The sequence below is a fragment of the Marmota flaviventris genome, chromosome 5, assembly GCF_047511675.1.
Source record: "Marmota flaviventris isolate mMarFla1 chromosome 5, mMarFla1.hap1, whole genome shotgun sequence".
Classification (NCBI taxonomy): Eukaryota; Metazoa; Chordata; class Mammalia; order Rodentia; family Sciuridae; genus Marmota; species Marmota flaviventris.
Window position 1 is genome coordinate 140,038,489 of NC_092502.1, and position 72,089 is coordinate 140,110,577.

A 72,089-nucleotide genomic window follows, 5' to 3' on the forward strand; every position below is an offset into this window, starting at 1 on the left:
AATAGAAGTCCTTCTTTCATTCATTGTAGAAAGGACATAGACTTTCAAGAATGATATACAGAAATCCATCAACTGTAGGATATAAAAATGATTTGACTGAACAAAAAAGGCAGAATTATGTATTTCTAATTCAGGATGGTGATTTCTCCACTTGAGATCCCAATAAAAACAATAGTAGATACTCCTGGTAGGTAAAGCACATTAAATCAAGAAAGAACCAAAGTGATTTTCAAAGAGGTGACAAATTTCTAATAAATGACTAGATACTTGAATATAAGTAAAAGCATGTTGATAAAACATGAAACATTCATCTAAATTAAGACACATGATTTTGAACAGTATGTATGGAGTTTAGAGGAAGGACTTTATATGTGATTAACTCTGTAATTACTGTGAATTTCAGATGACTTATGACAATGGAGTTGAGAAACAATTGCCATTCTAACATGTCTTATTCTCCTGTCAAACTATCTATGAAGTTACATATTTCAAGAATTTAAAGCAGTAATAATACAGTGCAAGTTTTAAAAATAAATGCATGTCTATTTTGAAGAAATTGAGAAATTTAGAAATAAAAGAAATAAAAAAGAAGAAAAAAAAAAAGAACTACTATCACTCACAAATAAATGTCGTTACCATGGTTTAAGATTCCATTTCTCTCTATCTGTACAAATAAGATGACAGAAATTCAAACCTGACTACCTACTACCTGTCTGATAACAAAATGTTAAATTTCATTGAATTTGACAGAATCAGATTAAATTACAGAGCTTAAAGTAAATGTTTCTAGAATGATTCTCTAACATAATGAAAAATGTGGGCACTGTCTTTATTTATTTCATTTTTCAAAATATAATTACAATTCTATTTTATATTTCCAACTGATTTTCAATTATGGAAAAACAAAATGAAGTAAGCCATTTACATTTTGCCCAATTCCTTTTTCCCTACAATTTTATATGATCAAGTTTTAATCATTTCAGTTTTGTTCTATAAAGAAATTTGCTCTTTGTTCTGTGTATAACCCACTTTAATGTTCAACAGAAGTCAATCTTCATGTGGTTTTAATTCTAGAGTTTTTGTTAAGAAGTTACAAATAACACCCTTTTATATTAAGAACTCTTTAACAGTCAAGATTCAGTATAGTATTTTTAAGAGAAATATATGGTTGTAATATTTGCTGATATGTGTTTTACTTTAACACAGTTGCTAATTTTAAGTTGAAAAGTCAAAATAAAATGTATTGCCAGATATTAAATTAATAAAATCTTGGTTGGGCTGGGGTTGTAGCTCAGTGGTAGAGGGCTCACCTCACATGCGGAACACACTGGGTTCGATCCTCAGCACCACATAAAAATAAAATAAAGAATTATGTCCATCTATAATTAAAAATATTTTAATAAAATAAAATAAAATCTTGATGAGATGAATTCTCAGGGATTAATTGTGAAATATATTAGCTATTAGCTGAGATTTGACTTTCTACCCTGAAGAACTTGAAAGCAATTGCCCCAAAATGAAATTTAGTATCAACTCTAATTCAAAATTCATTCTTCAAATATATTCATTTATTGCAGTAAATAATTTCATCCACATCTGCAAATTCATCATTCATTCTCACCCATTACTAACTTCCTTAAACAAAGATATTTCAATTTTTTTTATGAATTTTCTGCATGTTTAATGGACACTTATTTTCCTTCTTAAGCAGTCTGTTTTAATCCTAAATTTAAGGGGGAAAGATACACTATTTTAAATTCTAACAGTATTCTTAAATTGACCAATTCTGCTAGAAAGACTAAAAGTAATCAAGCTCATAAAGTTAATCTTTCTTTGTCTTAAACTTTTGTGCTACCTATGAAAGAGAGACTGGAGACAGTTTGGAGAACAAGCTCACTTTGAGGGGATTTCAAGAAATGGTGTAAGGTTTAATGGCTTAAATTAGTAAATCAGGAAATGAAAGCAAGATAATATATAGTTAGGTTAAGAAGCAGATAACTGCTGTAGACCCCTGGAGACTACCCGTAGGAGCCCTTGAGAGACCATATGAAATGTGCCTTAATGATTGATGCCCCTCCCATGGTGTGAGGAAGCTGCTTTATTTATCTATCAGCTCCACTCATCATTAAATCCCTATCACTTGCAGTGAAAGCCCCAGGCAGACAGGCATATGGTTGAAGGAGGAAACAGTTGGCTTGAACAGAAACTGTGAGTGCTGAGGACATGTGCTGAATGGCTTGATCCTGTCACATCTCAAATCCTAGCTCAGCCCCAGCCTCTATTTCTGATCACATCATAAACCTATCACTTATCACAGCCATTCTAAGTGGCAATTATTTTAATTCAGTTTCAGTTTAAAGTAGCAGTCACTGAAATATTTTTACTCTTATGCTGAGAAGGAACTTAGCAAGTGCACTCTAACCACGGTGCTGGCTAAAATTAAAAATAAGCAAATAGACAATGACAATAAACAGTGGAGGGGAGGTTGGTAGCACAATCTGAAAACTATTTCATGAATGCAAGGAAAAGAGAGTATGCAGTATTAAAGAAAAAGGGGAGCAAGGATAATATGACTTTTCTCTCCTAGTCTTTCTTATTCCTGGAGCATCACAAAAACTTGTTTTGGATGTTTAACACAATTCTGAATTGTGATTGCTTTTAATTCCTTCAGATGACTTCATCTCATTTTAGAAAGCATAACTATCATCTAAAATTTTGTTAATATACATATTAACTTCCAAGGAATTTGCCTGTTTGAGGTCTGGTATCCTCCAGTTTTAATATGTGCTAGCAGATAAATTTGATAAATTTAGTACATGAACCACATTTCAGAAACATTTTATCCTACATTTCAAGAATATTACATTTAATTTAAGAATACAAAAATAGCCGGCACCGTGGCACCTGTAATCCCAGTCTCAGGCTCAGGAGGCTGAGGCAGGAGGATTGTGAATTCTAAACCAGTCTCAGCAAGGGCAAGGCACTAAGCAACTCAGTGAGACTGTGTCTCTAAATAAAATACAAAATAAGATTGGGGACGTGGATTGGCAGTTGAGCGTCCCTGAGTTTAATTCCTGGTTACCCCTCCACACCACACACACACACACACACACACACACACACACACACAAAGAATAAACAAATAAATAAACAAGCAATTTAAGTTTGTAGTATTACTAATTGAAATTTATAAAGAAAGGATCAGATTCTAAAAATTGCAATAAAACAAAAAATAAAATGTATTAGCATTTTAACTCAGCCCTCCAATCTGATTTTTACCTCTACCCCTCTACATGAGAAATCATAGGGGAGTTAGTATTCATAGGTATCACCCAGAGAGAAACTAAACCATGTTGATTTCATCAAACCATTTAATTTGATAGGTAAAGATCCATAACTAGTATCATTAGAGGGTCCCACAAATGTCATTTGTGACTTGGAAATGATGGTGGCAAGTGCTGATTATAATTGAGATCTATGATCTCACAAGAAAAATGGGATCTCCAAGGCCAGATGGCAATGCTCCATCAGATACAAGGGGGCAGAATTAAATCTATAGTGGTGGACAGATAAATATGGGTCCCTAGAAATGTCAGAAATGGTCAGACTCTAAGGTATAGGTAGTGTAATAGAGATAGAACCCTCACTCAGCAAAAAACATTGAGGACACTTTACTTTTTAACTAGTTCCCAGATGTTGCTTTATACAAGAGGAACTCTGACTAAGGGGGGAAATAATAATTTAAGGCAATCTATAACATGGCCATGGGTTTAAATAGCAAATTCTCACCAAAGCATTTCACAGAAGGATCTGAACTATTCACTGGGGTCACAAAGCCTAGTAAATAAGTGTTACCCCAAAGTTTCAGAGAATATCTTAGGATACTTTTAAGTCTGCTGTGCTTCCCAAAGACCCAATGCTACATTGGTTCACCAAACAGGGGATTTATGAGCCAGATAATATGTAGAATCTTGGTCCACGTAAATATAATAGTGAGTCCATTGAGACCGAGGAAAAAATATGGTGTAATTTTCCAAATCTCAGAATATAAACTAGAAGGATTTCCACCTTGATTTTATTATCCATGAAGTAAAGTGTGTTATGGCAAAAAAAGCAAATTGCAAGTCCCTGGAAATACATACTCCTGTAAAACAAAACAAACAAACAACAACAACAAATATATATATATATATATATATATATATATATATATATATATATATATATATATATATATTTGCTATTGCAGCACTGAGAATCTAAAGAGATTATTTCCATCATCAAGATGGAAATTTAAATGCAAAAATACTGATTCATATATCTCCTATTTAACTTACTTGATGTTCAACACACAGACCCACAAAACAATTGAGTAATGCATGATAATTGTGATAATTGCAAACTAAATCAGTTAGTGATGACAATCAAAGCTTTCTTTTTGTATATGGGGTTTTTCTAAATATGGTGTGTTTTGTTCAATACAGCTCATGTCATATAAAGTGCTGAGATGCTTCCTTTCCATTCCATCAAAAAACAAAATTTGTACTTATAAAACAAAGGTAGATACAGGGAAAAATATATTTTCATTGTTTCAGGACTAAATCAAATGCTGCTATTTGTAGAACAACGCAACCTAGGAAAAAAGATTTTATGATAAAAATTCGAATGGATCACATCGGCTATTGTGTTGATGGTATTATGTTAATTATTCATTGAATATGAAGTATTAAACATCTCACATGCAACTGTGTGATACAGAATGTAAATCACTATCTTTCTAAATTAGTGCTCTGAGGCACATGCTGTTATTCCTTCTAATGTGAAAAAGATATTTTGGTCTGTCTTGTTCACCAAAAAAAAAAAAAACAATGTTTGTAAGCAACATATATGCAGTGATGCTTTCTGATCTATTTATTTGATATACATGAAACCAATAGTAGGATATTGATAAGAGGCAGTGTCAATTATCATGATCTAAGATTGGTCAATTAAAAGAAATAAACAGAAGAATGGGATCAAGAGGGCTAGAAGCTTAAAGTAAACTTCATAAGCAAGTGGTTCATGATTCAATGAATTATAATTTATTGAATTTTTCCTACTTCCTAAGTTCCTCTGTAACACAGAAGGAAGAAATACTGGTAAGGTTACCACATGAATCTGCATGAGATGAAAAGCCAGTGGGAGCTGTTCAATTACCTTAAATATCATAACATTGGGAAATTGTAGCAACGATATCTGGGTAAGATATCTGCAGATGGATTTTTTAAAAATAGACACCAAGTGGGAAGTTGTTTTGATTGCAAATGAATGCACATAGTGAACATCAAAGGCAGTGAGAGATCTCAATAATTAGATGGCAAAGGTGACCTAACCTATGGAAGATGGTCAGTCTCTTTGCCTGGTCATTCTAAAGATAACTTAAACGGCCCATGAACAAGTTAGATATTTTGGCAAGGGAAGAGTCTATCCACAATCTCAAATGTATGGACTTCTGTACCCAATGCTGATTTAGTTAAATTCTCTAAATTTTAGAGCAGAGCTCTAAAATTTCTAACATTAGGAAGCCACAGTTAGTCTCCTAAGATGGCATTGTACTATGGGGTAATCAGTCAACTTGTATTTTGAGATTGATTTTTTTTTTGTGGTTGTAATTAGTTATACATGACAGTAGAATGCATTTATGTACTTTGATATATCATACATAAACAGGATATAATTTCTCATTTTTCTTAGTGTACATGCTGTAGAATCACAATGGGCATGCAATCACATCTATATATGAATTAATAATGTCTATTTCATTCTAATATCCTTCCTATCCCCACATTCTCTCCCCTCCTCTCCTTTCACTTGCCTCTACCTAATGTAAGGTAACTATATTCTTCTCTAGTGCCCCACCCCCTTTTTGGTGGATTAGCATCCTCATATTAGAGAAAACATTTGGCCTTCGGCCTTTTTGGGATTGGCTTATTTCACTTATCATGATATTCTCCAACTTTATTCATTTGCTTGCAATTGCCTTAATTTTATTCTTCTTTATGGCTGAGTAATACTCCATTGTGTATATGTACCACATTTAAAAAAAAAATCTTTTCTCTATTCCAGGACACCTAGGTTAGTTCAATTGTTTAGCTATTGTGGATTCAGCTGCTATAAATATTGATATGGCTGCATCAATGTAGTATAATGATTTTAAATCCTTCGGGTATAAACTGAGGAGTGGGTTAGCTGGGTCAAATGGTGTTGGGGTTTTTAGCCCCCATCTCCTCCTGACCAGCAAGAGAAGCGGGAAAAGCACCACCCCACACCACCCCCACCCCCACCCCCCACCAAGACAAGCCAAGAAAGGTAAAGGTGGACTGGCGGCCCACCCCAGCCCTCCCTCCCTCCCAGGAGGACAATCAGATGTGCCAGGGAGAACAGTCAAAGCAGGATCTCGTTTAATAAGAAAATACACACAGCTTATATACTGCACAGGAGCCAATCAGAATAAAGGTCAGAGGGGTGGAGCAAGTTTACGTGTACACCCATCCCCTAGTCTGTAAGGGAAGGCACAAGCTGTCCATGAGGGTGGAAGAGTCCTGGACCTATCCTGAGGTGGTCCGCCTCCTCTCCTCACGGCCCACAGCACCGCCTCCTGGCTGATGGCCTGGAGCCATCCCAGCCACATGTGCAGCCTCAAGACCAGGAAGCAGGCAACCACACCCTACAAAATGGTGATTCCATTCCAAGTTTTCTGAGGAATCTCCATACTTTTTTCATAATGGTTGTACCAATTGCAGTCCCACCGGCAATGTATGAGTATACCTTTTCCCCATATCCTCCTTAATATTTATTGTTTTAATCCAATCTGCCAGTTTATGTCTTTTGATTGATGAGTTTAGGCTGTTAGCATTCAAGGTTATTATTGAGATATTACTTATATTCTCTGTCATTTTGACTTATTTCTGTCTTCTAATTTGACTTTGCTTCTCCCTTTGTTGCATATTACTTTAGTGTAGATCCTCCCTTTGCTAGTTTTCACTTTTTTTCTCTTCTTCCTCATGGAATATTTTGTTGAGGATGTTCTGCAGTTTAGGCTTTTGAGATCCTCCTACAATGGAGGAGGGCAGTTCCTTTCCTGTACTTTTACAGATATGTACACAGTGCTCCTGCCAGCACCAACAGCAGTGAGTTTTCTGAATGCCTTTTGCTTTTCCATGGTTCTTATAAATAATGACTCATATAAATGGGTTTGTTTTTCATCAAAGAAGGTTTAGCAGTGAATTCACTCTCATGGAATTCATTCCATCACTCAAATGCCAGCTATGAGAGCTTCCTTAGGGCATCACCTGGAAGACAATACATTTGTGAAACTGACGTAAAACCCCATGAAATGCAGCATGTGCATTAAATCATAAGGCAATCAACTGCCTGGATGTGCAGGTTCACAACAAAAGATAGTGGCATACCATTAAAAACTCCCTGTGAAGTCATTTTGCTGGTGCCCATATCTTGGTTTTCATTGTTCTAGAGATTTTGGTTCACAAAGGAAAAATGAGAACCATTTTTCTAAAGAAGAAGATTGTCATAGTTTTGGTATACTGGAATCTGTGTTAGTGCCCTAGTCATTTTAGAATCTCAAAACCAGGAACTAAACACACAAAGAGGAGTTTATTTTATCGAACAATGTACTTGATCTAGATTATCAGGGGAAACTTATTGGCTGCTACATAATTGGAGTAAGTATAATTAAATTTGGAATACAGGTGAGTGGCTGAGATTTTCTAGGTTTGTATAATAATTATTTTCAATGAAAAACAAAATAAAAACAAGACTACTAAGAATAACATCCTGTAATAATGAATTATCAGTCACTTCTCAAGGAACAAAAATGAAACCTCCCATCCAGGGGGCTGATAGTTGAAAAATCTATAGGAGCTAGTGGTTGAAGAAGATAGGTAGGATCACTCATTTAAAATTCATAAACAGAAAATAATATAAAATGTGCTTTAAATTAATCATTTTAACCATTGTAACCTCTTGCTATATTTGATTTTCCAATAAAAATTACTTCTTCTTTCAAGGCTCACTTCTCCATAAGATATACTTTTTTAAGTTTTTGGTAACTATTGATTTTCCTTACTACTTGCTTTATTTTTCCCAGTCTTAAGATTCACCTTTCTGAAACTCAGTGTACTTAACTAGTCTTTCTTTACTTCATCTGTATCTGCCCACACTCTTAAAGATAGTACTTTTAAAAATCTTTTTGAAATATCATAATTTGAGTATATATTTTGCCTCATATTGAAAATTTAGTTGATATTCCCTGTGATATTAAAATATTATGTGAATATAAACTAAGTATGTTAGAAATATGACACACACACACACACACACACACACACACACACACATATATATATATATGGTTTCACCAAAAAAAAAGTGTCTTGTATTTTTCACAGTTAATAGATCTTAGTTAAAAATAGAAGTGTCATTTTGATATCCTGTTTTTTTTGATTAATTTCATTTTCTTTATCCTCTTTATATGACTTATACTTTATGTTTCTTCATTTCTTTTTAAATATTGTTTTAAGTTCTGATTTTATAATATATTTTAATTTGAAGTGCCATTTTAGCAATAAAATAAATACTGAAGCATCAATTAAATAAAAAAAATTTAAAGTGAGTTGAATCATCTTCTTTAATTCTCTCAATATTGTACTTCTTAGAACTTCTTGTTAACTTCCACTGTTTTGAATGGCTTGTATTTATCCTCATTTATATATGTTCTTTCTGCCTATCTAACTATCTATGTATCTCTATCTACATCAGCCTATCTGGTTGTTTCCATATATAAAAATGCAACTGAATTTTGCTTTTATAATTTTATAACTTCCTTGACTTGATTAGTGTCATTCTTGTAGTAATTTGTGTTAAAACATATGGTTCTAGTTAATTTTCTGATGTATAATATTACTTTGTGTGACTATATAACAATTTACATATTACACTTTTTTAGCCTTCATATTATTTATAAATATTTGCTTTCTTTAAAAAATAAGGATCCCTGTATTATTTATTGAATTTCCTGTAAGTAAATACGTGCAAAAATGTCATTGGAATTTTAAACAATTACTGGGATTGCTCTCTTGTACAATATTTGCATCTATATTTTTACTGGGGGTAGTCCTACCTCATTTGTAAGAACCTGGTGATGCACAAAACCATAGATATTATCAAACCCTATTATTTAATGTCTTTTTCATCTTAAAGACACACTTATCATGAACAATCAAACTGCCATAACTTTTGCAATTTGAAGAGCAACAACAAATTTAGCATTATTTTTATTTTTTTAACTTAACAATTACACAGATGATTAACTTTTACCACACGTCATTGCCAGCATCTCTACTTTTGTATTTTCAAGCTGTTACTAAGGAAAATAAGGGATACTTGAACACAAGCAGTGTGATTCCAGGAAAAGGGAGCCAGGTTGAGCCAGAAGGAATAGGATGCCTGGAAAATTGTAGTATAAGGAAGGGCTAAAAGAAAAAATTCTTTGTATAAGCATGAATTTGGGAGGGATGTAATAATGCCTTCAAAAGTTTTAAGGGTAACTGTGATGAAGTACAATAGACCTGAGGAACCAATAGGACTCTCCAATGACTAGCAGGAATGTGGCATATGCAGCATGGATATGCTGGTCAAAGAGATGACTGGCATCCCCGTGGGAGGGGGAAGAAGGCACAATATTTCAGCATGCTACTCAGAACAGCACATAGTCAAATTCATGATTTGTTTCTTTCTGGACTATTCATTTTTGGACATCCATTGTCCATGGGTAACAAACTGTGGTAAGTAAATATCAGGAGCGGCAAATAAATGATTGCTTTGAATTTCACAACCTTGGACTACTTGACTACCCCATCTGGGAATCTTTCCAAGCAAAGGTGTAGAAAGACATGCTCATTTGCAGGCGGCAGTTGTTAATGGGGCCGATTCCATGTCTGGCATGGAATCTGTGATATTGATAACTTTCAGTTTTGATGCCTGGTAGCCTTGGGTAAAAGTCATATCAGTGTCCCTAAACAGCCTTGCGTTGCCAGCTGCCTGGAGGAGGAAGAATCACTGTCAAGTGTTCAGTCTCCAACCAGGCCAACTCTCCTACAGCCTCTCCTTATTTAGCCAGAAGGACCCCTCCTCACAATAGATTCCTTTGGTGTGTTTCACTATAAATAAAGCACTTGTGGGCATTTCCCTTTGTTAGGATCAGACCCATCAGATCTCTTCTACCCATCAAGTCCTTGCTTTAAATATATTTACCTATCTTTGTATTATTTTTTTAATATAACTTTTCAGACTTTTATTTCCAGCTGGCCCACACCTCTGAGAATTACTTATTCCCTCCCCATGAAGGCCTCAGGTGAGAAGTGAATCCACTGATGAAGGGAGACCACTCTATTGCTAACTTGTTTTGTTAGATGGTGATAGGTACGATTTATACTCCTATGAAGTTAAAATACTTTTCTATATCTTTTAAAAAACATGATCTATAAGATTTGAAAACTTTTCATGTGCTGTATATGTTACAAATACTTTTTTTTCTCATTTAAAATATCACTGTATCTAACTTCCTTTTTTTCCTTCACAGATTTTTAAAGATTTTGATATTCCATTTATTCCTTTAATTTTTTGTGCATTTTTAATCTTTTCAAGTTAATCTTTTAGAAAAACAAGTTCATAATTTTTTTTTGTATATTCCAAGACTTTGAAATTTGCTTCTTTATAAAGAATCTAAATGGCTAATATAATAAAAATAAAATTTTCTACATTTTTTCCAAATAATAAACTACTAGATTTCACAATTATTTAAATTTTCTATTTATTTATTTTTTAGTACTGGGAATTGAATACAAGGCTGCTTTACTACTGAACTACATCCCCAGACCTTTTTTTATTATTATTAGTTTGACAGAGGGTCTTGCTAAGTTCTGATGTACTCACCAAGTTGTTGAGGTTGGTCTTGAACTTGAGATCATCCTCTGTCAGCCTCTGAAATTGCTTGGATCATAGGCATGGGCCACAGTACCCAGTTATACTCATAATTTTACCATATGTAATCTGTGGTTTATAGATCTCCAGTTTTTTCCCTTATGAACAGCATATTTTTAGGCACTGAATGGCTTAAATCTGAATTGCATAAATTTTTCACATATGTGAAAACCTGAGTCTCTGAGTGATGTTCCATTGTTCAGTTGACTAAACTTTTGCAGTGCCATAATCAATTCCTACTTTTCATAATTTGTCTACAACTGAAATATTTCTTATTTTATCCCTTTTTTAAAAATTTCTACTTCCAGCTTTTAATTTCTATGTTATTTGTTGTTATTATTATTCTCTAAAGATTCTTTCTTAATTTTTAACCAGGAATTCATTATTTTCTTTCAAGATGCCAATTTTTCTTACCTTAGAGGATACGAAGATGTGCCCCACCAACCACCCTGCCTTTTTTTACCTGTATTTAGATTAGTTTTCTCCAGGTAATCCTCTTTTTTGACTGTTGCTCTTGTTTTCCTTTATAGAGGCTTTCCTCAGTCATCTGGAGATCATCTTTCATCTACTGTGAGTCACTGCCATTTCCAGTGTAATGGACCCTGATAATTAGGAGAAAGTCTAAAGGCTGAGTAACATTTTTATAGAAGTATTCTTAATTCTTATTGTCTTAAAAAAAAAAAGGCTGAGTCCAATGGTATTATACACGATTTCAGAGATGTTGCTGAGAGAAACATTTCAAAAATAGAATTCCATGTATTTTAATGCTTGGGTTCATCTGTTTTCCAACAATTTTTCCATTTCTTGAGAAGCAATTTTCTATATTTGCCCTCAATAGATACTTCAATAATCTAGTCAAATTCATTGTTGTTTCTTTTTAAAGTTTGTAGTGACTATCAGATTCTTGTTTTATCAACATTAATTCTCTTAGGATTGTTCTGCTTTTGCAATCGTCTTTCTCGTTTACACTCTCATTTAATAAACATGCAATATATATTGGCATAGTGAAATTATCACAGTTGTTAACTAAAAATATATAAAATATATAAAAGTGATGAAGGCCAAAGATGATTCAAGAGGGCTCTGGTTCTAAGTGCGGAGACCTGTGCACGGCACTTTGCAGCCAGGGACAGATTGAAATTAATTCCACTTCAACAATGGTAAGTAGGGATTTTTATCCAAGAGCAGGGTGGGAGGTTCAGTGGATTAAAAAAAAAAAAGTTACTAAGATTAGGAGTTTTAAAGTAAAATGACTGGGTAGACTTATTGTAAAAGGTACCTTTTATACCTCAGATAAAAATTTTAGTTTATAAATAATTGGTTGGCATTACAAATAAGAATTTAAAAAATAAAATTAGGCTAACATTTGAACTTCATTGTTCTGAATTGCCATAGAAATAAAATGAAGCATTTCACACAAATTAAGAGAAATCTACTTGTAGTCATTGAAAAATTTTGTTCAATCGATTTATCAATCATGCCAAAGACATGTTTTGAAAGATATACTCAAACATAATTCCTTAATCTTCATTTGGCACACAAAGCTTTATTTTATAAATATCAAAATGAACCATAAATTTAACTATTTGGACTAGGAAATATAAATGTCCACATGCTAAAGTAATCTGAAAAAGTAAAATACAGAAAAAATAATAACTTTTAGTTTCCTGTTTCCTCAAATTTTAATTAAAATATACATTAATTTCAGTTTCTATAAAAAAGTTTCACATATTGCCATTTGGATTTTATTTTTGCATGCTAATTTAATAAATAATTTAATGTTAATCATTTTTGTATCTCATTGTGTTAGTTTAAAAACAAAATGTGAGTTTGTTTATAAAGCTTATATAAATCAAAATAATCATCAGTAAATATGAAAACCTTTACATACTAAATTTGAGATTTAGTAGTAACATAATATAATAATTTCTTAAAAACTATTAAACTAATATTACTTTATTGTACTGCTTTTTTATACCTTTCACTAAAATGTCAAACTGTTTTGTACTATGAAAAAGTGACCTCATGTCTACAACAAATCATCTGTGTAGTCACAACAGGAAACTCTACAAGTACCTTACAAAACTATAATAGTAAAAGTGCAAAAATAACTGTAGTTTATTGTGTTTACTAAAATTATTCCAAGTGATTATGGATTTGTAAATTAGAAGAGTCAGCCTTCCTTTAAATTTCAACATTAAAATTTAGGCAAGAGTAAAACTTGATTAGATAAATTCATTGTTTTTTTCTTTTTTTCAGATTTTAGCCCTGCTGGTAATCATTTATGTGAAATTAGCTAAATTTTAACATATTTTGAGACTCTTTTGCTCATCTATGAAAATCTACAAACAGTTTTTCTGCAATTAGGTGATGACTTGTATAGTTCAAGACAGAAACTAAAAATCTTACATGATTTTAGTATAATATTTATCACCAAAAACTTCAAATACCTGGAAAATTTATATATCCAATAGATTATTTCAAAATGATTAGCAAGTGAGTATGTGAATAATATGTGTCATGGAGAAGAAAGAAAATGAGAAAAATAATAAATATATATTCTTGGTTTAATTTTAATAAGAACTAGGAGACATAAATATATTTTATAGTTTTGTAAGTAGCACATTTCTATTTTTCTAAAAAACAGAACATATATGATTTCAAATAGAAAATAAATAATACAGAAATAAATTTATTATACATTCCATGGGTCAGTAGAGATTATGAAGATAAGTCATTTATTTGTGAATAACTCAATTGTCTAAATCAATCCATTATTTTCTTTTTTAAAGAGAGAGAGAGAGAGAGAGAGAGAGAGAGAGAGAGAGAGAGAGAGAGAATTTTTTTAATATTTATTTTTTAGTTTTCAGTGGACACAACGTCTTTATTTTATTTTTATGTGGTGCTGAGGATTGAACCCAGCGCGCCGCACATGCCAGGTGAGTGCACTACCGCTTGAGCCACATCCCCAGCCTCTCAATCCATTATTAACTGGAATATTTTCAGTCAACAAAATAAACTACAATTATTTGATTGAGTTTCCCTTTTTCTCTCAAGAATGATTGCTCAAGAAGCAAAACCAGATATAGAATGCTTTCCTAAACAAGAAAACTTATTTAAAAATTACAGATGCATGCTTAAATATCAAAATGGTCATCCCAGTCTTTACATTTATGCATAGGGAATTAACATCCCAGAATTCACTATTTAATGAGCATTAATTTAATAAAACTTTTAAGAAATATGCTACTATTTACTTAACATAAATAACACATTCTTAGAAATAAGAATTGAGATGATAAAATGCATGTGCCATAATTCATGTTAAGCTAAATTGAAAATGTTTGTTCTCATTCATTGCACTTCCTATAGATGCTAAAAAAAATGAAGAATTATGTGGAACCAGGATGATTTTGTCTTAAAATCTAAATAAATGTCCCAAAATTAGAATTTAAAGTTTCATTTTTGCAACATAGCCAAATAACTAGTAAGCCATTATCTCTGATATATTCTTAGCATTTTTCTCATGGAACTAAGGTGGCTGTCAAACCCACTCATCACTTCAGTCTTAAAGGGCAGCTTCTTAGTGGGTGCAGGAAGGAAGCTTTACCAACCACTTTTATCATAAAGACAAAGCTTTCTCAAAGCTCCCCCAAAGGTATTTGCCTAATTTTCACATAAGTACTAATTTCCAGGAGGCCAAGAAATTGAGAATTGACATTTTCACCTCCTTATATAGATAGAAAAAGGAGAAGGCTGATGGAAAATTATAGATTCATGATTTGTCCATAGTGTCTAAACAAAGATGTTTCATGCATATTTTAAGTTTATATATCTAATAGAAGATTAAGAAGCAAGAATATATCACAGAACTGTAACAGGATCAACTTTTGTCTACTAATATAATCTCGCTCATTGTTAGCACTAAATAAACAATTTAAATCAACAAAAAAATGTGTGTTTAAGAAGAAAAGCTTACAAATTAATATGTTTGTGGAAAAAATGTAAGATGATTTGTTGATTTTATGTTTCTTGACATTAATGTAAATTATTTGTTATGTATAAAAATTAGGTTGCATAGGCCGAGTGCTGCGGCTCATACCTGTAATCTCAGGGACTTGGGAGACTGAGGCAGGAAGATCATGAGCTCAGTCTCAGCGATTTAGCAAGGCCCTAAGTAATGCAATGATACCCTGTCTCTAAAAAAAAAAATACAGAAGATCTGGTGATGTGACTCAGTGAAAATTGGTTAAGGGCCCTTGGGTTCAGTCCATAGTACAAAAACAAACAAACAAATTAGATTGCCTAAATCACGGTAGATACAGTCACAAGTGGAAGCCAGAAATTTATTTTAATACCTGGTACTCTACTTTTTGTGGTATTTATTTAAAGTTCATATGTTATTATCATTTCAGAGTATAGATTGAAAACTTGATGGGTCAAAAATATTTCTCTAATCTCTCTGTGGTGATTGAAAATATTACATTTGGCTTTTTGATACTGTTTCAAATATGAACTTCATTTTTTTTGTCTTAGCTCTTAGTATCATCTGCAAAATTTCCATAGACATGAAACACCTTGTCCCTCTATCATTGACAAAGGAATAGACACACATTTTTGCTCGCTTATAGCACTGTATTTTTAAATAATTTTTAAAGACACAACCTCAATATGTCACTTATTTCTAACTTCAGTTGTGTATTCTAATGGAAATAGGCAATATTTTGCTGAGAATGTCTAGGTGAATTTTAACATAAGGTCTTACACACATTCTCTCTTTTCTGTTATACTGCCAGAAATAATTCATGTTTGATCTAGGTGTGAATACCTTCCTAGTTTTAAAGCTTTAACACGTCCCCTCCAAAGTTCAGCTGGTGAAACTGAATTGCCAAAATTATGGAATTAAGAGGTGTGTCCTTTGAGAATGATTAGGCCATAATCATTCATAATCAATCATAATCTGGGATTATGGCCCTTATACAGTAGACTTCATGCAGCATTTAGATAGCTGGCACTTCCACATTTTGTCACATGAGAATCAGCAACCAGGTTGCTTCTAGGAAGCAATTTGCAGCCTTCCTCAGAAAATCAAGCCCTCTAGCTCTTAGATACTGGATTTTCCAGCTTCCGTAACTGTGAGAAAGTAGATGTGTCCTTTGTTAATTATTTAGACTTGGTTATTTGGTTATAAAAATACAAAAAAGAAATCTTGGGAAAAAATTATTTGTAAACTAATTCCATTGGTAGCAAATCTGTGCTCAGCTTTCTGTCAGTGATTGTATCAGATACTAACGTTCTTTATTGATATTTTCAATAGAAAAAAAAATAAGTATTAGCTCTGTTTTTAAAGGATGAGTGAGCCATAGGCAGTGTTTTTACTATACTCATCATTCTTGTGTGTATTCTCAGGCAATGGGTTTTATTTCCATTGTTTTTTCTTTGTGAGAGGGAATCAATACTAAAACATGTAACATCACAGCCTAGAAGTCTCAATGGACATTATCAGGATGCTTTTTGTCCTTTGGTATGTGGACAAAAATGTAAAATAAGTTGTGAATTTAACTAAACAAGTGAAAACAAACATACATTGTAATTAAGTACATTTTGTGGATCTTATATGCCTTATTTGTAAAATGAGTCAGGAATGATTTTAAAAGTGCCTATTAGCTTCCAAATTCTATAAATCATATAATATTGTGTAGTAGAATATTAGTATAGTGCAGTCATAATATGTAGGTGATTTAATATCACATCTACTCAGTAGTAATGTATGATTTTCAGAGCAAAGACTACAAATGTTATTTATGCAGGCTTAATATGCAAAATGGCAATTTGTGCTTTGAATTATTACCTAGGAATATTATGCTACAATCTAATGGTTTTTACTGACATTTAATTCCACAATAACTAATTACAGTATTTTTTTCATTATATATTTGAGCCCATTATAACTTTACAATGTTATAAATAATTTATCTTTTTCTCTCACTGGTTATTATGGTATATAAATATTCTATAGTATGCATGAAATGTAACTATAATTTTCATGTTAACATAATTAATCTCATTTTGAATATTAAGCAACTTATTATATCTTTAAAAATTCAACTAGTGTATTTATTTAAATCTATTAGTCCAAATTCATAGGCATTAGTTCCTTTTTAATTTGTAGAGGTAGAAATATTTAATACAATTATGCTGCATACAAATGTGTGTCTAGGAGAGATGCGCACTCATAAAAACTTAAAAAAATTTAAATTCCTCAAAATTATTATGTCTTTGCTTTAATTACATCTTGATTTGAACTGGAAATTATGAGGTAATACCATTGTGACAAGGTAATGTGAAAACAATTTTTATTAAACTAGTTTAGTTATACATGTACAGTTTATACATTTAATGAAGAACTATTCTATCCTATTGAATTTCTAGGAAATGTCCACAGAAACATATCTCCCTCAATTTTACATTAAGAATGGAATTTATAGGGCTGGAGTTGTAGCTCAGTAGTAGAATGCATGCCTAACATGGTGAGGCACTGGGCTTGGTCCTCAGCACCACATAAAAATAAATAAATAAAATAAAGGTATTGTGTCCATCTACCAAAAATAAATAAACAAAAATGTAATTTATATGATTGCATCCTAGTATGGCTACCTTTAATGCAACTATTAGATGACTCAACAGAATAATGACATTATTTGTAAACTTTTTGTCTTTGAATAGTGTTGTTTGAAGTGAATATGGCTCATAAATAGTTTTCTAATATTATAATTCATTTAAATGTTTTCATGGGTCATTTTTTTCTTATAATTTCATTGTAGAAGGAAGCATTGTGTTATTCTTTATTTCAGTCCAAATATGTCTTTAATTTGTTTTGAAATTTAGTGACACAAAGCAGAATAAAAAAAAACTATATTATCCAATTGTTCCTCAAATATGTATTTAATACTAGAGGCTTAATAGTTAAAATACCTTCAAAATATACTTAGTTATATAGAAAACTAAAAAAGGGCTGGAGTGTAGCATGGTAGAAGAACACATGGCTAGCAAAGACAAGGCCTTGGGTTTGATTCCCAGCTCTGCAAAAAACATCCAAAAACTTTTATATATTATTAAAATATCTTAATAATATAACATTATAAGAGAATAGATGATAAAATTGGTGTTATCAATGTAAAGTATATAAACTGAGAACTCAATTTCATAAATTAAGGTAAACATTTGTAGATATTAATGGAAAAATTTATAAAAATTAATTAATATTTTATGTTGTCTGATGCCAATGCATTTAGTTCATCAAATATATGCAAACAAAATCCATAGCCAACTGAGAGATGTGTCAGTAAATAATTGGCTCATGTTAAAAACTAAGATTACAAGAGATATTTAAACATAGGGAAATACAAGTAACATAGTAATACTTTGTAGAAGGGTACTTTTGTAAAAATATTAAAAAACATCATGTTAAGGAAAATAAGTCAAGCCCAGAAGGATAAGGGTGTATGTTTGCTCTCATATGTGGAAGCTAGAGAGGAAAAAGGAAAACAAAGGTGGGGGTGGACCTCAAGAAAAGTAAAGGGAGATTAATAGAAAAAAGAAATCAAGGGTTGTGAGGTAGGTAGGGAGGAAGCCAATGCTGGGGAGTGGCCAAATTATATTGTTATATTGAGTGCATGCACAAATATTGTAATGACAAATTCAACTATAATGCACCAATAAAAATATGGAAATTGAAAAAAATAAAATATTGTTAAGAAAAAAGAAGAAAATATATTTATATACTAAAGATTAATTGGGAAAGTGAATCAAAATGTGGAAATGACAACCTAAAGATATTGTCTTCATGGTTAACACACATTGTGGCATACAAATATAAGTAAAAACAACAAAGAAAAAATAATAAGATGGATTGATATGTTGAATTAGAATACAGTAATGGTATGTATGTATAACTTCATAAAATTAGATTTAATTGTGTTAACAATGATTTTTTTTTTCTTTTAAGTAGAGTTCAGGCATCTCCAAAATATCTTCTCATGTTTCAGGTACAGACAGAAAATCGACAAAATTTATAGCAATCTCTCTTCATATTAGTCATGAGAAAAATAAAATCTAGAATATCAGAACATAAGGATTACTTTAATAAGAACAGAATAAAATGAACAAAAAATAACCGAGGAATAACAACAATGATAACAGAAAAGAGATCTTCAAATTATAGCATATCTGAACTTTAGAAAATTGAAATTAAAAAGGAAAACTGTTTTATTTTTTTGTACACCAAGAGAGACTAAATGCCTTTAAGAACTAAACATTTACAGATATGCTTGAGTGAGTGGGGCTCTGACGCTTACAAATATAGTTCAGATGATCTTTAAAAAAAAAACACAGAATAATACTAGAAATATTAGAAATATTGGGAAACTGATTTAGGCAGTATTGAAGCTTATTTTTAAAATTAGAGCATCAAAAGAAAATTTATATTTAGGATTGAAAATGGACTAAAACTAGTGACTGAGCAACCTAATAGAATATATTGTGTGCTTCATACATCAATAGTACTAGAGAATTAGACAGTAAGCTGGGCATAGTGTTGTATGCCTATAATCCCAACAACTTGGGAGGCTGAGACAGGAGGATCTTGAGTTCAAAACCAGCCTTAGCAAAAGTAAGGTACTAAGCAACTCAGTGAGATCCTGTCCCTAAATAAAATACAAAATAGGACTGGGGATGTGACTCAGTAGTCGAATGCACCTGAGTACCAAAAAAAAAAAAAAAAAAAAAAAGAAAGAAAGAAAAAGAAAAAAAGAAAAAAATTAAAATGAAGGAGTTTTAGATAGTAAGTAAAAACCTGCTAGTACTGGGCTTTGGACTGGGAACTCTACTCAGCATGAGAACATTGCACTTAAAAATGTATTGAATGTAGCCAATAATGTTTTATGAGAAAATAAATTTCTTTTTTAATATTGTCTTACACTATTCTCTAGACATTAACACAAATGGTTATGTTAAAAACAAAAAAAAAGGAGACAAATAAGAGATATACTGGGTAAAAAGTATCAAAGGCAAGAGAAATAATCTGGCAAAAGTCAGAAAATTTTTTTTAGAAATGTGTATAAGAAAGGTACCTAAGTAAAATTTTTGAAATGAAGTTTTGTTAGTAATATGTATATGTATATATGCATGTGTTTATGTGTGTGTGTGTGTGTGTATAATGTTTCAATAAAATCAAAATTTATTATTTGCCATTTTGGTTTTTTTTAAATAGGATTTGTCTTCTAGTTATGAAGTTTAGGAAATTTTGTTTTTGGATCATGAAAATAATAAATAAAATTTAAAAATTTTTAAAAAAACATTTCTTTTTTAAAAATTAAATTCTTGAATATCTGCATAATTATTGTGAAGTCTATCTGGAACAATAAATATCAATACATTTGTACTCAACAAAACAGAAACATGAAAATTTCAAAGAACTCCAGATTGTTTTGAAAAATAAATGAAACCAATGAAAATGTCCTCTGGGATCCGTTCACTGATATCATACTCAATGTGATTGCTTAACTAAGCATTAAGTTCCATCAGGACTTCAGAACAGTAAATTAATCACTTAAAAAATGCTTGTACATAGAAATTTAAGTGCAGTTCTGGAAAAAGGTAAGGCTGAACTTGAAAAATGTTTAACTTTGTAGATTATGTCTAAGATCTACAAATCAGAGATTTTTTTTTTTGCTTGTGTGTTCTTTTTAGATATATATGACAGTAGAGTATATTTTCATATATATGCATGGAGTAGAGCTTACTAATTAATTAGAATCCCATTCTTGTGGTCATACGTCATGTGGAGTTGCACTGGTCATGTGTTCATATCTGAGCACAGGAAAGTTATGTCTGATTCACTCTTGTGTATTACATATTCCCATCTCCCCACCCTTCCCTTCATTCCTCTTTGTCTAATCCAATGAACTTCTATTTCTTTCTTCCCCTCCCTCCCTTGTTGTGGGTTAGCATCAACATTTCAGAGATACTTAAATATACTTTTTAGATCTGTCATACTGTTTTTGGAGACACTTGGAAACTTCATTGTCCTATTTGTTCAAGGTTGTAAAAGCTAGAAATTTACTTGAGTTGTATGTAAAAGAAAGGTAAAAAAGATTTATTGATACACATAATTAAAATCACATAACTATGTATTTACAACACAATAAGTTGAACAAAATAAAACAATACATTTTATTGTGCTGATAATAAACCAGCTACATTAAACTTATCTTTCTGCTCTAGATGAATAGAAACCTTAAATTTAGTATATTTTTTTATTTTTTTTAAATTTGTTTTAATTAGTTACACATGACAGTAAAATGATCTTAACATATCATACATTTAAACCAGATGGGGTATAATTTCTCATTTTTCTGAGCGTACAGGTTGCAGAATCACATTGGTCATGCAGTGAGTCCTTCCTTTCCCCACTTCCCCTCCCCTCCCCTCCCATCACTTCTCTCTGCCCAATCTAATGTGACACACTTCTTTTTTTTTTCTTTTTCCTCAAATTGTCATACATGTATTTAGTATATATTTATATATATAGTATATATTTCATATATATGTATATATATTCATACATGTATTTAGTATATATTTTAAGAAAAAATGGTATAGGCAGTAATAAATGAAAAAAAATATTTTAAAATAATAGAGGTATACTGGCTCAATCTAATATTCATCACAACTTCTGGAAGGGGCATTTTCTGATGAAAAGTTCAGGACAATAAGTGACCAATCAAATATATTCAGAATCTCCTTGCTGTTTTGAAAAATTTTCCCACCTTTTAGACTGTGTGTCCACACAGTGAGATTTAATTTTTATTTTTTTTTGTTCATTCTTTTTAGATATACATGACACTAGAATATATTTTGACATATTAAACATACATGGAGTATAACATTCTAATTAGGATTTCATTCTTGTGGTTTTACATGTTGTGAAGTTTTACTAGTCATATATCAATATATGAACATAGGAATGTTATGTCCAATTCTTTCTACTGTCTTTCCTCTTCCAATATCCCATTTCTTCCCTTCATTCCCCTTTGTCTAATCCAATGAACATCTATTCTGCCCCCTCTTCCTTATCATATGTTATCATCCACATATCAGAGATAACGTTTGGCTTTTGGTTTTTTTGGACTGGCTTATTTCCCTTAGAATAGTATTCTCCAGTTGTTTCTGTTTACCATCAAATGCCATAATTTCATTCTTCTTTTTGGCTGAGTAACATTCTATCACACAATGAGATATGAATAAGCCTAATAGTAACCATTTTCCAAAAGGAATGGTTTATAAAAAGAACTATTAGAAGACAACAAGACATTTGTGAAATTAATAAGAATTGCCAGGGTAGAAAAATTGAAACCATAGAAAATTTTCTAGAGCATATTTTTATAATTTTGAGTATTCATTTATAACATATGCAAAAAATCATAATATAGTGATCAATAATAAAGTGATAAAATAACATGGAGTCATAGACAATGTAGTTGTTATAGTTAGTAAAAGACAATTTAAAATATGGAAGTAAACAATGCATAGGATTGTATACATCAAAATAGAAGTAGAGTACACATTAACAAAACAAAATGAAATTAATATATATTTGGTGGACATAACCACAAACTTGAAATAGTAAAAGAAAGGTTCAAAACAATTGATGACTAATCAAAAGAAAATATTCAAATAGAAAATGATGAAAATTTAAACAGAACAAAAATTTGGAAACATGAAACATAATAAAAAAGAGAGATAGCCTACTTGGGATTGGATTTCCTTTGGAAAAGAGAAGAAAGAAAAAAGCAATATTTGGAGAAATAATAATCAAAGGAGTTCCATGTTGATGTTGAAAATTTCATAAGCTCATTATACACCAAAAACAAATTAAATTTTTCTTAGAAACAGCAAGAATTTTATGATACTGTTGAAAATTAAAGATAATGAAATCAGAAGCATGTATTAGTGCATGCCCATAATCCCAGTGATTTGGGAGGCTATGGTAGGAGAATGGCAAATTGGAGGTCATCCTCATCAATTTAACTATACCTTGTCTCAAAATTTTTTAAAAAATTAAATTAAATTAAAAGGGCTGGAGGTTAAGCTCAATGGTAAAGCGACCCAGGGCTCAGTCCCTAAAAACACAAAATAAATTAATAAACAAGCAGATAAAGATAATGAGAAAATTAAATAGTGGCTAGAGAAGAATGTAAGAGTCATTGACTTTTAACACAAATCATGAAAGACAGGAAAAAATAGGGTGGGAAGGGGCAGAATTGTATGTCAGGAAAAGATAGCTTCAAAAATTAAAGAAAAGTTTCTAGGTGAGCAAAGGTGGAAGACATCATGCCAGTGTTCTTGCATTACAAGAAATATTAAACCATGTTTTTCAAGTAATAGAAAACATCATCAAAAGCCTACCAACAAATACTATACGTTCAGGGATAATTTCTATAGTTTGTTACTATAGAAGTTTCTCTGATCCTGCAGAGTACCAAAAGCAACAAGAGGAGTGTAGCATTCCCTTCTGAGTGTGAAGCTGACTTACAGTGCTCCTTTGCTGAAACTGCCTATTGCCATTGATGATCATTCTTCACTCCTCTTTGGAGAGCAAAAGGAAAGGAACTCAGTCTGAGTGGTTTCTGTTTAAAAAAAAAGCCTACCAACAAACAAAAGCCCAGGACTAGACAGATTCTCAGCCAAGTTCTACAAGACTTTCAAAGAAAAATTAACACCAATACTCCTCAAAGTAGTTAATGAAAGAGAAAAGAAGGGAACCCTTCCAAACTCATTCTCTGAGACTAATATCACCCTGATACCAAAACCAGACAAAGACACATCAAGAAAAAAAAAAAAACTTGAGGGCAATATCACTGATGAATATACATGCAAAAATTCTTGGTAAATTTCTGGCAAATCACATACAAAAACACATTTAAAAGATAGTGAACCATGATCAAGTGGGGTTCATCTCAGGGAGCAGGGTTTGTTCAACATACAGAAGTTAATAAATGTAACTTATCATATTAAAAACACTTAAAACCAAGAATCATATGATCATCTCAATAGATACAGAAATAGCATTTGACAAAATACAGCACATCTTCACTTCAAAACATCAGAAAAACTAGGGATAATAGAAACATATCCCAAATCGTAAAAGCTATATATGTTAAACCCAAGGCCAGAATCACTCTTAATGGAGAAAATTTGAAAGCATTCACTCTAAAAACTGGAACAAGTGTCAAGGATGTCCTTCCTTTTTCACCATTCCTATTTAACATCATTTTTAAAACTCTAGTCAGAGAAACTAGAAAAAGAAATTAAAGAAATACAAATAGGTAAAAAAGAACTCAAACTATCACTATTTGATGAGGACACGATTCTATATCTAGAAGATCCAAAAAAATTCCACCAGATATCTTTTAGAACTAATAAATGAATTCAGCAAAGTAGCAGGATATTATATATATATATATATATATATATATATATATATATATATATATATATATATACACACACACACACACACACACACACACACACACCTAGGAATCTAGGAATATATATATATATATATATATATATATATATATATATATATACCTAGGAATCAATATAACAAAAGATATGAAAGACCTCTACAATGAAACTACAGGACCCTAAAGAAAGAAATTAAAAAAAAAAATACCAGAAGATGGAAAGATCTCCCATGCTCCTGTATAGGCAAAATTTATATTGTCAAAATGGCCATACTACCAACAGCATTATACATATTTAATGCAATTCCTATAAAATCCCAATGACATTCTCCATAGAAATAGAAAGGACAATCATAGAATTCATTTGGAAGAATAAGAGACCCAGAATAGACAAAGTAATCCCTAGTAAGGAAAGTGAAGCAGGAGGCATCACAATACCAGATCGTAAACTATACTAGCCATAATAGTGGGAGCATTTGGATTGAGGTTATATGTTAATGTTAGTCCTAATTGATCTAGGACATCTCATCCCCATAAATTTACGGGAAGATGATCCAATACATATGGCTGTATAGTTCCTTTACATCCTTCAGGACCCTTCCAATCTAATACCATTGTACTTCTATGAGGATTAGTCGCCACTCCTAGGCCTCGAAGAATTTGAGTGGCTTGTTGTAATGGCCAATGTTTTGGCCATTCTTGACGAGATATGATGCTAAGGTCAGCACCTGTATCAAGTAGCCTGCCGCAGTCTGGCTGGGCACAAAATCACGATCCACCACACACCTTGTAGATTCAAACAGCAACTCTTTATTCCCGAACTCACACCAGCACTCTACACACGTTCTGGGCCAAATCCACGTTCTGGTCAAAATCCACCAGGCTCTGAATCCCGCGAGAACTCAACGGGAACTCAAGGAGCGGGCACGCTTGAGGCAGCAGGATACGCCCTATTCCCAGCAGGGTACAACTTAAACCTGGAACCACCCTAAACCCAAGGAGAGCCCTAAACCCTGATCCACCCTAAACCCGGATCCTCCCTGGTCCTTGAGCAAGGTCACTTTACATGCAATGTCACTGCAAATGACCTGGGTCCAATATGGAGAGTCCTTCCTCTAAGCAACATTGGGTAGGCTGACAAAGAAATTGCCATGTGTCATTCCTACTTGGCAATGGCTCTCAGCAATAGCCCATTAAATTCATGTCCTTGAATATTTAGTTTTAGCATTGAGCGAGAATCTAAATTTAAAGACAGCATACCCCAATCTACACCTGTGGAGCCTAATCCCCTGGAACCTCTTTCTACAGTACGACTGGAAAATTTATCATGCAGGCTGGGTATTATTAATAACTGTGCTATTCTATCTCCTGGTGAAATTACTGATATACCTCTTGGAGAACTAGCTATAATTTTTATTTCACCTTCATAATTGGGATCAATTACCCCAGGACTTATCATAAGTCCTTTTAGTGTAAGAACTGCATCCCAATAATAAGCCTACTGTTCCTTGGGGAAGAGGTCCTTTTACTCCTGTGGGAATGATTTGAACTCCCACCTTTAGAGTTAGTACTGCTCTGGCGCAGATGTCCAACCCTGCACTCCCTCTGGTTTGTCTGATGAGGGATTTAATGAATAATGTGTCCTGGGCACTACCCTGATGGTGTTGCTGGGTTCCTCCATTGCCCCGTATATTTGCGGTTGTGGGCCCCGGAGCGTTGGGCCCCCCAGTCCATTTTTTGGCAATGAAGCCTGATGCCTTTCTCCATGATATCGTGGGTAAACACCTGGTCCTTGTCCGTTTTTTGATAATGGAGTACCCTCTATGGTGGTTTGAGAATGACATTCATTAGCCCAATGTCTCCCTCTATAGCATTGTGGGCAAATACCCGGTATTCTATTCCTTTCATACCTAGTTTTGTTAAACCCTTTTCCTATGGGGCAATTCCTTTTAAAATGTCCTGTTTGTTCATAATTGTAGCATGTTTTTGGCCTGGCATCTAAAGCCTGTTGTACTGCAGCTGCCAAGACTTGCCCTTGTTCATTAATGTCTCTACATAATTTAATATATGTGTTTAAATCTTCATGTTTCCATGGTCTAATAACCTCTCTGCAGCAATGATTTGCTTGCTCATAAGCCAGTTGTTTTATTAATGGCATTGCTTGTTCTGTATCACCAAAAACTCTGGCAGCTGTTTGAATAAGCCTATCTACAAATTCAGCGTAAGGTTCGTTAGCTCTCTGTTTTACCTTAGATAATTGACCTTGTAAATCTCCATGTCCTTGTAAAATCTTCCATGCCCTAACTGCGTCTGCAGCAATTTGTGTATATATAGCAGGATCATATTCAATTTGTTGCCGTTGACCCTCATAAGGTCCTTTTCCTAACAACATATCTAGATTTCTTTGAAGGTAACCGGCTGCTGCATTTCGCCTAGCTGTCTCCGTGCAAAATTCCTCATTGGCAACCTTCCATAACAAATATTGTCCTCCCTTTAGCACAGATTTACACATGCTAGCCCAATCTGCTGGCGTCATGTCCAAGTTGGTAATGGATTTGACCATGCTTATAGTGAAGGGTGTTTGGGGACCATAGGTTGTTACGGCCTCCTTTAACTGCTTCACTGTTTTGAAATCTAGAGCACAGTGAATTCGCTGCCCTCCTGCCTGCTCAAGTAGAGGGCATGCTAATCTTTGAGGTCCTGTCTCAGGATTCCATCTATCAACTACGGGGCTTGAGGGCCACTCAGCTGTCTCTAAGGATGGAGCTGTTGGTTGAATTATGCCCTCTGGTGATAGAACGGTGTTAGTAGCAGCCTCCTGTTGTAGCTTTTTCCCTAATAGCCCATTTTCCTTTAAATTTTCTTCCTCTGTCTGACTAGCTCGAGAGACCTTCTCTTTTGCTTGATCTAAAATGTCTTTCTCCATGATCTGAACCTCTAACAATTTACTTAACACTCTTTTGGTTTGTTTTTTACTATTTTCTAATCTACTATAAAGATAACGCAACCCAATAAGATAACACAAAACAAAACTGAAACAGAATGAAACAAAAAAATCGTTGTATCAATTTTCTCTTCCTCAGGGGCGAAAAACTTCAAACCTTGAGCCAACCATTTTTCCCAGTTTGCCTAAGAAAGTTCTAGGGAAAGGCAGCTTGAAACAAAAACAAAATAAATCAAAACCAGAACACATTGTTTTTTGAAATGGTCACCCATTCTCTCGCCTTCCCTCAGGGGCGAGCAATTTCACTTACCTCCGAGCTTCAGGCGTTCCCCGTATGGGCCACCAAATGACGCAGTCTGGCTGGGCACAAATCACAAGCCACTCAAGCAGGAACAAACTTTATTTCCAAAACTCCCGCGAAAATGCCACATATGAGGCCTTCTCCCAGGACACACTACAGGAACAGGAAATCCTTCCTCCGGAATTCCCTCCTACCACACTTCCCCATCCAATGGTAACTCTCAGGGAGTCCTGGGAGAGCTCCAAAGTAGCAGGCCTAGGCAGACAGCAGGGGTCTAATCTCCAATTGAATGCCCATCTTAACATAATCATTATCATCTCAATGGCTTGCTGGGGTCACCTTTCAACCAAAAATGCCATGCATCATTCCTACTTGGCTATGGCTCTCAGCAGAACAAAATCAAAATTGTATGATGACTAGAAATAGTAGACTGCACTTTTTCTTATGGTAAGAGAACAAATTTATGATAAACTAATTAGCTACAAATGTATTTTTTGTGACTTTTAGTGTATCTGTTAAATGCAATGATACCAAAACTGCCCAAGAAATATTAATGAAATGCCAAAAAAGTGAATACTTAAGAACCCAATTAATGAAGTAAAATAAATAAAAGATAGAATAGAAAAAAAAATTATAATACCCCCAAAAATAAATAAATGAAAACTTACATTGATCATACAAGAATCAAGAAAAACAGATAACAAATAACAATATAATAGTCCATAATAAAAATATATAGGTAATTTTATTAAACCTTAAATGAATGAACACTTAAATGAAGTTAAGTTATGACACTGAATTAAACATAAAAGTAACTAAATATATCACACTCACAGAATAAACAAGGTAAGGTCTATACATCTGAAGAAAATATATGAAAGATATTTAACATATGAATCACCTGGCATGGGTTTATAACAATAAGATGATGGAGTGTTTCACATAGTAAGCATTGCAAAAAGTAAGGAGATCTTTATTATAATCATTAAGTGCTTACTTCAACAAGAAGATGTAATAATTGAATTTTGTTTGCAGAAGAAAGTAACTACTGTAATACCCTTGATCAAAGGATAGTTCTCCCGAGTAGGATGTTCATCCTCTTAGACTGAGGACACAGCTGCAGGAGGGATGCACATGAAGAGGTGAAGGAGGTAGGGGATATCTCCTGATCCAATCAGATCAGTGGAATCCACCTGGTGGTCAATGAGATGACATATATTATAGCGTCATACAAAATAATAGAATTTTGTATGTACTTAATAATAACTTTTAATAACAGTGGAAAGAAATTTGGTGCATTGAATACATACATTAGAAGGAAATGAAATTCAAAAAAAAAAATGATCTAAGATTCTAACTAAAGTATCAGGCAAAAGAACAGAAAATTAAACCCAAAATATAAGAAAAGAGAGAAAAGAATAACAGCAAGATTTTTTTTAAAAAAAAAATGATATAGCATTGAAATATAAAACATCTTCACTAGAGAATATCACTAATGCAAAATTTCAAGTGTAGAATTATTACTATAATGACAAAACTTTCCAGAACTGACTGAGAAAAAGAGAGAACATAAATGATCAATTTCATGAATAAAATAGAAAATTCAGTATAGATATTAAAGTCAATTAAAAAAGATTAAGGGATAATATAATAAATTTCTCCCAAAACTTGAAAACTTAAATGAAATGTACCAATTAGTTGAAAATCACAATTAAAAAAAATCTAAAATCATACATACAAATAAAATTAAAATTTTTATTAAAGACTTTGCACCGTAAGTCAGAAAATGTCATTCATGGTTATTTCTATAATAATATTTATTAGTCCTAAAATCCTAAATTGACGGTTAATTCAAAAATGGAGATACTGAATTTCTGTGCTACTTTCATTGTTGCTGTTGAAAAATGAGCATTCAGTGACACTTGTTTCTGTGAAATCAATCTTTCTTTGATTTTTGGTTTTCTATTAGTGTTGTGATTGTTCTTTTGTACTTTCTTTGAATTCACTTGTATTAAGATGGAAATGATACAGAAAAGGTTAGCATGGCTCTGCACAAAGGTGGTATAAAATTTTGTGAAGATTACTAGATTTTCCTTAAATTCTCAATTATTATTATTATTTTTTATTACAGATATATTCTTTCTACTTGTTTTCTTTTTTAAAAATCATGTCAGGGCTGTTGCTGTGGCTCAGTAGTAGAGTACTTGTGTGAGGTAAAGGATTTGATTCTCAGTACCACATTTGAAAAAATAAATAAAATAAAATTTCTATCAACAACTAAAAATATTTTTTAATGCCAAATTTTTATGGTTTCCATATTTTTTTTTGCTAAAATTTTGTAGATTGACTTATACTTCATACTTTGTAGTAGGTCTGATTGTTTCATAGTATGTCTGATAATTTTAATAGCTAAAATTATTGTTAATGATTTTCTATTGTCTATTGCTTCCTATTCATGTTTCCCTGTGGTATTATTGTTCTCATAATCTTTTACTGGATGCTAGGCATTATGGTTTAGAGTTGTTTTTAGAAAAAAAAAAACTATAGATTCTTTATATCTTTCTTCAGTGAACAATTTAATTCTCTCAGGTATTTTCAAATCACTAACAATATATAATCATATTAATCTAGATTCTTAACATAATATCATTTCTATGATTCAGAACCATGTGAGATATGTTTTAATTCTTTCCTATGGTATGTTCCAAAGTATAGACATTACAGCCATGGATCATGGATCTTTTAGATTTCCATACCCTGCACTTTTGTTCCCTTATTATTTTGGCCTCTCATTTACTTCTTCTGGACTGTGAAATGTACCAAGAGCCATAATGGTCCCAAGGGGTAGGATCATGTCTCTGCTTTTAGGTTTTCTCACTCATCATTACCTGGTGATTTCAAAGTTCTTCGATTGTAGCACCTCCAAAACAAAACACTTCCCTTCTTCACACTTTTCCCTCTATGCTTCAACATTTGGGGAGCCGTCCAATTATGGGCCTATTCTATACAAGCATTTAACTAGGGATATTCACTAAATGCCCACATGGTCACACTTCTGTACAAAAAACAAACAAACCCTCAAAAGTTAAAAGAAAAGTCTGTGGAATCTGTTTTAACAAAACACTTTTTCACAAGTGCTTTCTTTGACTTTGAAGAATCATTCTCACTGATTTTCTTATTTTTCAATTGTGCATGAATGTAAATGTCTCTATGCTGTCTTCAGGAACAATAATAAGTTTTCATTGTACACACGAAAAAAGTAGAAATTATAATTGAATATAATCTAGAAGAATTCTCAAATTTCATTGCCTAATCTATAAAATGGAAAGAGTATAACTAATACATAAGTTAGAGGATCATCACTTTTACATATATAAGCATATTAAGAACTACAATTAGCATATAAGTAATAAAATAAATATTAGCATTATTGTTATTGTTCTCTGCTTTCTCCTTTCTTCATTTTATTACTTATTCTACATATTGTAAAATTGAATGTACAGGTTATTTCTTATGTGAGATAATCATTTATTTCCAAGGTAAAATTACTTCTTTCGTACCTAAAAGGGACACATTTTTATTTAAAACATATTTATAGCAAAGTCACCTTATATGTTTATAGATTATGAAGCAAAGCTAAAGAGACTTTTATGGTAAAATTCATGCCATATTTTAACTTGCCATAGTCTTCTTCAGAATATTCGCCAATATCATTTTTAAATGTGTGATTTAGCTCTACCCTAGACATGCAATTTTCTGTCTCAGCATTTATAGTATGATTGTCTCCATTTTTCAGAATGCAGGCATAATAGCAATCTTTTGAATTTTTCATGTTTTTCTTCCTGGCCACTTTATACCAGAATTTCCTAATAAATGTCTATTGAAATAGTCGATGAGTGAATGAATGAAGCTTTAAAAGAGAAAAAAAAATGAATAATCAGGATGACACTGCAGTCACTAGCTAGAATTGTGTCTTATATATCTTAAAGAGACTTTGAAAAATTTCTCATCCAGACTTCTTTCAACTTTAATCATTTGTACTTAAAAAAACTGAAGTCTAGGATCTAGGATTTTAATTTATTTAAAAATTACTAAGTGAGGTTCTATTATAATATCCCAAAGCTTTGTTGTTAAGTGCTTCTCTAATTAAATGTGAAGAATTTTTTTCTTCCCTTGAGGAGGGACTGGGAAATTGCAAATGAGAAGCTACTTTGTAACCTAACAAGACCTGTTATTTATTTATTTATTTATTTTTTTCATTATAGGTACAAATTGGCCACTGTCTTCAGACTCCACTCCTTCGGGTAGTTATCAGAAATAGCAGGAAGCAATTAGCTGATATTTTTCCTATTTTACCTGAAGATCCCTTTAGTCAAACTTAAATGCTCATTCTATAAAAGTTTCTGTTTCTCAATTTTCCTAGTGATAGTATTCTGAATTGTTTTGCTACTAGACAACAACAGTTGTCAATTTACCTTCCTCTAGAAACATTTTCTTTATTTCTTCATAGCCTTCATTTAAGTTATATGCTCCATTTTTTTCCACTTCTACCCATTGAATGTTACAGGATCAAAGTCACATATTTCATGTTTTTTTGTGTTATTGTTGTTGTTGTTTTGTTTGTTTGTTTCTTAACAGCAACATTTTAATTTGAACAATTTCAGAATTGGCAGTTGGTGCATAACAAACTTGCCTGAAACTCCAATTAAAAAAATACTATGTATATGTGTGTGTGTATATACATATATGTATATACACACACACACACACACACACACACACATATAGTATTTTTTTTTCCCTCACACAACTCTACAGATAAAATGGGAAGTTTTCTATCTCACTTCATGTGAAGAATCCAGGAGTTCCAACAGGAACCATTTGAGACCTGCCTAGCCACCAATACCAAATAAAAGTGAGCCCAGGCAAAATCATTAGAACCACATCCCTGATCCAAGGTTATCTGACAACCTCAAGAAGAACTGAGCGAGAAGGAGAAAAGAATGCATTTGATCTACCAGCTGACGAGAAATCTTTAGACGTTATTTTAAAGTTCTAATATTTAGAATGATTTGTCACACAGGAATAGGTAACTAATTCATCCTTTAAATTATAATATTTTGAAAGGATTTTCTTCTTTAAAAAATCCCTGAATTTTAAGGCTAAAACATGAGGTAAACAAAAACAAAAGCAAGGAGAAAATAGGCCTTTAATGAATATTTAGTAGGTGAATGTGTTGAACAAATCAGTGGACTCAAAAGATTTTAGGGCAAAGAATGAAAGCATAAATTAGTATTCATTACATGATAAAATAAATTCAAAAATTCACTAGCTGTGTTACTGTTAAAAGGCATTTTGATAAAATGCAAATCCAAACAAAGGTTAAAGTTTTTAATAAAATATCAATAAATATATTATTTCTCAACTTAGTAATAATATACTTAACATGTGAACATATGTCTTCCAAGGTTTTTTTGTAGGCATTTAAACTGTTTCAGTAAAAGCAAAGTTTTTATGAGGTTATAAATGTAAGAAAATCAAATGGAGACAGAAGCAAGGTGCAGAGGCAAGTGGCAGAAGAGCAGAATGATAGAAAGGCAGAAAAGCCCTTGTCCAAGCTGCCAGCCTTATTTATATCAATAGGTTACATCAGGTCAGTGGCATCAGCAGTACATTATTGTTCACTGTGTCATTAGACAGGTTACAGAGTTAGCAACATTATGCAGCTTCTTTCTCAGTCACATACTGTAGTTGGAATGTGCAATGTGAGGAGGTTTGTGGAGCTCTCAAGAAAGTCCATGTTTGAAGTTGCTGTCATGTGGACAGGTTCAGGCTCAGCAGAGCTTGGTGAAACACTGTGGTTGTCTAACAGGAGAGTTCCTTTATTCCCAGGAAACTGAGCACCTGAGATCAAAATTGAGGCTGTTAAGACTCTAGCCCAGAGCCTCCTCATGCAGTGCATTGCCACAGCAGCTAGGCTTTGCACATGTATTAGTAATCTTACTAGTTCATGGGAGAAATTGCAAAATATTACAAGTGTAGAAAACATGGTGCCTGTTACCTTCCAGGAGTTTGCTCATCAGAGAAACACTGTCCTATATATTTCCACAGCCAGAATCCTTACATAAAAACACTAGAAATTATTTTTTAGGAAATTAAGCAAATATGAATCTGGGCTGTGATTTTGTAAAAAAAAAAAAAAAAACCGCACATATAATTCCCAAGCATAGTAGTGATATAAGAGACTAATATATATTTTATGACCAGGTTTACCTTCAATACCTAAGATTCTGTCTGACACAGTAAACACCTGATACTTTTTTAACTTAAACTATAAATTAGTTGTAGGAAATAAAAAAAAGAAAAGAAAAGAAAGATAACAAAGTTCTTACTTTTCTTCCTTTCTAGGAGATGCCTGAATATATAGAGTTATTTAAACTGAGTGTTTCCAAGTATTTGTGGGACCTTTTGAGACCTGCCTGGCCATCAATATCAAATAAAAGTGAGTCCAGACAAAATCAGCTTTTTCACACACCACTGTTAAGCAGCTTTTTAATTTTTGTCAAATTTCAAACTTTGCTTTCTGAGACAACCTGAAAAGATGTCCTCTGTGGTCTTCCTGACTCACCCATATCTGTCCTCTCATGAATGCACATGTGCACAAACAACACTGATATATCAGGTAAGTTGTTAAGTTTCTAGGATGACATAGAATAAAACATAAAGGCAAAGACGTAAGCCCAAAGTATAATATATTTTATTGACTCAAGAAAGACACTTTATGAATGTCAAATACATTCTACAATTGTCTATCTTTTAAGGGCACTTACATAGAATGCATTAGTTATTATTTACAATATAGGTCTAATAAGTCTCAGTTGAATTTTCAATTTCATGATCATTTTGAAAATTTCCATAGTTGTAATTGGAAAGCTCTAATTTCTATTTCTTTTTTATCTGTATAATTTAACACAATATTTAAAATTCTTAAACTTTAATAAAAATTAAAATAGATTTACTAATGCATACAGTATGCATTTTTTGATTAAGGTTATATTGGAACGTTTCCCAAGAAAGGATTAAACTGTCCTTAGATTATTATTAATACACACATGCTGAGCAAAGCTATCTGACTGGAATTTGATGAGCGTTATGCATCTAATTTTGAACAAGTCAACTCAAATTCCACCACAATTAATCCTTTTAAGTTACCCTGCAGAATGTTTTATTCATGAAGTCATATAGCATAGTATTAGCTCACAATAATTTAAAGAATATTTATAAGAATCTGGAAAATTTACAAAAATTATAAAGTCTTGCAAATTTTATGTTTCTGCATGCAAAATAATAATGAGATTATCAGTAAAGCAAACCGTGAAAGCCCCAAATGCTGTATTTGTTTCTTAAAAAAACAAATGATTATCATTCATCAAAAAATAACTTCAGAACACTCTTTAATTGATTGATGAGATTCGTTTATAAACAGGATATCACTATCTTTATAATGTTTCCATCTATCAGGCAAGTTTGGCTTATGTAATGCAGATCACCTTGAAAAGTGACACTGGATGTTCAACTGGCCAGAATTATCTATTGCAGCAAAATTCTTCTTTTCACTAACACTTATTAAGAGCTTATTTACATGAGGCCTTTTGTTCTTGGTGTTACAAAAATACTTAATGCAAATAATTGAAAGTTCTAGTGGTTGTTGCCTTCCTCTACACAGCCATAGAAGATAATTAATATTTTAGTAAGACTGAGCTACACCGTAAAGCAAAGGATAAAAACATTTTTATCTCTGTTTTCCTTCTTATAAAATAATATATGCTTATTAGGGAAGAAGAGACAGGAAGTGCACAAATGTATAAAGAATAAAATCAACTATAATTCTGTCACCCAGCAGCAGCTGTAGTTAATGTATTTTCATGATTTTTTCTGTCTATGCTTAAATTTGAGATACCAGTAAATATTATATCATAAACATATCGTATTAATTGATATTCATAATAAAACTTAATGTTTAAAGTTTTTCTAGAAGTGGATATATAGCATAAAATGCATAAAACTGTAAACATGGAAATTATATTTATTCTGTGGAGCCAGTTTTAAGGGTACGGCTTCTGGTGCTCTCTCCGCCAGCTGTTTGAGAACTTGGATTAACAGTTCTATCTCTCTTTATCTCTGTTTTCTTTTCTATAAAATGGAAGTAAAATAATTTCTATTTCATGGATTGTTAGAAAGATGAATCTTGCCATATTGTGTAAAACTCTTGAAACAAATGCCATCACATCAGAAGATTTAAGTATTTTTTTTTTTGGGGGGGGGGTGATCTAACATGCTTCTAATGGCTTTCTAGAAATAGTGGACATTCCCTTCAGAAGTAAGCACATCAGTATTGATGTTGTCCACACACACGCACAGTATTGAGTGTGTTCATATGTGTGGGTATACTAAGTTAAAATGTTGAAATTCAAAAATACCTTAATTATAATTTTATTGATGTCATAAAAATGTCCTGAAAAGAGAAAGAAACTGGAAAAGATAACTGAACATGAGATTGCTGTGGCTGGAATGACCTCACCAAATCTCATGTTGAAATTTCATCCCTACTCTGAGCTCACTGTGAGATATTAAGAACACAGAAACAATCTGGCTATAGTACTTGCAAGCAGGACCTTTGGGAGGTAATTAAGATTAAACGATCTTTCTTCTAGTAAAAGAGGGGAAAGAAAGAAGAAATACTGGGGAATGAATTGGAGCAAATTACATTCCATGCTTGCATAATTCTCTCTCTCTCTCTCTCTCTCTCTCTCTCTCTCTCTCTCTCTCTATATATATATATATATATATATATACACACACACACACACACACACACACACACACACACACACACACATATATATGTAGGTACATGTTCTCAAACTTTTTAAAATTTTATCTCTTAGCTAAAACTTGGAGATTAATAATGGTAAAGAGTTCTAGAATGAATGACTATTTTTAGGCAACCTGGATATCACTATGAAATTATTTTTCTGCTTTAGTCATATAAAGTGCAATCAAATTTTGTATATACCTTGATCTGTGCATATTGCTTTCAACAAATTATAGTAGAGAAATATTTTAATAGTACACAAATGTTATTTCTAAAGTATGAAATGATTACTAGACTATATTCAGATTGAGATCTTCTTTTGAAGAAAGAAACCACTAAAAAAAAAAGAAAGAAACCACTAATAGAGGAGAGATAATCACCATCTATATATTTGATAAAGTATATATATATAATGTATCCAAAGATCTTTTTCAAATCAGGTACAAAAAGAAGAAAAATCTTATAAAATTGATTTAAAAAAACTTAAAACAATGCTTTATAGAAGAGGATTCCAAAATAATTAATAGAAATATGAGAAGTTTCTCATTATTCTCAAGATGAAAAGCAAATTATACCTTCAATGTGATACCTATCCTAATCCACAACTCAGAGTGTCAATGATGAAATAAAGCAGATGGTAGTACTAATTACTTCAAAGAATGTTAAGTATATAAATTAGTATATAATAAAGGTAGAATTTTTAATATCTACTATTACACACATAAATACTTTTGTACCACTAATTTAATTCCTATGTGTATATCAAGAGAAATATCTAATATAACATATCCATATATTCAGGAAAAGACATGTTAAATATGTTCATAGAACTGTAGAACTGTTCTTTATCAATCATATGAGTGAAACGAGGCACTGGTACATAGTCACATGGAATATGAAAACTTAAGATTATATTTCAAATTTTAAGAAAGCCTAACATAAAAAATAGATGACTGAACTATGTTCACTAATGTAAATTGCAAGAGAAAAATCTATTTCAAAATAAATAAATGGTACATTAACTGTTGGGCCTATGCAGAAATTGAATGAATTATTTCATAGATTAATAAATCCACAAACAGGAAATGTATTGAAATAAAATCAATCTTCACTTTTTAGAATTAGTTATCTAATCATTCAGTCTGTTTTGTTTTGTTTTGGACTAACAATTACTGAGAATTTGTTTGTGCTAGTTTAGCTTGTATTACGATAAACAAAATACTAAACAAGTTCCACTTATGAAGAAAAGAGATTTATTTAGATCACAGATCTGGAGGTTCAAAATTCAAATGAAATAACACTAGCTCTGTGGCATGGACTGCCCTGTGACTGGAACACCTCATGGAAATAGCAATGGCAGGAATGCATTACAGAAACAGAGTACATTTGGAACACTGAGCAGAGAGAGGGGCATGGGGTCAGACTTAGGCACTTAAAGCAAGGCATTGTCACGGAACCTACCCCAGGACACAGTACTCTCCATGAATGCATGCCTCCAATGAATCAAGGACCTCCCAAAGAGCTCTGAAGTGTTTTGCATCTTCCAATATTACCATCTTTGGGACATGGACTTCTGTAGGGACACAATTAAATCATGCTTAATCAGAACAAGGCTGTATATTTTTCTAGGAGTATCTTATAGATTAAAATTTCTATTTGGATATAAATTAAATTATATATATATATATATATATATATATATATATATATATGTGTGTGTGTGTGTGTGTGTGTGTGTGTGTATGTATATGTATATATAATTTTTGAGTCAAGAATTGATGGTCATGTTAACAAATTGTGGGGTCTTGCACTAGAGGAGAGAGATTGGGCTCAAATTTTAATAGGGCACAAGATAATAGGAACTTAAAGGCAAGAAGTGTTATGGAGATCAGTAGATAGAAAATTATTAAGAGAAAAAGGCAGGGATAAGAATAACCCAACCTGAAAAGATTTTTGCTGAAAACTGACCAGGTGATCACCAGACAGGGATGGTGGAGGATGAGGAATCTGATCAGAATTTGTGGATTATTAAGATATCGAGGAATGAGTGTTTCTGGTTGAAATGACTTAAAAGAATTCTTTGGCTGAATTTGAATTTTAAGAAAATATACAGATGGTCCTAGAAGAAAGTTTAGAAACCTGACTATAGTTTGGCCAAATAATCAATCTTTAGCAATCATAAACTAAAGTAGGCATACCTGAGTGTTAAAATCATGTACTTTGTATTCAGACTCCCGTGGTTTGAAAACTCTCGGTAAGTTACTGACTTAATGACTTGGATAATGTTTTCAAATTGTTCCCGATTCCTCAACTGTAGAATAACATTATATGTAATGTATAAAGTATTCCTAAGTAATCATTTTTTTCTTTCTTTTTGGGGAGGTGGAACTGGGGATTGAACCCAGGAGTGCTTTACCACTGAGCTACATTCCCAGCCCCATTCTTTTCTTAAATTTTGTAATAGGATCTTACTAAATTGTTTAGGTTCTCCCTATGTTGCTGAGGCTAACCTTGAACTTGCAATCCTCCTTTCTCAGCTGTGTGGTATCACAGCTGTATGCCACCACACCCTGGCTCAGCAGACTTTTAGGTATAACAGTAGAGTAATTCCTAGATACTTTGAAAACATCATTGGTTGACATAACTAGTTTTATTTATATTATTCGTTTTATTCAGGACAATGGTTAAATAGAAAAATAAACACTTAGGGATGATTGCATATATATTCATCATGGAACGCAAGTACATGTAAGTCATTCTGGTTAAGATAGATGTTAGACATAGATAGGCTCATTTGTATGTAAAAATTGGAACAAATTTGTGAAGGATGAATTTATTTTTATATAAAGTTTAGTGATGGTCCTTTTCATTTAAGTATATTAACTTTAAATAAAATTATACAACTTGTTTTTCTGACAAATTTCTGCATTTTGGAAATTCCACTGCCTTCACTGAACCATACTGTTATGTGCTTCCAAGTTATGTAATACTCAGTCAACAACTTTTATCTCTTCACATCCAGAAGTTATTCAGCTACGTTTCTCATTTCATGGGTCAGTTACTTTCTTTGTTCTCATCCATGAAGGATAAACCCAACCTTTCTTATTGGATTGCAGGCAGGTAGTGTGAGCCTTAACTCTATTATGGATCTTGGCTTGTCACAGATGAATTGCTTCTCTTTGATACAACTTGAGCAATCTATCTAATATGTGGGAAAATGCCATCTCTGTGGAAGCAGCAGCACAATTGAGACCAAAGAGATACTTCTCTTATTTAAAATGAATGGTGCCTATGGGTGGGTGACAAATCCCCAGTCAGTTTAAAGCTGCTAGTCAATTGTCTGTTGAAGGGCAGACAGCTGAAAAAATTCATGTAGATTGTGCAATTGTATCTTGAGTAATTTCTTTTAGAGGAAGTTAAACTACTATGTGAATAATAGAAGCTGCAAAACTTAACTTTTATTTACTTTTGTAAGTGAAGTTTAAAAAATGACTTTTTATCATTTTCTAAGAGTGTAAAAAATTAGATTTTGGTAATCAGGCCCAGAAAAATTTTTGGAAATGGCTGAGGTAGAAAAAAATCTTCTTTGTCTCTGTATCTCTCTCTCTCTCTCTCTCTCTCTCTCTCTCTCTCTCTCTTTTTCTCTCTCTTCTTTTAGGTAAAAGTCCTATGCTGTTTTCCTAACATTATCATATAATCAAATTGCATAGGTCTTTCCAACGGGATGAAATTGTAAATAATGTGACAGATGTATTCATTGAGATTTGTGTGATAATTTATTTTTGAGTAATACTTCAATAAAGATAATGATTAGTATTTTTGCTTAAAAATCATTTAAAAAGTAGTTTTGATTTCCATCATTTAAAAATCATGATGCACATATGGATTTATTTTATTAACAAATTTATTTATCTCAAGATGAGTAAGCAATAACTTGTGTAAAGTACAGCTTTCACTGTGTTTTTTTAGACAGAAGTGGAACTATAAAGAATAAATATGTATAAACTTTCCTCAGACTTAAGGGCTGCTTCAACTTTTAAAATGCAGGAAATTATGTGTTAAGACACAGCTCTGTACTGATGACATTTTATACAACCTAAAAGAAGTAAATAAATTTCTCATAAATATATATACCTTGTATTTTTATTTTAAAAATTGCTTAAATTATTTTTTTGGTAAAATAAGATAAATGGCATTATCCAAAAATTGAAAATAAAAACATGCCATTTTATATGAAATACTTACATAATCACAATTGTAAGTATAACAACATTTTATAGAATGAACATTGATGCAGCCACATCAATGTTTATAGCAATTCAATTCACAATTGCCAAGCTATGGAGCTAACCTAGATGTCCTTCAACAGATGAATGAACACATAAAATGTGGTATATACACACAATGAAATATTATTCAACCTTAAAGAATAATGAAATTATGGCATTTGCCAGTAAAGGGATGGAACTGGAAAATATCATGCTAAATGTAATAAGCCAGTCCTCCAAAAAACCAAAGGGCAAATATGTTCTGATATGTGGATTCTAACACACAATAAGGTGTGGGAGTAGGTATAGAATAGAAGTTCATTGGATTAGACAAAGGGAAATGAAGGGTATAGGAATGGACAGTAGAATGATTTGACTTTACTATGCTCATACATGAATACATGAACAGTGTAACTCCACATTATGTTCAACAACAAGAATGTGGGATCAGAATTGTAATGGGTTGCATCCCATGTACGTATAATATGTCAAAATACACCCTACAGTCATGTATATCTAAAAACAACAAATGAAAGTATATTAAATTCTCTATTTTATAAAATTTCAATGACATACACAAAACTGAAAGTGGTTAGAGAGTTTTACGGAAAATAAGTATCTGCATTTAGATATTTGTTCTGATTATTTATCTATTACATCTTATATGATGTAAAGACATTATTTTAGGAAGTAAAAAGGGGATTCTATAATAATTATAGTTTTATGCCTTGGTAAATTCAGGCATGAAATTTCATATTATTTTGGTATATATAACCAATTATTTAAATGTGGTGTTTTAAAATAAATATTTGCCTTTTGGGTTTACTTTATGGAACCAGTGAGCTATCTTAATACAGTACATCCAAAACTAGCATTTAAGAACTCACGAACAGCAGAGCACAGTAGTACATGCCTGTAATCCTAGTAATTCTGGAGTCTTAAGTGGGAGAATTGCAAGTTCAATGCCAGCCTCATCAATTTAATGAGACCCTAAGCAACTTAATGAGATCCTGTCTCAAAATAAAAAAAATGTAAAGGGCTGGAGATGAGACTCAGTGGTTAAGTACCCAAGGATTCAATCCCCGGTATTAAAAAGAAGAAAAAAAATAACTCATGAAGTTATGTGTGTCTATGTTTGTGTAGTATATATAAATATAAATATATACATATATGTGTGTAAATATAATTTTATATGGCAAATATTTGTCCACCATATAAAAATATATTACATGATATTTATATGCTTTCCATCTGGAGGAAAAATCTGAAAGTGATGATAAAAAGAAGTTGAGTTTTTATTTTTTTGTTTTCCTTATTGCAATCTCCAAAATATTTTATTGTATATTAAATACTATAGTAAATCTTATAATACTTATGATTCTTTGTTGTTGTTGTTGTTCCAAAATAAACATACCTAGCAACTTGAACTTTTTCTGAATACAGGGTTTGATACATTTTTTTTTTCTGGTTACTTCACATATTTTTCACCTCTAATAGTGTTTATGTGTACTTTTCTCCCTATTTTCTCTATTGATGTACATATTGGAAATTGCTTTCCTTTATTGTCCTTCCTTCCTTCCTTCTTTCCTTCCTTCCTTCCTTCCATCTTTCCTACCTTCCTTCCTTCTTATTTCTGCTTTATTCCTTTTTTTTAATTCCAGAGAGTATTCAATATCAAATTAATGTTCAAGGACCACAAAAATACAAAATGATTTTTTATTTAAGAGGCTTGGCTGACCATTATACACACCCTCTAACAGGTATTGGATAACCTAAACTGAGAAACGAGATTGATTTGCTCATGACTGTGTTAGTCAGGGTTTTCCAAAGAACAGAACACACACATTTGTACAAATAATTTAGGAAGAAGCTAATCAGGTTGTACAAACTGAGAAGTCTTTTGACCTGCCAAGGGTCTTGTAAAAGCAAGAAAGTATATATTGTAATTCAGCTGAAGTTCCAAGACCTGAGTGTTAAGGGCAGGATTTGATGCTGGAAGTTCTGGTCTGAATGTGAAGGCCTGAGAACTGGTGAAGGTTGAGCTGATATCTCAGCTCAATAATTCACTCTTTCTCTTCCTTTTGTTGCATCATGTCTTCAACATTTTGGATGACCAGCCCACTCACATTGGAGAGGGTGATATGCTTATTCACTTTGTGAACTCAAATTCTAATCTCTTCTGGAAGCACTCTCAGAGGACATATCAGAAATAATGTTTTACAAGTATCTGGGCATCCCTCAAGCCTGACAAGTTGACACACAAAATTAGCCATCACAAGGACATTTTTAAAAACACTTAATAATTTATTGGATCCATTTGAAGTATTTTTAAAAAAATTTGTTCTAATTAGTTTTACATGAGAGTAGAATGCACTTTGACACATCATACATAAATGGAATATAACTTCTCATTCTCTGGTTGTACATGATGTAGAATCACACCAGTCGTGTAGTTACATATATACATAGAGCAGTAATGTCTGATTCATTCTACTATGCTTCCTACCCCTACACCCTCTCCCCTCCCTTCACTCCTCTAACTAAAGTAACTCTGTTCTTTCCTATCCCCACCCCCTTATTGTAAGTTAGCACTTGCATATCAAAGAAAATACTTGGATTTTTGTTTTTTGGGATGGGTTTATTTTGCTTAGGGTGATATTCTCCAGCTCCATCCACTTTCAGGCAAATGCCATAATTCATTCTTCTTTAAGGCTGAATAATATTTCATTGTGTATATATGCCACATTTTCTTTATCTATTCATCTGTTGAAGGACACCTAAGTTGGTTCTATAGTTGATCTTTTGTGAATTAAGTTGCTATAATCATTGATGTGGCTGCATCACTGTAGTATGCTGATTTAAAGTACTTGCCATTTTTTGAAGTTTATCTTCAAAGCTCTTGGACCAATATTTCTTTGGAAGAAGTTGCTCAGAGAGGATACAGATGTGATCCCTCTCCTTTCGTCAAGATACATGTATATCTATATTTGGTCCACCATGTCTCTATAACACTGAGCAAAAATTCATCTCATTAAACTAGGAAAAACTGGAAACATGAACTGGAAAATGGAAAATAAAAATTGTTGGTCTTTGAGAAACAATAATTTAAGAAAAATTAATATCAAGTGGGAAAAAATATATACATTTTAATTCTTCCTTCTAACCATCTTTATAACTACCTGGCAACTGTTTTCACAAGGCTTCTTGCTGACCATGAAATGAAACCTCTTTATTGCTTTTTTTCTTGTAGACTTCATTTTTTTTTATATTTGTAGTATGTATTTCCTTAATTTTACTTTTTAACTTTGATGTTCCTTAAGTTCTTAATTTGAATAATTTGCCCAACATTTTTCAGGTTTTCTGATTTTTTTAATATATGACAAAATTATGTAATTTTTCTGAATTCTACTTTCACAACTTAATCGTATTTTTAATTCATACGCATTTTAATTTTATTCTTTTAATGAATTTTGTATTTTAGTTTTAATTTCCCCTTTAACTCGTTAATTCATTAGCAATGTAATTTTGATTTACAAAGCACATAATTATTTATGCCTTCATTATTGATTTTTTAAGAAAATTATGTATTTTGTTGTGATTTCTTTTATATTTGGTGATTTTCATTTTATGACTTATTACATGGAACAACAATGTATGATTGGGAAAAATATATTCCATATTATAGTAGTTTTATTACTTTTCTAGCAAATCCCCCCCCCCTTATTGGAGCAGTGGCTTAAAAAAAAACATACATTATTTAACAATTTTTGAGGTCAGAAATATAAAAATCAGTTTCACTGGGATAATGTCAAAATATTAAGATACAGAACTCCAGAGGTTTTAGGTAAATTTTTTTTCTTTTATTTTCTGGTTTCTAGAGACTACTATGTTCCTTGGCTCACAGCCCCTTTCAATTTCCAGTGCAGTTCCTTATAATCTTCACCTCCCTCTGACTCTCTGACCTATGTTTCTGTCATACCACTTCCTTTTTAGACTAATTCCCACCTTTCTTTCTTCCTTATAATTACTCTTATGATTGTGTTGAGTTGACTTTATAATTACGGATAATCTCCACTTTGCAAGATCCTTAATTTAATCACATCTGCAGAATTCCTTTTGCTATATAAGGTTATACATTCAGTTTCTGGGTATTTGGAGTGGTATTAGTCCTACCACATATGCCTTCTTTAACTCTTGATAGAAATATTCTATACTGGGGCAAGATTTTTGGAAACAAAAAAACCTACATATCCTATAGAACTCTCCTTTAACATGATCACTGTTGATTTGCCACTGAGAATATCAGATTAGTATTTAAACAGAACATATTTTACTGTAGTTCCTTTATTTCCTGTGTCACAGGGAGAGTAAAATCCAGCAAATCAAAAATTTTTCATCCAAAGGTTACTTCTTATGTGTTTAGTTTTGAAATTCATAAGAGCAGCAGTAATTCCAAAGGTTTTCTAATGGAAATGAAACTTGAATAGATGTTAAATCATTAAAAGAAAAATAATTTTAAAAATGGGTATTTTGGTATCTAGGATAAATCATCTGTATTTGTGTGATCCAAGGATTACTCCAGGACTAATCATTATCAAATTTTTAGACAAATATTGATCAATTTCCAAGAAAGAGTATTTAGATGTTATATCATTCATCTCTTACTGACTAATCCTTCCTTATAGAAGCTTGTTAGAGTCTGTAAACAAGTCAAAATAACACCTGGCATTTTGCCAGGGGAATGTTAAGTTCGTAAACAAGTCTGGATGGTGCCTGACAAAATGCCAGAGGGAGTGGTTTGTGAAGTAACAAAAGCAAGCCATTAAGTGTGGAGATTCCTGATTGGTTGACTGCTGTATCTAGTTTATGCTAATTAGATAAGCTATGTGGAATGTATAAATACTGCTCCTGTCCTGCAATAAACGGGCTTCCACTCCTGCTGTATCAACGTATCAACGTACACAAGTTGTTCGTCACCCCCCCGGTGAAGCTAAACCCAAAAGCTATATTTTAAAACATGGAAGTATTGCATCAATATTAAATATAAATAACTGGGCTTTAAGACATGGTAATTAATCACATACATAAGATTGAAATGGGAACAGTGAACTTGAAATGTTGATTCATGTAAGCTAAATCATTCAAAAAATCAGTGAACAGAAATAATAGTGATATGCAGAAAATAATGTTTTAAATGTATTTTATATTTGCCCCCAAAGTGAAGTCTACCAAATGTATCAAATTATGCATTTGTATTTTATCAAAAACTCACTCAGAAATCTATACAAAATTTTCACTGTGAAACTTATGGTTTAGACTTGAATGAATTTATGCAAGTGGCTTGGCAATATAGAATATAACTCCTACCTTAATGTCTAAATGAAAATGAAAATGATATATTTTATTATTTTCATGGTTCCTAAGTACACTGAATTGGAAGGGTATCAATACAAACTTATCTATGTATTAAAACTTGTTTTAGAGCTCTGTTAAATTTGTAGCTTCTGAACTGATAAAAGCTCCTTATATGTGACTTTTGGTTTCCGATCCAGCAGATTAGAAACTTTGATAAAAGCACTCTGTCCTAAAAGTAAAAATCTGAACAACCTGAAAAAATCAGCAACCATTTTTAGCTCTCTCAGAACAGGGAGAACACAGGGCAAACTGCTGGTCCTAAAATTGGAGAAAAAGGCACAGAGAAATACAGTTCATAGCAGCAAAAACTCCCAGGCAGACACTTCCATGGGAATGCAGTGCTGCAGTAAGAAAACCAAAACTGCAATTGACAAACTGTGGAGGCACAGTGTGGGCGAACCTGAGAGTTAAGAGACCCAATTGATCACCAAATTGTGTGCATTTTATCTCTTGGCATTCTAAAGCATTCTCACATGAAAAGGTGAAAAATTTCTCATTTTTCTAGCATGGGGGTGGGTGGGTAAAGGTTAATCTCTTTGAAATGTGCTACAGAACACTGTTGTTAACAAGGTTTCCCCTGAAGACAAAACTAGATTGTTAGAACCTACTATTGTGGTTACATTTAGCCTAATAAATCTGTGGAAAGAGAACTTCTCAGCGTTAGTCCAATCTAGCCTGTTGAATGTGGGAAGGGAAATGCTAACTCCATCCCTTTCCAAAGCATCTGACCTAAAGTGGGAGACAAAAATAAACTGAGAGGCATTTTTGAAGCTCATGGTCCAGAAGTATAGACTCACTCAAGTACTTAAGTCTTATACTAGAACTCCACCATGTGTCCATTACCCCACACCTTACCTAACATTACTTCCTATTTACCATAGCTCTTTTTACCCAGCACATCAAGACACTATAGCAAGAAAATATTATAAGCCATTTTAAATAGTGAAGAAAAAAAAAAAGTTTTGAAATGTTTTACAGCATCAGATCCAGACTGAAATATGACAGGGGTGTTAGAATTATCAGACTGAATATTGAAAACAGCTATGATTAATATGATAATGGCATTATAGAATTAAGTAGATCACATGTGAGAAAAGTAAATTCTAGAAATCAGAGACATGTCTACAGAAAAGAAGACAAACTTTGGTGAACTCATTAATATAGAAGACATGGCACAGGCAAAAAAAAAACAACAACAACAAAAAAAAAAAAAAACACAACAAAATCCGTAAGCTCAAAGATGTAGCATTGGGGATTTCCAAAAGGGAAGACCCCCCCAAAAAAAAAATCTGAAAAAAATAATGTAGTACAACAGAATATCCAAGAACTAGTTATAGTACATATAAAAGCTATAACATACATAATGCAATGCAGAAGAAGAAAGAAAGGAACAGAGGAAATATTCAAAGCAATAAAAACTGAAAATTATCTGAATTAATATCACACACCAAAACATGCATCCAGAAATCTCAGAGTACATAGAAAATAATAAATGTGAAAAAACTCTACATGTAGGCATATCATAATCATATTCACATAGCAGAAAAATCAAAGATAAGTAAAAAAAAAGTCTTGAAAGAAGCAGAGGAAGTGGGAAAAGACATTACCCTGTGGAAAAGCAAAAGACAAAAGTTATATCTTGTTAGAGTCTGAAAACAAGTCAAGATGGCGCCTGGCATTTTGCCAGGGGGAGTGGTTTGTGAAGTAACGCCAGCGAGCCATTAAGTGTGGAGATTCCTTATTGGTTGACTGCTGTATCTAGTTTATGTTAATTTAGAAAAGCTGCTGAGAGCCATAGCCAAGTAGGAATGAGGCATGGCATTTTGGTTTGAAAGGTGACCCTGCTCAGGGATTAGGGTGGCTCCGGGTTTAGGGTTTAGGGTGGATCCTGCTGGGAATAGGGCATATCCTGCTGCCTCAGGTGCCAGCTCCTTTGGAATCCCCATTGAGTTCTGAGAGTATTGGTACGCAGAGCCCGGTGGAGGGAATGTATTTCCCAGGTAGTGTGTGTAGAGTACCGGGGAGAGTTCGGGAATAGAGAGTTGCTGTTTGAATCTACAAGGCTTTGTGGTGGCTCGGTGATTTTGTGCCCAGGCAGACTGCGGCAATAAGCTGTGTGTAATGTGTATATACCCCTCCTGTCCTACAATAAACGGCTCCCACTCCTGCTGTATCAATCTACACAAGTTGCTCATCAGCCCCCAGCTATTTTGCCCAGCCAGCCGGGCTGCGGCAATATCTGACTCTTCCTCAAAAAATATTCAAGCTTTATGAATCTGGAGTAAATGATTTAGCCATCCATCCCAACCCTATATCCTGCAAAACTATCATTCACAAGGGAATGCTAAAATAAAGAGTTTACAGACTAAACAATTTAAAAAATGGAGGAAGAGACTTGTTGCCAACAGACCTGCCTTAAATTTTAAAAGAAATCTTTCAGAGAAAAAAATAGTGATGTAAGTCAGGAACCTCAATGTACATAAGAAAATAAATAAAATTATTAAATGAATAATTGAAGATAAATCAAAATGTTTATTCTTCTTCACCGTTAAGAGTTTGTTCCAAATAATAATAGCAACAATGTATTTGATTTAAGATGTTTGTATATATACAATCTTACATGCTTATGTATATTCAAGTGAATGACAGCAATGATACAAAGGAGGGGAGGAAGAAATTAGGCATAATTTATTATAATAAGGTGCTCACACTATCTTACCTGTGAAGTAATATAATATTATTTGAATGCAGACTTGAATTAGTGGCAGATTCATATTGAAAACTCTAGGATAACCACTGAAAAAAGTAAGTGATGAGATATAATTGACTTGTCAAAAAAGAAAAGAGAAAAATTGAGTCATGTGGAATGTGTGATTGAAAGCACAATTAACAGAAAGAATGGAAAACAAAAATATGAACAAAGAACAGGAGACATGAATAGAAAATAGTAACAAATACAATAGATACTAATCTATCTATATTTATAGTGACTTTATATCCTCACTACACCAATTAAAAGAAATAAATTGTCAAAGTCAATTAAAAACAAGACCCAAATGTAAGCTTTCTACAGGAAACTCACTTTACAGTAAATATATGCATTTTAAAAAATAGACATATGGAGAAATATAAAATTTATTAACACTAATCAAAAGAAGTGGAATTAATTTCAGACTGAGCAGACCTAATAACATGGAAAAATACCACAGATAATTAAGCAAATTGCATAAAGATTAAGTGTTCAATTCTTCAATAAGAGATAACACTATTGAGTCTTTACATACCTTATTACAAAACATAAGATGTGAGGCATCAAATGACAGAACAGCAGGGAGAAATAGATTAATCCACTACTATAGGCAAAAACTTAAATAAACCCTTTATCAGAAATGGAGATATCAAGCAGGCAGAACATTAATTAGGATATAGAAGAACTCAACAGTACTGTGAATCATTTGAATATAATTAACACAAAATACTTCTTCACCTTCAACAACAAAAAAACACATTTTTCAGGAAAAATAATGTATTCTGAGTTATAAGACAAACCTCAAAAAATTTGAAAAGAATAGAAAGTGAATAATAGATATTTTTAGATTATAATAGAATTTAAAAATTAAAGAAAGCAATTTTAAGATATCAAAATATTTGGAGATTAAATAACACATTTCTAATAATACATAAATCAGAGAAATCTTAACAGAAAATAAAAAAAATAAATAGAAATGAAATCATAATCTATCCCAAATTTCATGATGCAGAAAGATTTCTCATAGATAGAAATTTATATCATTTAATACAACATGTTAGAAAAGGACAAAATCCTAAAATCAAAAAGCTAAACTTCTTCATAAACTAGAAAATAAAAACAAACACTTAGGAAATAGAAAAGAGAAATAATCAAGGCCAGGAGTGGTGGCACATGCCTGTAATCCCAGTGGCTCTGGAGGCAAGGCAGGAGGATCACAAATTCAAAGCCAACCTCAGCAGATTAGGGAGATGCTTAAGCAACTCAGTGCGGCCCTGTCTCTAAATAAAATATAAAAAAGGGCTAGGGATGTGACTCAAGTGGTGGAGTGCCGTGAGTTAAATCCCCAATACCTGCCCCACAAAAAAAGTGAATGAATGAAAATACAGAACAAAAATCAATGACATTGGAATAAGGAAATCAATGTTGAAATAAAAAATAAAATTACAATCTGGTGACTTGTAAAGGTCTACAACATTCAAAGAAATTCCCAGTCAGGCCAAGGAAAAGAAGTTAGATGGTCCATATCATATCAAAAATAAAAGAGATGATCTCGTAGACATCAAAAGAATAATAAAAGATAAGTGTGACAACTCTCTGCCCAGATATATGATAATTTAGAAAAGATGGATCCATTCCTTGACACAGTCTATATATTCCATGTAAATGAAATTGGTATTCTAAGAAATTATCTATTGAAGAAATAGTATCAATAATTAATGACTTTCTAAAATACAGAACACAAGACTCAGATAAGTTAAATTCTACTAAACATTAAAGGGAGAGATTATATCAGTTTTCTATAATCACAGAATATAGAAGTAGATGCAAACTTCCTATCTCATTTTATTACACTAGCATTATCTTAACATTCAAACCAGAGAAAAGGGCTTTAGGAAAACTATCCAACAATATTCCTCATGAACATTGTTTAAGAGTCCTAAAAATATTAGACTATGTAATCTAACTAATGTATAAAAAGAAGTGTACACCACAATTAAATTGATTCCTTCCCTATGAAAATGTGTTTCAACATTCAAAAATCAATGGGATCCATCACATCACCAGGCTAAACTAGAGAAATTACATCCCATCAATAGATGCAGAAATTACATCCCATCAATAGATGACAAAATACAATACCCACTCAAAATAAACTCTCTGCAAACTAGAAATAGAAGGAAACGTCTTATAAAAAATATTTACAAGACACTAATAGCTAACCTAAATGATATGAAACCAAAATCTTTCCTGCTAAGTTCAATAAAAAGACAAAAATTCCCCTAATTAAGGTAATAAAACAATGAAAGGTAATAAAAGGCAGACGTATAGGAAAGAAAGTAATATAACCTACGCTCTTTGCTTGTGGATGATGTGATCATCTATGTAGAAAGTCTTTGGAAAAGGTGACCAAAAAACAAACAAAAACAAACAAACAACACAACAGCAAAAGAGAAAAAAATCTTTAGAGGTAACAAGGAGTCATAATAAAGTTTCAGGATAAAAAGTTAATAAATGACTGTTAACTCCTTTACTATATAGCAGTAATAAAATAATTGAATTTAAAACTAAGAACATACTACCTTTTGCATCAGAATCCCCAAATGAAATATTGAGGTATAAATCTAACAAACTATTTATAAGATTAGTATAAGAAAAAAATGAAATATTTTGAAAAATCAAAAAGAACTAAATAAATGGAGAGAGTCCATGGTCACAGATAGATAGACTCAATATTTTCAAGACTTCAGTTCTTGCCAGCATGGTGTGTAGATTCAATGTAACCCAGTCAAAATCTCATCAAATTATTATACAGATATTGAGATGGTGCCAATAATACTGCAGGTTATCGGTGGTGGTTAGTCCTGCTTCCCCACATGTCGAAGTTTGAACATTAGAGAAGCACGCCAGGCAAGCATATGAAGCAGGGTTCATTTAAAAGGGAGTAACATAGACTTCTTCCACTAGGGAGAAGGGGGCTATATCTGGTACCATGGTATCCCAAGAAGCAGGTGTTCTGCCCTTTTTATATGTCCTAGGCTTCCTTTGTTCTCCTGCTTTCCCCCTTATCTTTCTTCTTCCTGTTTAGGTGACTAGGCTAAGGAATGCTCTGCGGGATGGCCAAAAGGTGGGAAATAGGTGGGCTGAGGGGGAAGGTCCTGTGGAGTAGACAAGGACACATTAACAACTTTATAAATCCCTGTAGGGAGGGGAAATTCCTGGGACAGGTTACCTTAGCCAACAGGTTGGAGCAGGGGCAGGTTCTTGATAAGATTCCTCTGGGGACAGTCTCCAACTTCCCAGACTCACTCAAAATTGGCCTCCTTGAGGGACCTGACTCGATTTACCTATCTACACTGACTGCCTGTCTAATTCTGGCTTCACCAACATTTATACAAAGAAGCAAAGACCCTGATAAAGGATGATTATCCAATATGTTTTTAAATAAATCTTAAAATTAAGTAATTAGAAAAGAAGGACCCAATTAAACAAAATGGGCAAAAGACCTCAATAGACACCTCATCAGAGAATTAAAATAAGCATGTGAAAACATTTTTCACATCATATTTCAATAAGAAATGGTACTTTTAGAAATTTTCTGTGGCAAACCTAGAGACTTATGCATGCTTGGCAAGTTTACTACCATTGAGATAACTAGCTATCCACAGAAAATTTATTTTAAAACAAAGAGACATACACCTATTAGAGTCTTGAAAATCCAGCATACTGACAACACCAAAGGTTGATAGAGGGCAGCTTACTGGGCCTGCAACCGGAATTGATAGGGTTGAATTTTTTAGGACAACATTACCTATATGTCACATCCAGCAGGCTAGCCCAAAAGGAGCACAGAGAACACAAAGCACCAATGTGCTTTTCAAGACTCTGTAGGTATCATATTTACTTATGACTCATGGATCATATTTGGTCATCTAACCAAGCTTTGACTCAGGGGGTGGGAACATAGGTCCTACCCATTAATTATGTAAGGGTAAAAGAAATTGAAGTTAAAGTGTAAAAGTTAAAGGGTAAAAGACCGGGTGTTGTAAAAGTTTCTAAGCTGCAAGGTCTGAGTTAAAATGTAAAGGAGGTATTGTTAGGTTTCTATGCTACCTGCAAAACCTGAAATTTCTGAAGCTGTTAAGACAATGCTTAGAACCACCCAGTAAACATTTCCCCTGATTGTCTGGTTGTTCAATAACTGAAGGGGTCTGTGTGGTCGCACGAAGGCATTGCAGGGCCTGGACCAATCAGTTTAAATGTAACCCCCTCCTTAGGAATGACCTATCACTCCAGCCTGACCTGTTCCCGCCAATGAATGAACTAATCATGTTTAGGAGTTGTTGTTCAATTTTCCCGCACCTCATGATGATTTGTTCTGATGTATACAAAGCCCTCCGCCCTCCCCAAAAAGTGTACTTAAGCAGTGCTCAGCCCCTGCTCGGGGCTCTGGGCTGCTTTCCCTTCTTGAGTGGGCACGGAGCCCCAGCATGCTGGTTCAATAAATCCCCCTTCTGCCAATTGCATGAGTGGTCACTTGGTGGTCTCTTTCTCCAATGTTTCGCGGGACACTTACAATTAGATAAACTAAATAATCACACTGTAAAGGATATGGAGAACTGATGGGAAGAATCTTGACAATGTTTGCAATCTACTACAATTACAAATTTACTTTGCAATTTAAATAGATTTGTGATACATTCCTTGCTTTGTAATTTTATTCAGTTTTTGATATATTCTTCTGAAAAATTTATCTCTGTTTCCATGACCACATATTTATTTTTATTCTCTTAATGTATTTGTCTTAAAACATTAGTAATAGTGATGATCAAAGAAATTATTTACCTTAAGGGCATATATATACACATATACGTCTATATACAAACAAATATATAACATATTTGAAATAAGCAAGTTGCTTACTGAGGATATTTTATTCCATAAAAATGGATTCATCATTATATAAAATACATGTATGAAGATGTGAATTTGGTGTCAACATATCGTATATACAAACAGAGATATGATAAATCATGGTATAAAGGTGTATTAAGAATTATAATGCAAAAAAATAATAATAAAAAGAGAGCTCATGTATAATGGCATAATTTGGTGTGAACATACTTTATATACAGAGTTACAAAAATGTGCTGTGAATGGATTATTATGATAATGCATTCACTATTGTCATGTATGTAAGGAAAAAAAATGGATTCATCTGGGGCTAGGGTTGTGGCTCAGCAATACAGTGCTTGTCTAGTACGTGCAAGGCCCTGGGTTCAATCCTCAGCACCACATAAAAATAAATAAATAAAATAAAGGTATTGTGTCCAAGTACCTCTAAAAAATAAATATTTTTAAAAATGGATTCATTCTCTGTGTAAATAGGTAAATTTGGTGAACAACAACAACAAAAACAACAACAAAAAACCCCCACAAATTCCTAAAACCCAAAAGACACTCAAATGGAAAAATACAACCACTTTATTTTTGTTTTTGTTTTTTACTCTGTAATTTGAAAATTTACAATTTTAAGAAATTGAGTTTAATTTTTTTCTCTCCATTGGTAAGTTTAATGTCATCACAAAACATGAATAAATTCTATTAATATTGGAGTGTGTATTTAAATACGTTGTGTAATTCTTAATTTATATTTTGATCTCATTTTTAATATTTATTTTTTAGTTGTAGATGGACACAATACCTGTATTTTATTTATTTTTATGTGGTGCTGAGGATTGAACCCAGGGCCTCAGATGTGCTAGGCCAGCACTCTATCCCTGAGCCACAACTCTAGCCCCTATATTTTGATCTCTTAAAAGCTAGTGCAAATATTTTCTTAAGAATGACAAATTAAGGGGTTGGAGTTTTGGCTCAGCTGCAGAGTGCTTGCTTCACATGTGTGAGACCCTGGGTTCGATCTTCAGCACCCCATAAAAATAAATAAGTGAAATAAAAGTATTGCATTCAGATACAACAACAACAACAAATGACTAACCAAAATAAGAAATCATTGATTTCTTCTGAAAAGTATATATATATATATATATATATATATATATAATATATATATATATATGAATTTTCTACAATTTACTTAAAGAAGTTTTATCAAATATGATGCTCTTTTCAGCACAATTAATGTTGTTAAAATATATCAGCTCATACATCATATAAAGGATTCATATTATTCATGAAATATTATAATTGAAATAAATGAAATGAGATGCCAGAATGAAAGATTAACAATAAAATTGGTTGTTCAGTCCATCATTCATCTCATTAAAGATGCTACTTTGATGAAATATGTATAAATACAAATTTTGCCTAAAATATTGATATGGTCTTATTTGATTTATTAGAAAAGCACTTTCCAAGTATTATTTAAGGAAGATGATAAGATTATCTTACAGACTGAACAATAACTATAATACAATAAACTTGTGTCTTAAATATCATTTTTAATGTCCTGATTGTACTATTGGGCTGTCATTAGTTGTATGATTAATTATTAAAGAATTTCAAACCTTAAAGTTACTGAGTACCCACTCTCAAACTCAACTCTGCTATAATACCTAAGATTCCGGAATGATAACCTGTATAAGATCAGAAAAGAATTTTCAGCAGTCAGAATCTCATGACTTATAAAACTGTTCCTGATCCTGTGGCTATTAGAATTTGTTAAGGACACTATAAATTTGCTACACACACACCTGAAAAATGAAAGAAAAAAAATTGGGTTGATGTCTGGCTCCTGGATCCATCTTATAGATCTCTGCTGTGGAATGATCCAGGTAGCTCAAAGCCTAGAAAACATGTTCATTTAAGTAAATATGCTATTAAAACATTTAATAAAAAAATAAACAAAAGGGCATTCAAGCAAAATCACCTGCCTTTGTTTGACAATAAATGAGGAAAGACAATGTTTGCATTACAAAGAAACTTCAGCCATGTTATGTGCACTAGAAGGAAGGGAAGGAAGAAAGCATCTTTCATGTCCCCAGTGTTCCTGGGACAGCTCAACATCTCATTAAATGTATAAGGCATTAGGGATATATCTTAATTTTTCTCATTAGTCTAGCTTAAGGGATTTTTTTCTGCTTTAATGCCAAGAATGATGGAAAATTACACTAGGTTTGTTTCTATTCACTAACTCATAGGATTAGACTCTATATGCTAGAGGCATAAGGGTAGAGAAATGTGCTCTGATGAAAATACATAAATGAATATGGACTAGTTAGATTTCCTTTGCTCTGACCAAAATATCCGACATAAGTAAATTAAAGGAGGGAGGCTTTATTCTAATTCTTAGTTTTAGAGGTTTCATTCAGTGTATGGTAGGTTGGCTCCAAGACAGAAACATCTGGGTGGGGAGTGGGGAGTGACAGGGGAAAGTTGTTCTGCTTGGGGCAAATGGGGAGAAAAAGAGCACAGAGGCTAGAGACAAGATACAGTTCCCAGGGTAATTACCTAGTGACATACTTTCTCCAACCATGCCCCACATGCCTGCAGTTTTCACTATTGAAATTATTAATTCATCAAACGGAGTAGTCTCTTTGGTTAGAGCCCTCATGATCTCACCACTTTCTAAAGCCCAGCCTCTAAATATTGCTGCTCTGGGATCTAATATTTCAACACATGAAACTCTTGGGTAACTTTCATATCCAAACCAAACAGAAAGAAATACATAGAGACTATTTGACAAGATCCAAGTTTAAGCACAGGTCCGGTTTTGTACCTTTCTCCAGAATCAGTAGTATAAATCTGAGGAAATGGCCTATAGTTTTTCTATGGTGACTAAATCATAGGCACAAAATATCAAAGATTTTTTGTTGTTGTTCGACATGAGAAATAACAGAAACAAGACATTGGGATTCAGATTTGAGGAAGGAATCAAGATTCTCCTTGATCTCACTCTAGCCAGAATGGCAGCTATTAAGATTACAAACAACCCAATAAGTTTTGGCGAGGATGTGAGGGAAAACACACACTCATACATTGCTGATGGAACTGCAAATTGGTGCAGCCAATACGGAAAGCAATATGGAGAATCCCTGGAACATTTGGAAATGGAACCACCATTTGACCTAGCTCTCCCTCTCTTTGGTATATACACAAAGGACTTAAAAACAGCATACTACAGGGACACAGCCACAACAATGTTTATAGCAGCCCAATCCACAATAGCTAAACTGTGTAACCAACCTAGATACCCTTCAATAGATAAATGGATAAATGTGGTATATATACGCAATGGGATATTACTCAGCAATAAAAAAGAATAAAATCATAGCATTTGCAGGTAAATGGCTAGAGTTGGAGAAATTAATGCTAAGTAAACTTAGCCAATCCTCCCAAAAAACAAATGCCCCATGTTTTCTCTGATATAAGGAGGCTGATTTATAGTGGAGTTGGAAGGGAGCACATGGGAGGATTAGAGAAACTCTAGATAGGGCAAGGGAGTTGGAAGAAAACAGAGGGGCAAGAGGGTAGAAAAGATGATGGAATTAGATGGACGTCATTACCCTAAGTACATATATAAAGACATGAATTGTGTTAATATACTTTGAATACAACCAGAGATATGAAAAATTGTGTTCTATATGTGTAATATGAATTGTAATTCATTCTGCTGTCTATATAACAAATTAGAATTTTTAAAAATGTGCTTCAAAAAATCTATGCGTGGGGCTGGAATTGTGGCTCAGTGGCAAAGCACTTGCCTCACACATATGAGGCACTGGGTTCGATCCTCAGCACTACATAAAAATAAATAAATAAAGTTATTATGTCCATCTACAACTAAAACAAAAGTTTTAAAATCTATGCTTCATATTAGTAGTGTTTACAGTGAAGCTTATTTCTGCTTTTGATATCAATTATTCATTTATTTTTAAAAATTTGATATTTTCTATTTCTCATAATTTTATAATTATGATTTACTATATTATTAATTTTAATTATCATTGAAATAGCCATAAAATCAACATTTTAAATTAATTACTAATATTTTTATACTCAAAATGAATACTTTTATACTTAGTATAACACTGTGTATAGTATATAGTTTCTAATTTTTTTCTCAATACCATACTTTATATGGATTATTTATGTTAGAATATTGTTATGTTAGGATATTTACTATGTAATATTATTATTATGTTATTATGTTAGAATATTTGCTTATTGAAAATTTAACCATCTATAACTTAGGATGCAATCATCCTAAGAGGGTGTTTTTAAATAGATAATTAAGTTACAATGAAGTTATACACATCAGTCCTAATCCAATCTGGTGAATATCTTTGTTAAATGAGATTAGGACAGAGACATGAATACAGTGAACACAATGTGTAGACTGGGGGAAAGAATGGTCATCTACAAGCCAAACAGTAAAGTCTCAGAAGAAAATGCTTTGCTGACATTTTGATTTTGGACTTCTATCCCTCTGAATTTTAAGAAAATTTATTTGTTATTTGTAATACCAGGACTATGTTACGTTGTTATGACACCATTAATAAGAAAGTATAAATACATAAAAGAAAGTATAAATATACAAAAGTATATTAACCTTATCAATTTTAATAGTGTGTAGTATTCCTTAATATTATTGTTATTCTTTTAGTATCTCTTTCATTATTGATTTATATCCACCTAGATGGTCTGTTTTTAGTAATGTGATCCAAGTTGATTGATCATTTTCTCTCAAAACTTGTGTAAAATACTATTTTCTCCATGTTTAGAGGAATGAAATGATGTTTACTACATGGTACAGTGTTTTAAGTCTTACGTTTTTATTTTCTATTTTTCTTGAAAGATAAATGCCAGCATTTTCTCATAGCAAAGCTAACATCTCTGTATTCTGTACAGTTTTATTTATCCCTTAATCAATTGATAGACACTTAGGTTGTTTTCATTTCTTGGCTATTATGAACACAGGAGTACAAATGTCTCTTCAATATTCTCATTTCATTTAGATATATACCCCAAAGTGGCATTGCTATATCATAAGATAGCCTCTTTTTACTAATGTAACCATAATTAATTTTGCCCACAAATCAAGGATATGGATGATTTGCACACTCCATTAACAATGTTGAAGAATTTTGAATTTATCTGTACAGTTATTATAACAAGATAATTATGTATGTCCTGAATTTATATCTTATTCATTGATATCTCTTTCATTTTGAATTATTCCCTTTAATACTTCTTGTGAGGCAGGTCTGTCAGAGATATATCCTTTCAACTTTTGTTTGTAAGAAAGTGAAGTTAACACAGAAAATAAAATTCTACAAATTCCAATGGCATTAATACTTTATAATTTGTTTATTTCCAAGTGGGACAACATAATTTAATCTCTTAATTTTTCACACTCTTTACCAAGTACTACACAGTGGCTAGTTGTGCTCAGTTTTAGAATCTCTGTAGATGCAATTCAAGATGCCATATTTAGATATATTATATAATCACATTAATTTAAACTTTACAAATTGCAGTTGGCTTGTTTGGTACAATTTCAAGAATTTATAGTAAAATACAACTAATTGGTGTAAATCACAGTAATCATTTCCCAAAATCAGGTTTTATATTGAGAAAAATAATCCAGAAAAAAATGTGCATTTATTTCAAATTATATATTTTTTGAATTATTAAAAAGTTTACACATTTTCTTTAGAATATGACATTAATTACTTTCTTTCAGTTTAAAAATTTAGGGCAAAATAATTTATGCAGTATATTATTAGCTGGAGAAAAGAAAAATGCTAGATCAGTATAAAGAGTTTGATAAGGAAACTAAATATGCTATCACATCACAAAGCAATTTTTGCTTTGTTTGCTTTTTCTATGGTCTCTTGCTGGTGATGCTGTTGTAAAATTCTCCAAGATCTAAAAATGGCCTTGAATTTCCCCTGCTCAGTAGCAAGTCTATTAATAGGATAGGCAAAGAACTGTAATGCTTCATTGCTTTCAGCTGATGGAGAAGGATACAAGGACCTCTTATTTTCAAAGCTGAATTGGATTAAAATGACCTCAACTAGGCATTCTGATACAGAGTAAAATTTAAAAAACAAAAGTTTTACTATTTCTCCCAAATGCTATCAGGATACATATCTTTTTAACATATACTTTAAAAATATATGTTTTAACATATATTAAAAATATTTCATCTATTTAAAAATTTGGAAATAATGTTACTTGTGTCAATTAAATGATGAAGGGTATAACTGAACAATTAAAACCAGCTACAATTTGTATCCAAATGTGAGGTTGCTATGTTGTCCAATAATGTTAACTACAGGATAATTTCTAAATTATACAGGATACAAACTTTCTCACTTTCTTTGAAAATATTGTATAATGGCATTCAAAAATATCTATTTAGAGCATAAATGTCCAGAAAAATTTTTCATAGGAATGACTAGATTTGTAAACACCACCCATATGAAAAATTTTAGGTATAAAAATTGATTTGAAAATTAATGTATCAAAATAAGCCCTATTGAAATCTTGTATCTAAAAGATAATTTTATATCTATTTCATTTGAAAATGTAATAGAGAAAATAAAATTTATGTTTTATACACATCTCCATATAAATAATAATTCAATTTAATACCATGGACTTCTGATATCTTCTTACTTGAACATTTTGATCAGAACATATTAGGTTTAGAATACTGAAAATGTGTTTTTTTCTAAAAAATAAAGTGAAAAGTTAAAGATAGAGAAAAGTATGCATCAAAAGCAAATAGGTCACACAGGAAAAAACTGATAATAGAATCAAGTCCTCTGCCAAAGAGAGGCCTAGAGGCCTTGATTATCTTTTCAAATGAAGATGAATGCACAAAGAGATCATGGACATATACATACAAAATGTGCTTGATTTTGCAGATTAATACACCTATTAAAATTGACATGATTCAAGAATATTTAATATATAAAATAACTTCTAAGTAATTTCTATTTCTATTTAATTTTGTTGAAATGCAGTGACAATAAATGGTATTAAACCAATTGCAGATAATTCCTAATTCTGAAATATAGTAATGAATGGTTACACCAGTCATTAATTTCTTACTATTGCTATAACAAATTACCACACTCAGGGGTTTAAGCAAGACAAATGTGTTGTATTATGTTTCAGTTGCTGGAAGTTAACAAGGGGCTTATAGTGATAAAATAATGATGTCAGCAGAGCAGTATCACCAGGAGCTTCTAGAATATCTTTTTTTTTCCTCTCTCTTTTTACCCTTCTCAGTTTCTCACAAGTACCTATCTATGTTTCTCAGCCCAATGCTCCATCATTCTGACCTCTTTTTCCATCATGATATATCTTTCTCTAATTCTGATACTCCTGCCTCTCTCTTACAAAGTTCTTTGTGATTACATTAAGTCCATCTGGACATTCCTAAATGATCTTTAATTCTCACAATACTTAAATCAAGCTCATGCACAAAGTTATTTTAGCCATCTATGACAATATATGGATTGGCTCTGGGGATTAGAACATGGTTTGTTTGTAAGTGGCCATAATTCTATTTATGGAAAGTAGTACACAACAGCAATAACAACAAAAAGTCAAGAGAGAATAACTATTCTAAATGTTACTTAGACAGATGAAAGATCAAAAACAGCCAGTATAATATTAAAGGAGTACAAACATGGAGAACTGACTACTCAATTCAATATGAGTCTGAAATAATCATGTTACAGGATTCATGGCAAAAAAAAGGTAAATCAACCAACAGAACACAACAGAGAACATAGAAATAGCCTCACATAGATGAGTAAGCTGATTTTGACAAAAGAGAAAAGATAATACAGGGAAGAAAAGATTGTTCTTTTAACAAATTGTGCCAGGACAACCAACATCTATATACTTTCAAATAAATTAAGATTCAGATTTATACCTTACACACACACACATACACATAAATAAATAAATAAATAAATAAATAAATAAATAAATAAATAAATAAATAAATAAATAAATAAAACAAAATGGACCACAGAGGTATTGATAATAGAAATCCTGAAGGTTGTACAGCATAAAATGATTCATTTCAATACCAGAAAGAAAATCCTGCCAGTCAAAATTATAATACTCAGTAAGGCTTTCCTTCCCTTCAGAATAAAAGTAGGAATAAAACCCTTCCAAGATAAGAACGGATCACAATAAGAACAGTTTCCCAATCTCTGGAATGGAAATTCTACTCACAATGGGAGACAAGGATAAGTGCTATCATCAAAACACAGGAAAGGATAAATTCCACTAGAAAAGTGGATGCACAAATGAGAAATAGGAAAGAATTAAATATCATCAATATACTATATGACCAAACTTCAAAAATGAACATGAGTAAGAAGCAAAGAAAATTTAAAAAGCAAAACAAACAAACAAGAAAAAATGAATAAATAAAAATCAAGAAAATGACAGAAAAGAAAGCAATCAGCAGAATGTAGGGAGAATCTACCCAGTGGGAGAAAATCTTTGTCAAATATTCTTCTGCTAGAGGATTAATAACCACAATACAGGGCTGAGGTTGGAGCTCAGTGGTAAAGCGCTTGCTTTGCATGCATGAGGCCCTTGGTTTGATCCTCAGCACCACATAAAAATAAATAATTAAAAAATAAAGATATTGTGTTCATCTGCCATATTTATATACATAAGAACTAAAAACAGTTAAAATTTAAAAAGTGATTATGACAAAACACATTCTAATGTTATATGCAACTAATAATAATGATGATTTTAAAAAGTAATATGGGCTGGGGACATAGCTCCATGACAGAGCTCTTGACTAATATGCATAAGACCTTGTGTTCAATTCCTACCATTTCAAAAAAGAAAAAGAAATCAGTAAAACAAAACGTTAAAACTAAACAAAACAAACAAAAGTCTCCAAGTTATTCAATAAAAAGTGGCCAAATAGTTTGAACAGATATATCTCCAAGGAAAAAAATATAAATGGCCAATAAAGATATAAAAAATATGTAATATATTTAGCCACCAGGGACATACAAATTGAAACTATAATGAGATTTTTCTCACCCCAGTTAGAATTGCTGTTATATTAAAAATGCATAAATGATATAAAGGGTGTGTAGGAAAGTATGTGCTTTTGCACTGTTGATGACAATGTAAATGTGTAGCATCATTGTATAACACTGTATGAATTGTTCTCAAAGACTAAAAATAATATTACCAAAGGATCCTGCTATCCTATGGTTCAATGTTTGTCCAAAAGAAATAAAGTCAGCATACAAAATAGACACCTGCCTATCCATATTTATTGCCACATCCTTCACAATAGGCAAGATATGAACTCAATTTAGATGACCATTAGCATGTGAATGGATAAGGAAAATATGATATACACATATACAATGGAATAATAGCCATAAAGAAGAATAAAGTTCTGTCATCTTCAGGAAAGTGGGTGGAACCAGAGGTTAACATGCAAGCTGAATAAGCAATACAGAGAGAAAAGAGAAACTATGTTTTCTCTTATATATGGAAACAAATTTAAAAATAAAATAAAATAAAAGATGTCCTTAAAGTAGAACTATAACAGACTGGAAGGGGAACAGTGGGAGTGGGGAGAAAGAGATGGGAGATTTGAATTGAAAAATGTTGGATGTATGAAATCTGAACAATTGATATGTCCTTATAATTAAAACAAAATAAAATAATAACAAAATTATAATAGAATACATATTTCAAAAACTAAAGATAAAGTATTTTTGCAAGAAAGTAGCACTATTAGCTACTGGAAAGGGAAAAAGGTTGGATTGAGGACGTGGGAAGAAGGTGGAAGAGATGGAAGGACATGAATGCAAGGTACGGGAATGTGTGAGAATATATAAACAATGAATTCTTCTAATATTCACAATTAATACATGTTAACAAATATAATGAAAGAAGTTTTCTGTTAAATATAAAGAATTTTTACAAGATTTTAATAAATGTTGATATGCAAAAGTTGGGGAAATCAACCAAAAAAATGAGAATTAGTCAAAATAAATTCTCAAGATATTCTGAAAGGTCAGCTCTGTCTCCCCAAAATCCCACTTTGTACATTGAGATTCATGATAAATGAGTCCTTGGTCAATCAGTTTTCAGTTACTCTTCTTTCTGAGTATCTCTTCAGTTTGTATGTTTTATTAGATTGTGTTTATGGTTTATTTTTGAACCATCAATAAATTATTCATTCATATACATATACATATGTATGACTATATATACATATGTATATGACTTTGCTTATGTTATAAATTATAATTCTTTGAAAATTTACTTAAGTGTTTAAATATTTTTTTTAATGAGACCAAAATACAAATACGTATACAACATGATTTCAAGACTTACTATAAAGCTACAACAGTACTGATTGATTCTGGTATACATATAAACACATAAATTAATATAACAATATAGAGTACCCAGAAATATACATTTCCCTGGTAATACAATGAGAGGGAGGATAGAGTTTCAAATCACAAAACAGCTGGAATTTCTTTACAGCCTACTTGAAGAAAAAATTACTATGTCACAAATGTATGAATATTACTTGAAACTGAAACATACCCTAAATGGTATGAGCTAAATGAGTAATAATATGGCTGAAACATATTAGAAACATCTAGAATGAAATATAAACCGAAATGTTAATGTTCTAAAATTTGGGGGCATTGTCCTGCTGCTTTGTAACTGACTGATATGTTCACTCCTATAGCAGGACCATCTATTCCCTAAAACCAGGTTAAGAGGTAATGAGCCACTTCTCACTATTAAGTCAGGAATGCTTAACACTCAGGTGGGATTAAGGTGTAGTAAGACATTTCAGTAAAGCATAGATCCTTTGTAAGCTTCATGCCACCTCCTCATACTTGAAATATTCATTTCAGGTAGAATGAGAAAGTAAGTAAGCATGGCCAAAATATTATACCATAAGCTATTAAACGACATAAATATTTGATTCAATATTTTATAAGGGAACACATTTTGTAGTTTCTTTTTTGGAAATATCATCAAAAATCAAAATAAGTAAAGGAGTTCTGAAACAACTATATAAGAGGAACATTATGTAATTACTAAACAAGTTATTTATATTAATTATAAAGATTAAAGTGAATAAAATATGAAATAAATGCTTAATTTAATAAAACCTAATAACACATGAAATACTATGTTTCATAAGTAGTTAAAGAAATAAAAATAAAATAATTTATATCTTTGTCCATCATGTGGACAAAGGTGAAAAACACAGCAATGAACACTCATGGAGAACTGCTAAAATTTCAATGATATCGAATGCACTATCTGTGAACCTCTTTTTTTATGGCTTGTACTATTTCATTAATGCATAGTCTTTCTTAGTAGATCAAAGATTTTAAAAGAAACATTGGATTTAATTCCAGAAATTAGTTTTTAATATCTCATCTTTATTTACTCTGGAAATTATTTTTATATATGGTTTTATTATTATACTATGTTTTTGTTCTTTTCATTTATATTTTTCTGTTTCATTTTACATATGTGATAGTATTAAATTCCCTCTAAATAGTTATGATTTTTAATATTCCCAGTTGTATATTTGATCAATTTTAACACAACTGCTTATCATTTTTTACAGCATTGAACTTATATTTATATTGTTATTTTTCCACTCTTTTTCTCATATTCATTATGTCTTTGTTTTTCTGATTATTTATGTTCTTTTCTTATATTACTTGAAAACACTAAATGGGAGAATATTTGCTTTTAATAGGCTCTTATTTTCCCTTTTATTTTTATTAATTATTTCTCTAGACATAGATGGTGTGTAGTGTGAACATGCATTATGTGTTTATGAGGTATAATGAACAAGTCAGGTTAGTTAGCATTTCCAGCATTTCCATCTTCTTAATGGATACTAAACACAATCAGTAGAAGTAATGAATGTTACTGTTCTATATTATAATGGGACAACTATAATTCATATTAAACTATTAAGTATTTTATTAGTAATTAGACTAGAGAAGCTTAGAGTCTCAAAATATAAACTAATGATAAGGAGATGAAAATGTTAATCACCCTGAGAGAATTTCATTTTCTTCAATCAGGTACATACAGTGCTGCTGAAAATCTAGTCTAATTCATCTTTATCTCCATTCTGCTCTGCCATTGTTCCCTCTTGTAGGTTCTATCTATTCCACATGCTGTTCAAGTTAATTAAAATGGTGCTCTTGTTTTTTCTCTCTTTGCGATTTACTTTCTTCCTACACTATTATACCGAAAATGGGATCTATTAGATTTGCTAACAAAATTAGGGTCCAAATAGTCAAATAGTCCTACAATGGCTTTCATCAAGCTGGAAAGCTCCATTCAATCCAGTGAAGGTAGGAACAACTGGTCACTGTTATATTTCTTTGTCTTTAAAAATGTTCAAATGCATAGTATATACAGTCACTAAATTCCATGCCTCACACAAGTGGTAAGTTAGGATACCAAAAGTACTTGCAATTTCATTGATTATTGATGCTGTCTATAATATCCAGAGAGACTAGCAAATTTATATTAAATCAAATTGGAGGGCCAATTCCAGGAACCATAAACCAACTTGTAAAAAGGCATCCCAAGAATTCTATTTTTCTGAAGCTACTATTTGTATCAAAATCTGTATTAAGGTTCTCTAGAGGAACAGAACTAAAAGCAAGTGAGTGAGGGAGTGTATGTGTGTAATTTTAAAAGGGGATTTATTAGATTGTCTTATACAATCAGGGGCTGGATGGGCCTGGAATGGACATCTTCCAGCTAGAGAATCTGAGAAACAAGTAGCTGCACAGCCCCAAAAGCAAGAAGCCTAAGAATGAGAGATACCATTCCAGCAACTCCAGTCTGAGACAGAAGACCTAGATGCTCCCTGGAGATTCACAGGCATGAGTTTACATGTGAAGATAGAGAAGAAGCTGAAATGTGAGGTCCATGTGCTGACCACAGCAGAAAAAAAATAATAACAATAATTCTCTTGCTCAAGAAGAATCAAGCTCATCAATGTTGCACATACTTTCAGTCTTCTTTTTTTCATTTTTTTGTTCTCTCTGGGCACCCAGCCTACCAGTCAATGCCAAACACATTCACAGCAGGTCTCTCTTAAATTCACTGACCCACAAGCACGTTATCTTTGGAAGCAACCTTCTAGATAGACCAGAAATATGCTTTACTAATTTCCCAAACTTCTTTTCATTCAATCAAGTTGACAATCAACATTCACTATCACATTATCATACTTTAAAAAAAATCAGACCCCATTTTTATCTTGGTCCAGCCCTTTCCCAGAAATCTGTCTCTCTAAAATGCACAGTATCTTCACATTCATATCTAAGTCATGCATTAGTCTTAAATAGTTTAATACATACATAAAATTCACATTTACCATCTACTGTCATTTTGGTTTGTGAATGTATGATCACTTCCCACCCACATTGTCCTAATTTTTTTCTTTACATTAAGTGCCTGTTTTCAAGCCTGTTTGCTCCATTTTGAGATCAAAATAACTTTTCTGAAATGCTTATAAGATCTAGTCTCTTCTTTGCTATAAACTTTTATATGTAGCTACACATAGTTATCAGGATTAATATACACAATCTTACATTTGCTGACCAGGCCTTGCCCACCTCTGCAAGCTATTTCACACAATACTCTCTACCTTTTACTTAGGCCTGCTATGTACACCTTTTCCCATTTCTTCAACTGTCTATTTCTCTCTTGATACTTTTCTCACAGCTTGCTCACAAATTATATCAACTTTCCACTTTTTCCCCCCAACTTTTTAAAGACTAATTCTTAATCATTTTCTAGAATTCCTTATTTTCAATATGTTGATTTATCACTAGAGTCAGTTTTCTGCTTAAAGGTTTCCTTAGCAAAATATATTCCCCATTCATAGCATATAAAATTCCTGTTAGATTCAAATTCCCTAAGGAAAAACACCTTAGTTCACTCCTATAGCTCTGAGATTTCACATGATATCTGCCACATTGAGTTGAGACACTAAATGAAATTTATATATATTTTTTTATATTTTCTTATAAAGGTACAAATTTTATTTTGATAATATTTTATATTCAAGTTCTTCAAATAGAAAAAGAACCTCATTACCATTTGATGGAATATTGGCATATCAAGTTGACTCTGAAGCTATTTCTATTTTCTTTTCTTCTATCTAAACAGAGTTGTAGAATAAATCTGCTTGTACATATAATAAGTTAATCATAGAAAAGTAAAAATAAACTTGCTAAAGCAAGATATAAAGAATAGTTTTACTAACATACAGGTTACACTATAAGCATTAAATAAAAATAAACCTAAATTTGGTTTCCTCCTGGGTGATCAAAGATTGGTTAAATTGTTATTACAAATATTTCTGATATTATGCTAAAATATGTGAAGGTTGTATGTCATCACTTTATATAGGGCATTAAAAGTGATTTTAGAAATTAATTATAATAAATAATCTTAATCATACAAAATGACATTTCATTAATTATTTATAAATTTAAATGTTAATTTGAAAAGCTGTTGATATTTAATTTTCAAGAATACCTGATTTGTTTTTACCTCTTTAGGAGCATAATTCATACACAAGAATTTCACGTGAGCACATTGATGAATTCAGACATATGCATATACCTGACCAGCACATTTTTAAGCCTTAATTTTCTATCTGTTGATTGACATAACAGAATGTAGTAACTTATATTTGCTTGACATATTCTATTAATCTTTTTATTCTGTCCATTTTATTTGTACCTAATATCTGAATTATGGACATGAAGACTTAGAAATTTCACAAGGTGGAGCCAAAAAAATATTGTTTAAGAAACAGTACTGAAAAATCATATGTAATAGAAAATGTAATCTTTGTTCAACATGAATAATTCAAAACATAACTTGGAGATGTCCCAAACCCAAATATGATAGCTCTATCTCATTATTATTGACTAAATGATATTTTGTGTATGCTGTATAAAATATTTACTCAATCTTTCCATTATTGTCATTCATTAAGATTCTGAGGTTTTTTTGTGAACAATAATAATTATATCTAAATACATTGTTTCATAGCACATAAGTCTCAAAAAATCTATTTGTCTATTTACCTACCTGTCCATCTATCTATCTATCTGATTCCATGGAAGGAAATGAAAAATGATATTGCCAATTTGAAAAGCACATGTATTTCAACTATGATATTCATGGCAGGATTACTTCTGAAAGCTATGACAAATTACATTTATTCATAGTTTAAGTGTATGCTTTTGCCTAAATCCCTGACAAGCTTAGGCATTATAAATTTGTAAAATTGCTACCAGCTTTGTGAAAATGTACCAAACTGATGGATGTATAATGACATATTGTATCTACTGATATTTGCATTTCTTTGACTACATAGTTTGCTTTATCATTTCCTTATTATCTTTATTTAAATATTAAACATGTGCTCTGTTTATTCTAACCAAAATTATATTTCCTCAACTTCCTATCGATTTTATTTTATTTAAATTCAGCAATATTAAAATGCTCATATAATTTTACTTATTTACCTAATTTCATATTTATCTTTCTCCTTAGAACATAAGCTCTGAATATGAAAAATTTATGGTTTTTGTCCAGAGTTAAAGCCTCAGTATTATCAGATTTCTAGTCATACAGTAGAACATTTTTAAATGAGCTAATAACAAAATGAAACGAGTTTAACAAAAGAAAGAATTCTCTATACATCTAAACTACTACTTGAAACATTTGATCACTGGTGCCTGACACATGATTTTTCCTACTGCATATTTCACTTTGAAAATGCTGAAAGTGTACAGTAGCAGCCCCCTAGGAAACATCCTCATTCTTAGGTCAAGACAGAGAGAAAAATATATGTGAAATATAAATGTCCATTTGTACTGATTGCATTAGGTCACAACTGGCTTTATATCAACAACTTCCATCTTAAAAGGCAAGAAACATTAATTTAGTGACAATCGTTCTCAATATATCCAAGACCATCTACTGTGTTCACTACATGGGGCAGAATATGACTAAGCAGAACCTAATATTGAGCAGAAAGTCAATATTGACTTCCTGTAAATGCCAAATTATTCCTGGAAACTGCTGCTACATTAGAGCCATATAAGCAAGATTCCAGGGGTGTAGGACCCAAACAAACAAACAAAAAGCAGAACATTGCTTGTCTCATGTTAGCAGAGCCTTTAATGTGCACCACTTGCCCTTTAATATTCTGGATAGCTGAAGAAAACTCTGATCTGATATCATGTCTTTTTGAAGATCAGATGTTTCTGCAGAATATGTACACAAAATACTGCAGAGATTTGTTTTAATTTCATCTGAAAAATTGTTTTGATTTTAAATTAAAGAGTATATGTCATTAATAAAGATCATATGCCTTGATTAATAAGCAATGTCCTACACTCCATAGTCAGACATGTAGAGTGAGAGTTTTCTGTATTCAAATTGACTAGAATCACATTTGTTGAAGTCTTTTGGATAATATATTTAATATAGGGCCATATTTGGCATACAGTAACTATTCTTCATTTGTATATAATAAAAAAATTATTGTTTTAGTGATAGAAATATTTCTACCCTTTAACTTTGCCCATTTTATGCAATAATATATGTTTTATAATGAACCCAGTGTGTCTGAACTATTATCATTTTTGACATTTGTCGTTATGACAGACTGAAATCTTGGAAACTCTCCAGTGTTTCTTTGTTTGGTATTTACAATAGATATTTTTATTGATATCAATTAATATAAACATGATACAACATTGTGTGATGTTATGGAAATATGTGTTAGAAAAATAATAAACCGTATTAATATCTTGCTTAAAAAATTGATTAAGAGCCAATTTAATTTGGTTTCTTATGGGACACTTTACCTGAAGACAGGTGAAGCATGAGCAAAGTTTATAGTAGCAAAAATAAAATAATGGCATTCTGTCCAAAAAGGGCAGTGTAAACATGCACAAATGCTAACACACACACACACACACACACACACACACACACAGTAGGCAGGCATACCCCATCAAACAGGTCACAGGTATATAAATACAAATAAAGAAATTCAATTTTTTTTGCTAATAATGTGTATGCCAGTGAACTCTCTGTAGTGAGTGCTACAATTTTAAATATATTCGTTATATATAAGCCCAGACTCACTCTCTTAACCCAATTATGAGTCTTCATTCAGATGAACAACTACAAGAAACAGTGAGGCAATATGATGTAAGACTGAGTCATTAAACTTCACATATGAGAGCACTCCCCAATTGAGTATAATCTAATATGATAAAGTAAAATCTTAAACCAAATAAAAGTCAATTAATCTGAGTCTTTTCAATTCTATCCTTATTGATCATATTTTGATTGAGATATTCCATTAAAGTATCATTTCTAAAAGCTGGTTTCCAAATGTAAGCCATTATAAATTCTTTTGAAGATAAGTATAAATTGTAACACAGTATTCTAAACTTCAAGACCACTAAATCTTTTTATTCTCATATTTTGAGACTTCACCTAAGTTTCTAGGTCTTTAAAAGAAGTAGATGACTTTCATGGTATATAAGGTTATTTTCTAGCATAGAGGAAATCTGAGAAAAATTCCACTGTAAAAATTAAAGATGGCAATACCATACTTCCAGTATTTCATATTTTATGGCATTACTATTTGTGTTTGAGGCAGACTGAAAATCTATTTTTATTATACTTTCTGAGATGGCACTTTGAATTTAAGCTCCATTTTCCATGGCTTATAGCTTTTCCACTGAATACCTTTGGGGCTAAACTTCATCATTATGGTTCTTAACCTAGAATGAAATAATTCAGAAAGTTTGAAGGAAATGTATTTTGTGGTTTTTGATTTAAGTAACTACAGGGAAATTCTTTTGGGCTGTTCAAAAA

General features: G+C 32.1%; 2 non-coding genes across 2 annotated transcripts; both read left to right on the plus strand.

Moving 5' to 3' along the window:
- Window positions 1-23,513: 23,513 nt before the first annotated feature.
- Window positions 23,514-23,727, plus strand: LOC114093518 (small nucleolar RNA U3). The gene has a single exon (XR_003582912.2). It is a non-coding gene; the product is annotated as a small nucleolar RNA U3 (small nucleolar RNA).
- A 6,077-nt stretch (window positions 23,728-29,804) lies between these two features.
- Window positions 29,805-29,910, plus strand: LOC114093515 (U6 spliceosomal RNA). Its single transcript, XR_003582910.1, has one exon. It is a non-coding gene; the product is annotated as a U6 spliceosomal RNA (small nuclear RNA).
- The last annotated feature ends 42,179 nt before the right edge of the window (window positions 29,911-72,089 follow it).